Consider the following 65034-nt stretch of genomic DNA (forward strand, 5'->3'; position numbering starts at 1 on the left):
GTGCTGGTGGCGGTGGTGCTGGTGGTGATGGTGGTGCTGGTTTTGCTGGTGGTGCTGGTGGTGAGGCTGGCGGTGGTTGTGGTGGATGTGGTGCTGGTGGTGGTGCGGCTGCTGGTACTGCTGCTGGTGGTGCTGGAGGTGCTGCTGGTGCTGCTGGTGGTGGTAGTGCTGTTGGTGGTGCTGGGATGCTGGTGCTGGTGCTGGTGGTGCTTCTGGTGCTGATACTGATAGTGCTGGTGGTGCTGGTGGTGGTTCTGCTGCTGGTGGTGCTGGTGCTGGTAGTGGTGGTGCTGATGGTGGTGGTGTTGGTGGTGGTGCTGGTGCTGGTGGTGCTGGCGGTTCTGGTAGTGCTGGTGGTTGTGGTGCTGGTGATGGTGTTGGTGCTGGTGGTGCTTGTGGTGCTGGTGATGATGGTGCTGGTGGTGTGGCTGTTGGTGGAGATGGTGGTGGTGCTGGCAGTGGTGGTGGTGCTGGTGCTGGTGGTGCTGGTGCTGGTGGTGGTGCTGGTGCTGGTTCTGATGCTGGTGGTGTTGCTGGTGTTGGTGGTGGTGCCGGTGGTGATGCTGGAGCTGGTGATGGTGCTGCGTCTGGTGGTGCTGGTGCTGGTAGTGGTGGTTCTGATGGTGGTGGTGTTGGTGGTGCTGGTTCTGGTGGTGCTTGTGGTGCTGGTGGTTGTGGTGCTGGTGATGGTGGTGGTGGTGCTGGTGGTGGTGGTGGTGCTGGTGCTGGTGCTTGTGCTGGTGGTGTTGGTGTAGCTGGTGGAGCTGGTGACAATGGTGGTGCTGACAGTGGTGGTCCTGGCAGTGGCAGTGGTGCTGCTGGTGGTTGTGGTGCTTGTGTGGGATCTGCTGGTGGTGCTGGTGCTGGGGATGCTGGTGCTAATGGTGCTGGTGGAGCTGCTTGTGCTGGTTGTGGTGCTGCTGGTGGTGGTAGTGCTGTTGGTGGTGCTGGGATGTATGAGCTGGTGCTGGTGCTGCTGCTGGTGGTGCTGGTGGCGGTGGTGCTGGTGGTGATGGTGGTGCTGGTTTTGCTGGTGGTGCTGGTGGTGAGGCTGGCGGTGGTTGTGGTGGATGTGGTGCTGGTGGTGGTGCGGCTGCTGGTACTGCTGCTGGTGGTGCTGGAGGTGCTGCTGGTGCTGCTGGTGGTGGTAGTGCTGTTGGTGGTGCTGGGATGCTGGTGCTGGTGCTGGTGCTGGTGGTGCTTCTGGTGCTGATACTGATAGTGCTGGTGGTGCTGGTGGTGGTTCTGCTGCTGGTGGTGCTGGTGCTGGTAGTGGTGGTGCTGATGGTGGTGGTGTTGGTGGTGGTGCTGGTGCTGGTGGTGCTGGCGGTTCTGGTGGTGCTGGTGGTTGTGGTGCTGGTGATGGTGTTGGTGCTGGTGGTGGTGGTGCTTGTGGTGCTGGTGCTCGTGCTGGTGGTGTTGGTGGTGCTAATAGTGGTAATGCCGATGGTGCTGGTGGTGGTGCTGGTGCTGTTGCTGCTGCAGGTGGTGCTAGTTCTAGTGGTGCTGGTGGTGGTATTGCTGCTGGTGATGCTGGTGCTGGTGCTGGGGATGTTGGTTCTAATGGTGCTGGTGGAGCTGCTGGTGCTGGTTGTGGTGCTCCTGCTGGTGGTGTGGGGAAGTTCTGACAGTAGTGTTCCTTTTGGTGGTTGTGCTCGTCGTGCTGGTGGAGTTGGTGGTGCTGGTGGAGGTGCTGGCAGTGGAAGTGCTGGTGGTGGTGCTGGGGCTGCTGATGCTGGTGCAGGTCGATGTGGTGCTTGTGGTGCTGGTAGTGGTGGTGCTGGTGGTGTTGGTAGTGGTGCTGCTGCTGCTGGTGGTGGTGGTGCTGGTAGTGGTGTTGCTGATGGTGGTGGTGTTCCTGGTGGTGTTGGTGCTGGTGGTGCTGCTGGTGCTGGTGATGATGGTGCTGGTGATGTTGCTGTTGGTGGAGATGGTGGTGGTGCTGGCAGTGGTGGTGGTGCTGGTGCTGGTGGTGCTGGTGCTGGTGGTGGTGCTGGTGCTGGTGCTGGTTCTGCTGCTGGTGGTGGTGCTGGTGTTGGTGGTGCCGGTGGTGATGCTGGAGCAGGTGATGGTGCTGCGTCTGGTGGTGCTGATGGTGGTGGTGTTGGTGGTGCTGGTTCTGGTGGTGCTTGTGGTGCTGGTGGTTGTGGTGCTGGTGATGGTGGTGGTGGTGCTGGTGGTGTTGCTGTTGGTGGAGATGGTGGTGGTGCTGGCAGTGGTGGTGGTGCTGGTGCTGGTGGTGCTGGTGCTGGTGGTGGTGCTGGTGCTGGTTCTGCTGCTGGTGGTGCTGGTGTTGGTGGTGGTGCCGGTGGTGATGCTGGAGCTGGTGATGGTGCTGCGTCTGGTGGTGCTGGTGCTGGTAGTGGTGGTTCTGATGGTGGTGGTGTTGGTGGTGCTGGTTCTGGTGGTGCTTGTGGTGCTGGTGCTTGTGGTGCTGGTGATGGTGGTGGTGGTGCTGGTGGTACTGGTGCTGGTGCTTGTGCTGGTGGTGTTGGTGTAGCTGGTGGAGCTGGTGACAGTGGTGGTGCTGACAGTGGTGGTCCTGGCAGTGGCAGTGGTGCTGCTGGTGGTCGTGGTGCTTGTGTGGGATCTGCTGGTGGTGCTGGTGCTGGGGATGCTGGTGCTAATGGTGCTGGTGGAGCTGCTTGTGCTGGTTGTGGTGCTCCTGCTGGTGGTGTGGCGGAGGTTCTGACAGTAGTGTTCCTTTTGGTGGTGGTGCTCGTGGTGCTGGTGGAGTTGGTGGTGCTGGTGGAGGTGATTGCTGTGGAAGTACTGATGGTGGTGCTGGGGATGCAGGTGCTGGTGCAGGTCGATGTGGTGCTAGTGGTGCTGGTAGTGGTGGTGCTGGTGGTGTTGGTAGTGGTGCTGCTGCTGCTGGTGGTAGTGGTGCTGGTAGTGGTGTTGCTGATGGTGGTGGTGTTCCTGGTGGTGTTGGTGCTGGTGGTGCTGCTGGTGCTGGTGATGATGGTGCTGGTGTTGTTGCTGTTGGTGGAGATGGTGGTGGTGCTGGCAGTGGTGGTGGTGCTGGTGCTGGTGGGGCTGGTGCTGGTGGTGGTGCTGGCAGTGGTGGTGGTGCTGGTGATGGTGGTTCTGGTGCTGGTGGTGGTGCTGGTGCTGGTTCTGCTGCTGGTGGTGGTGCTGGTGTTGGTGGTGGTGCTGGTGGTGATGCTGGAGCTGGTGATGGTGCTGCGTCTGGTGGTGCTGGTGCTGGTAGTGGTGGTGCTGATGGTGGTGGTGCTGGTTCTGGTGGTGCTTGTGGTGCTGGTGGTTGTGGTGCTGGTGATGGTGGTGGTGGTGCTGGTGGTGGTGGTGCTGGTACTGGTGCTTGTGCTGGTGGTGTTGGTGTAGCTGGTGGAGCTGCTGGCAGTGGTTGTGCTGGCAGTGGTGGTCCTGGCAGTGGCAGTGGTGCTGCTGGTGGTTGTGTTGCTTGTTTGGGATCTGCTGGTGGTGCTGGTGCTGGGGATGCTGGTGCTAATGGTGCTGGTGGAGCTGCTTGTGCTGGTTGTGGTGCTTCTGCTGGTGGTGTGGCGGAGGATCTGACAGTAGTGTTCCTTTTGGTGGCGGTGCTCGTGGTGCTGGTGGAGTTGGTGGTGCTGGTGGAGGTGCTTGCTGTGGAAGTACTGATGGTGGTGCTGGGGATGCAAGTGCTGGTGCAGGTCGATGTGGTGCTACTGGTGCTGGTAGTGGTGGTGCTGGTGGTGTTGGTTGTGGTGCTGCTGCTGGTGGTGGTGGTGGTGCTGGTAGTGGCGTTGCTGATGGTGGTGGTGTTCCTGGTGGTGCTGGTGCTGGTGATGATGGTGCTGGTGGTGTTGCTGTTGGTGGAGATGGTGGTGGTGCTGGCAGTGGTGGTGGTGCTGGTGCTGGTGGTGCTGGTGCTGGTGATGGTGATGGTGCTGGTGCTGGTTCTGCTGCTGGTGGTGGTGCTGGTGGTGGTGATGGTGCTGGTTCTGCTGCTGGAGATGGTGATGGTGGTGCTTCTGGTGGTGCTGGTGGTGGTGCTGGCGGTGGCCGTGCTGCTGGTAGTGGTGGTGGTGCTTGTGTGGCTGCTGCTGGTGGTGGTGGTGCTGGTGTTGCTGGTGGTGCTGATGTTTGGGATCTGGTGATGGTGGTCCTGCTGGTGCTGGTGGTGTTGGTGTAGCTGGTGGAGCTGCTGGCAGTTGTGGTGCTGGCAGTGGTGGTCCTGGCGGTAGCAGTGGTGCTGCTGGTGGTGGTGGTGCTGGTGTGAGTGCTGTTCGTGGTGCTGGTAGTGTTGCTGGTGCTAATAGTGGTAATACCGATGGTGCTGGTAGTGGTGCTGGTGGTGCTGGTTGTGGTGGTGCTGGCGGTGGTGATGCTGGTGGTGGTACTGCAGCTGGTGGTGCTGGCGATGCTGCTGCTGCAGGTCGTGGTACTGCTTCTGGTGGTGCAGGTCGTGGTGCTGCTGGTGGTGGTGCTGGTGTTGTTGGTGGAGCTGGTGCTGGTGCTGGCAGTGGCCGTGGTGCTGCTAGTGGTGGTGGTGCTGGTGCGGTTGCTGCTGGTGGTGCTGGTGCTGGTGGTGCTGATGGTGCTAATAGTGGTGGTGCTGATGTTTGTGGTGCTGGTGATCATGGTCGTGATGTTAGTGGTGGTTCTGGTTGTCGTGCTGGTGTTGGTGCTGGTGCTGGTGGTGTTGGTGGAGCTGGTGGAGCTGCTGGGAGTGGTGGTGCTGGCAGTGGTGGTTCTGGCAGTGGCAGTGGTGCTGCCGGTGGTGGTGGTGATGGTGTGGGTGACGCTGGTGGTGTTGCTGGTGCTAATAGTGGTAATGTTGATGGTGCTGGTAGTGGTACAGGTGGTGGTGCTGGTGCTAGTGCTGGGGATGCTGATGCTAGTTTTGCTGGTGGTGCTGCTTGTGCTGTCGGTGGTGCTCCTGCTGGTGGTGCTACTAGTGGTGGTACTGGTTGTGGTGGTGCTGGCAGTGGCAGTGCTGGTGCTGGTGGTGGTACTGCTGCTGGTGGTGCTGCCAGTGGTGGTGTTGGCAGTGGCCATGGTGCTGGTAGTGGTGGTGGTGCTGCTGTGGGTGCTGCTGGTGCTGGTGGTGCTGGCTGTGATAATGGTGATGGTGCTGATGGTTGTGGTGCTGGTGATGGTGGTGGTGGTGCTGGTGGTGGTGCTGGTGTTGGTGCTGGTGCTGGTGGTGTTGGTGTAGCTGGTGGAGCTGCTGGCAGTGGTGATGCTGGCAGTGGTGGTCCTGGCGGTGGCAGTGGTGGTGGTGGAGGTGGTGCTGGTGTGGGATCTGCTGGTGGTGCTGGTGTGGGATCTGCTGGTGGTGCTGGTGCTGGTGGTGCTGGTGGTGGTGCTGGTGCTGCTGCTGGTAGTGCTGGTTGTGGTGGTGCTGGCATTGGTGGTGCTGGTGTTGGTGGTGGTACTGCTCCTGGTGATGCGGGTGCTGGTGCTGGGGATGCTGGTGCTAATGGTGCTGGTGGAGCTGCTGGTGCTGGTTGTGGTGTTCCTGTTGGTGGTGCTGGCGGAGGTTCTGACAGTGGTGTTCCTTTTGGTGGTGGTGCTCGTGGTGCTGGTGGAGTTGGTGCTGGTGCAGGTGCTGGCAGTGGAAGTACTGGTGGTGGTGCTGGGGGTGCTGATGCTAGTGGCGCTGGTGGTGCTTCTAGTGCTGTTACAGGTCGATGTGGTGCTACTGGTGCTGGTAGTGGTAGTGCTGGTGGTGTTGGTAGTGCTTCTGCTGCTGCTGCTGGTGGTGATGGTGCTGGTAGTCGTGTTGCTGATGGTGGTGATGTTCCTGGTGGTGCTGGTGGTGCTGGTGATGGTGGTGCAGGTGGTGTTGGTGGTGGTGCAGTTGGTGGAGATGGTGGTGGTGCTGGTGCTGATGGGGCTGGTGCTGGTGGTGGTGTTGGTGCTGGTTTTGCTGCCGGTGGTGGTGGTGGTGGTGCTGGTGATGGTGCTGCTGCTGGTGGTGCTGGTGGCGGTGCTGGTGCTGATGGGGCTGGTGCTGGTGGTAGTGGTGGTGCTGGTTTTGCTGCCGCTGGTGGTGCTGGTGGTGGTGGTGGTGGTGGTGCTGGTGCTGGTGGTGTTGGTGTAGCTGGTGGAGCTGCTGGCAGTGGTGGTGCTGGCAGTGGTGGTCCTGGCAGTGGCAGTGGTGCTGCTGGTGGTTGTGGTGCTTGTGTGGGATCTGCTGGTGGTGCTGGTGCTGGGGATGCTGGTGCTAATGGTGCTGGTGGAGCTGCTTGTGCTGGTTGTGGTGCTCCTGCTGGTGGCATGGTGGAAGTTCTGACAGTAGTGTTCCTTTTGGTGGTGGTGCTCTTGGTGCTGGTGGAGTTGGTGGTGCTGGTGGAGGTGCTCACTGTGGAAGTACCGATGGTGGTGCTGGGGGTGCTGGTGCTGGTGCAGGTCGATGTGGTGCTAGTGGTGCTGGTAGTGGTGGTGCTGGTGGTGTTGGTAGTGGTGCTGCTGCTGGTGGTGGTGGTGGTGCTGGTAGTGGCGTTGCTGATGGTGGTGGTGCTGATAGTTGTGGTGCTGGTGATGGTGGTGGTGCTGCTGGTGGTGGTGATAGTGTTGCTGCTGGTGCTAGTGGTGTTGGTGTAGCCTGTAGAGATGCTGGCAGTGGTGCTGCTGGCAGTGCTGTTCCTAGCGCTGGCAGTGGTGCTGCTGGTGGTGGTGGCAGTGGTGAGGGTGGTGCTGGTGGTGCTATTAGTGGTGATGCTGATGGTGCTGGTGGTGGTGCTGTTGGTGGAGATGGTGGTGGTGCTGACAGTGGTTGCTGGTGGTGGTGATTTTGCTGGTGTTGCTTGTGGTGGTGGTGCTGGTGCTGCTGGTGGATGTGCAGCTGGGGTTGCTGGTGCTGGTGGCGCTGGTGGTTGTGCTGACAGTGGTGGTGCTTGTGGTGGTGCTGGTGGTGGTGCTGCTGCTGGTGCTGGTACTGGTGGTGGTGCTGGTGCTAGATTTGCTGTTGGTGCTGGTGCTGCTGGTGATGGTGGTGCTGGTGGTGGTGCTGGAGCTGGTGATGGTGCTGCTGGTGGTGCTGGTGGTGCTGCTGGTGCTGGTGGTGGTGATGCTGCAGGTGGTGCTGGTGGTAGTGCTGGTAGTGGTTCTGGGGACACTGGTGCTAGTGGTGCTGGTGGTACTACTGGTGCTGGTGGTGGTGTTCCTGCTGGTGGTGCTGCTGCTGGTGGTGCAGGTCATGGTGCTGCTGGTGGTGGTGCTGGTGGTGTGGTGGTGCTGTTTGAGGTGCTGCATGGAGGTAGTGCTGGTGGTGGTGCTGGGATGCTGGTGCTGGTGCTGGTGGTGCCTCTGGTGCTGATAGTGATAGTGCTGGAGGTGCTGGTTGTGGTTCTGCTGCTGGTAGTGCTGGTGCTGGTAGTGGCGGTGCTGATGGTGGTGGTGGTGCTGGTGGTGCTGGTTGTGGTGATGCTGGTGGCAGTGCTGGTGGTGTTGGTGGTGGTGATGATGTAGGTGGTGCTGGGGATGGTGGTGGTGCTGTTGCTGGTGTTGGTGGAGCTGGTGGTGGTGCTGGCAATGGTGGTGCTGCCAGTGGTGGTGCTGCCAGTGGCCATGGTGCTGGTAGAGGTGGTTATGCTGGTGTTGCTGGTGGTGCTAATGGTGGTGGTGCTGATGTTCATGGTGTTGGTGATGGTGGTCGTGCTGCTGGTGGTGGTGCTGGTGGTGCTGGTGTTGGTGCTGGTGCTGGTGGTGTTGGTGTAGCTGGTGGAGCTGCTGGTGCTAGTGCTGCTGCTGGTGGTGCTGGTTGTGGTGGTGCTGGTGCTGGTGGTGGTACTGGGGCTTCTGGTGCTGGTGGTGCTTGTGGCGCTGCTGGTGCTAGCCGTGGTGCTCCTGCTGGTGATGCTGGTGGTGGTGGTGTTGTTGGTGGTGATGGTGGTGGTGGTGATGGTGGTGGTGGTGTTGCCGGTGGTGCTGGCGGTGGTGTTGCTTTTGGTGCTGGTGCTTGTGGTGTTGCTGGTACTAGAGGAGGTGCTGGTGGTGGTAGTGCTGGGGGTAGTTGTGCTGGTGGTGGTGTTGGTGCTGCTTTTGCTGGTGGTGCTGGTGGTGGTGCTGGTGGTGCTGCTAGTGCTGGTAGTGGTGCTGCTGCTTGTGGTGGTCGTGCTAGTAGTGCTGCACCTGCTGGTGTTGCTGCTGCTGGTGGTGCAGGTCGTGGTGATGCTGGTGGTGGTGCTGGTGGCTCTGGCGGTGCTGCTGGTGGTGGTACTTCTGCTGGTGGTACTAGTGGTGGTGGTGCTGGTGGTGGTGGTGCTGGTGGCAGTGCTGGCAGTGGTGGTGCTTGTGCTGGCAGTGGCCGTGGTGCTGCTAGCGGTGGTGGCGCTGGTGCTGCTGGTGCTGGTGTTGCTGGTGGTGCTAATGGTGGTTGTGGTGCTGGTGATGGTGGTGGTGATAGTGTTGGTGCTTGTTCTTGTGGTGTTGGTGTAGCTGGGGAGCTGCTGGCAGTGGTGGTGCTGGCAGTGGTAGTCCTGGCAGTGGCAGTGGTGCTGCTGGTGGTGGTAGTGCTGGTGCAGGTGGTGCTATTAGTGGTGAGGCTGATGGTGCTGGTGCTGGTGCTGGTGCTACTGCTGCTGCCGGTTGTGGTGCTCCTGGTGGTGGTGGTGGCGCAGTTTCTGACAGTGGTGTTCCTTTTGGTGGTGGTGCTCGTGGTGCTGGTGGATTTGGTGGTTCTGGTGGAGGTGCTCATGGTGGAAGTACTGGTGGTGGTGCTGGGGCTGCTGGTGCTAGTGGTGCTGGTGGTGCTGCTGGTGGTGGTGCAGGTCGATGTGGTGCTAGTGGTGCTGGTGGTGGTGGTGGTGCTTCTGGTGTTGGTAGTGGTGTTGCTGCTGCTGGTGGTGGTTGTGCTGGGAGTGGTGTGGCTGATGGTGGTGGTGTTCCTGGTGGAGCTGGTGCTGGTGGTGCTGCTGGTGCTGATGATGGTGGTGCTGGTGGTGGTGCTGTTGATGGAGATGGTGGTGGTGCTGGCAGTGGTGATGCTGGTGGTGAAGGTGCTGGTGTTGCTTGTGGTGGTGGTGCTGGTGCTGCTGGTGGTGCTGCTGCTGGGGTTGCTGGTGCTGGTGGCGCTGGTGGTGGTCCTGACAGTGGTGGTGCTGATGGTGGTGCTGGTGGTGGTGCTGCTGCTGCTGGTGGTGCTGGTGCTGGTTTTGCTGGTGGTGGTGCTGCTGGTGGTGGTGATGGTGCTGGTGGTGGTGTTGGAGCTGGTTACGGTGCTGCTGGTGGTGGTGGTGGTGCTGGTGGTGGTGGTGCTGGTTTTGCTGGTCATGCTGGTGGTGATGCTGGCGGAGGTTGTGATGGATGTGGTGCTGGTGGTGTATGTGGTGCTGGTGGTGGTGTGGCTGCTGGTACTGCTAGTGGTGGTGCTGGTGGTGCTGGTGGTTCTGCTGGTGCTGGTGATGGTGCTGCTGCTGGTGGTGTTGGTTCTGGTGGTGCTGGTGGTGGTGCTGGCGCTTTTTCTGGGGATGGTGGTTGTGCTCCTGCTAGTGGTGCTGCTGCTGGTGGTGCAGGTCATGGTGCAGCTGGTGGTTGTGCAGCTGGTGCTGTTGGTGTGGTGGTGCTGGTCAAGGTGCTGCTGGTGGTGGTAGTGCTGGCGGTCGTGCTGGGATGCTGGTGCTGGTCGTGCTGGTGGTGGTGGTGATGGTTGCAGTGCTGGTGGTGCTGGTGGTGGTGATGATGCAGGTGGTGCTGGTGCTGGTGGTGGTGGTGGTGCTGATGTTGGTGGAGCTGGTGGTGGTGCTGGCAATGGTGGTGCTGCCAGTGGTGGTGCTGGCAGTGGCCGTGGTGCTGATAGTGGTGGTGGTGCTGGTGGTGCTAATGGTGGTGGTGCTGATTGTTGTCATGCTGGTGATGGTGGTGGTGCTGCTGGTGGTGGTGCTGGTGGTGGTGGTGGTGTTGGTGCTGGCGCCGGTGGTGTTGGTGTAGCTGGTGGAGCTGCAGGCAGTGGTGGTGCTGGCAGTGGTAGTCCTGGCAGTGGCAGTGGTGGTGCTGGTGGTGGTGGTGCTGGTGTGGGATCTGCTGGTGGTGCTGGTGGTGCAGGTGGTGCTATTGGTGGTGATGCTGATGGTGCTGGTGCTGGTGGTGGTGCTGGTGCTGGTGCTGCTGCTGCTGCCGATTGTGGTGCTCCTGGTGGTGGTGGTGGCGCAGTTTCTGACAGTGGTGTTCCTTTTGGTGGTGGTGCTCGTGGTGCTGGTGGATTTGGTGGAGCTGGTGGAGGTGCTGGGGCTGCTGGTGCTAGTGGTGCTGGTGGTGCTTCTGGTGGAGGTGCAGGTCGATGTGGTGCTAGTGGGGCTGCTGCTGCTGGTGGTGGTGGTGTTCCTGGTGGTGCTGGCGCTGGTGGTGCTGCTGTTACTGGTGATGGTGGTGCTGGTGGTGCTGGTGGGGGTGCTGGTGGTGGTGTTGGAGATGGTGATGGTGCTGCTGCTGGTGTTGCTGGTGGCAGAAGTGCTGGTGGTGGTGGTGGTGCTGGTTTTGCTGGTGGTGCTGGTGGTGATGCTGGCGATGGTTGTTGTGGATGTGGTGCTGGTGGTGGGTGTGGTGCTGGTGGTGGTGCGGCTGCTGGTACTGCTAGTGGTGGTGCTGGTGGTGCTGCTGGTGCTGGTGATGGTGCTGCTGCTGGTGGTGCTGGTGCTGGTGGTGCTGGTGTTGGTGCTGGTTCTGGGGATGCTGGTGCTAGTGGTGCTGGTGGTACTGCTGGTGCTGGTGGCTGTGCTCCTGCTGGTGGCGCTGCTGCTGGTGGTGCAGGTCATGGTGCTGCTGGTTGTTGTGCTGGTGGTGTGGTGGTGCTGGTCGAGGTGCTGGTGGTGGTAGTGCTGGTAGTGGTAGTGCTGTTGGTGGTGCTGGGATGCTGGTGCTGGTGGTGCTGGTGCTGGTGCTGCTGGCTGCAGTGCTGGTGGTGCTGGTGGTGATGATGCAGGTGGGGCTGGTGCTGGTGGTGGTGCTGGTGCTGATGTTGGTGGAGCTGGTGGTGGTGCTGCAATGGTGGTGCTGCCAGTGGTGGTGCTGGCAGTGGCCATGGTGCTGGTAGTGGTGGTGGTTCTGGTGTGGGCGCTGCTGGTGCTGCTGGCGCTGGTGGTGCTGTTAGTGCTAATAGTGGTGGTGCTGATGGTTGTTGTGCTGGTGATGGTGGTGGTGCTGCTGTTGGTGGAGCTGGTGGTGGTGCTGGTGTTGGTGCTGGTGCTGGTGGTGTTGGTGTAGCTGGTGGAGGTGCTGGCAGTGGTGGTCCTGGCGGTGGCAGTGGTGCTGGTGGTGTTGGTGGTGCTGGTGTGGGATCTGCTGGTGGTGCTGGTGCAGGTGGTGCTGGTGGTGCTGATAGGGGTGATGCTGATGGTGCTGGTGGTGGTGCTGGTGCTGGTGCTGGTGCTGGTAGTGCTGGTTGTGGTGTGAATGGTGCTGGTGGGGCTGCTGGTGCTGTTTGTGGTGCGCCTGTTGGTGGTGCTGGCGGAGGTTCTGACTGTGGTGTTCCATTTGGTGGTGGTGTTCATGGTGCTGGTGGAGTTGGTGATGCTGGTGGAGGTGCTGGCGGTGGAAGTACTGGTGGTGATGCTGCGGGTGCTGGTGCTAGTGGCGCTGGTGGTGCTGCTTGTTCTGGTGCAGGTCAATGTGGTGCTACTGGTGCTGGTAGTGGTGGTGCTGGTGGTGTTGGTTGTGATGCTGCTGCTTGTGGTGGTGGTGGCGCTGGTAGTGGTGTTGCTGATGGTGGCGGTGTTCCTGGTGGTGCTGGTACTGGTGGTGATGGTGATGGTGGTGCAGGTGGTGCTGGTGGTGGTGCTGTTGGTGGAGATGGTGGTGGTGCTGGTGGTGGTGCTGCTGCTGATGGTGGTGCTGGTGGTGGTGCTGCTGCTGATGGTGGTGCTGGAGCTGGTGATGGTGCTGCTGCTGGTGGTGCTGGTGGCACTGCTGCTGGTGGTGGTGGTGGTGCTGGTTTTGCTGGTGGTGCTTGTGGAGGTGCTGGCGGTGGTGCTCTTGGTGGAGATGGTGGTGGTGCTGGTGGTGCTGGTGCTGGTTTTGCTGGTGGTGGTGCTGGTTCTGGGGATGCTGGTGCTAGTGGTGCTGGTGGTACTGCTGGTGCTGGTGGCTGTGCTCCTGCTGGTGGCGCTGCTGCTGGTGGTGCAGGTCATGGTGCTGCTGGTTGTTGTGCTGGTGGTGTGGTGGTGCTGGTCGAGGTGCTGGTGGTGGTAGTGCTGGTAGTGGTAGTGCTGTTGGTGGTGCTGGGATGCTGGTGCTGGTGGTGCTGGTGCTGGTGCTGCTGGTTGCAGTGCTGGTGGTGCTGGTGGTGATGATGCAGGTGGGGCTGGTGCTGGTGGTGGTGCTGCTGCTGATGTTGGTAGAGCTGGTGGTGGTGCTGCAATGGTGGTGCTGCCAGTGGTGGTGCTGGCAGTGGCCATGGTGCTGGTAGTGGTGGTGGTTCTGGTGTGGGCGCTGCTGGTGCTGCTGGCGCTGGTGGTGCTGTTAGTGCTAATAGTGGTGGTGCTGATGGTTGTTGTGCTGGTGATGGTGGTGGTGCTGCTGTTGGTGGAGCTGGTGGTGGTGCTGGTGTTGGTGCTGGTGCTGGTGGTGTTGGTGTAGCTGGTGGAGGTGCTGGCAGTGGTGGTCCTGGCGGTGGCAGTGGTGCTGGTGGTGTTGGTGGTGCTGGTGTGGGATCTGCTGGTGGTGCTGGTGCAGGTGGTGCTGGTGGTGCTGATAGGGGTGATGCTGATGGTGCTGGTGGTGGTGCTGGTGCTGGTGCTGGTGCTGGTAGTGCTGGTTGTGGTGTGAATGGTGCTGGTGGGGCTGCTGGTGCTGTTTGTGGTGCGCCTGTTGGTGGTGCTGGCGGAGGTTCTGACTGTGGTGTTCCATTTGGTGGTGGTGTTCATGGTGCTGGTGGAGTTGGTGATGCTGGTGGAGGTGCTGGCGGTGGAAGTACTGGTGGTGATGCTGCGGGTGCTGGTGCTAGTGGCGCTGGTGGTGCTGCTTGTTCTGGTGCAGGTCAATGTGGTGCTACTGGTGCTGGTAGTGGTGGTGCTGGTGGTGTTGGTTGTGATGCTGCTGCTTGTGGTGGTGGTGGCGCTGGTAGTGGTGTTGCTGATGGTGGCGGTGTTCCTGGTGGTGCTGGTACTGGTGGTGATGGTGATGGTGGTGCAGGTGGTGCTGGTGGTGGTGCTGTTGGTGGAGATGGTGGTGGTGCTGGTGGTGGTGCTGCTGCTGATGGTGGTGCTGGTGGTGGTGCTGCTGCTGATGGTGGTGCTGGAGCTGGTGATGGTGCTGCTGCTGGTGGTGCTGGTGGCACTGCTGCTGGTGGTGGTGGTGGTGCTGGTTTTGCTGGTGGTGCTTGTGGAGGTGCTGGCGGTGGTGCTCTTGGTGGAGATGGTGGTGGTGCTGGTGGTGCTGGTGCTGGTTTTGCTGGTGGTGGTGGTGGTGGTGCTGGTGGTGGTGCTGGAGCTGGTGATGGTGCTGCTAATGGTGGTGCTGGTGGCGGTGCTGCTGGTGGTGGTGGTGCTGGTGCTGCTGGTGGTGCTAATGGTGGTGGTGCTGATGTTTGTGGTGCTGGTGATGGTGGTCATGCTGGTGATGGTGGTGCTGGTGGTAGTGCTGGTAATGGTGCTGGTGCTGGTGGTGTTGATGTAGCTGGTGGAGCTGCTGGCAGTGGTGGTGCTGGCGGTGGTGGTCCTGGCGGTAGCAGTGGTGCTGCTGGTGGTGGTGGTGCTGGTGTGAGTGCTGTTGGTGGTGCTGCTGGTGTTGCTGGTGCTAATAGTGGTAATGCTGATGGTGCTGGTAGTGGTGCTGGTGGTGTTGGTGCTGGTGCTGTTGCTGGGAATGCTGCTGCCAGTGTTGCTGGTGGTGCTGCTGGTGCTGCTGGTGCTGGTGGTGGTGTTGCTGCTGGTGGTGGTAGTTGGGGAGGTGCTGGTGCTGGTGCTGGGGATGGTGGTTCTAGTGGTGCGGTTGGTGCTGCTGGTGGTGCAGGTCATGGTGCTGCTGGTGGTGGTGCTGGTGGTGTTGGTGGAGCTGGTGCTGGTGCTGGTGCTGGCAGTGGTGGTGCTGCCATTGGTTTTGCTGGCAGTGGCCGTGGTGCTGCTAGTGGTGGTTTTGCTGGTGTGGGTGCTGCTGGTGGTGGTGCTGTTGCTGGTGTTGGTGGAGCTGGTGCTGGTGCTGGCAGTGGTGGTGCTGCCAGTGGTGGTGCTGGCAGTGGCCATGGTGCTGCTAGTGGTGGTTTTTCTGGTGTTGTTGCTGCTGATGGTGCTGGTGGTGCTAATGGTGCTAATAGTGGTGGTGCTGATGTTTGTGGTGCTGGTGATCATGGTCGTGCTGGTGGTGGTGGTGCTGTTTGTTGTGGTGGTGTTGGTGCTAGTGCTGGTGGTGTTGGTGAAGCTTGTGGAGCTGCTGGGGGTGGTGGTGCTAGCACTGGTGGTCCTGGCGATGGCAGTGGTGCTGCTGGTGGTGGTGGTGCTTGTGTGGGTGCTGCTGGTGGTGTTGGTGTTGTTGCTAGTGGTGGTGCTGGTGCTGGTGTTTCTGGCGGTGGTGCTGGTACTGGTTCTGGGGATGCTGGTGCTAGTGGTGCTAGTGGTGCTGGTGGTACTGCTGGTGCTGGTGGCTGTGCTCCTGCTGGTGGCGCTGCTGCTGGTGGTGCAGGTAATGGTGCTGCTGGTGGTTGTGCTGGTGGTGTGGTGGTGCTGGTTGAGGTGCTGGTGGTGGTAGCGCTGGTGGTGGTAGTGCTGTTGGTGGTGCTGGGGTGCTGGTGCTGGTGGTGCTGGTTCCAGTGCTGGTAGTGCTGGTGGTGATGATGCAGGTGGTGCTGGTGCTGGTGGTGGTGCTGGTGATGATGCTGGTGGAGCTGGTGGTGGTGCTGGCAATGGTGGTGCTGCCAGTGCTGATGATGGCAGTGGCTGTGGTGCTGGTAGTGGTGGTGGTTCTGGTGTGGGTGCTGGATCTGCTGGCAGTGGTGGTGCTGGCAGTGGTGGTCCTGGCGATGGCAGTTGTGCTGGTGTGGGATCTGCTGGTGGTGCTGGTGCAGGTGGTGCTGGTGGTGCTGTTAGTGGTGATGCTGATGGCGCTGGTGGTGGTGCTGGTGCTGCTGCTGGTAGTGTTGGTTGTGGTGTTGCTGTCAGTGGTGGTGCTGGTGCTGGTGGTGATACTGCTGCTGGTGATGCTGGTGCTGGTGCTGGGGATGCTGGTGCTAATGGTGCTAGTGGAGCTGCTGGTTCTGGTTGTGGTGCTCCTGTTGGTGGTGCTGGCGGAGGTTCTGACTGTGGTGTTCCATTTGGTGGTGGTGCTCATGGTGCTGGTGGAGTTGGTGATGCTGGTGGAGGTGCTGGCGGTGGAAATACTGGTGGTGGTGCTGTGGGTGCTGGTGCTAGTGGTGCGGGTGGTGCTGCTTGTGCTGGTGCAGGTCAATGTGGTGCTACTGGTGCTGGTAGTGGTGGTGCTGGTGGTGTTGGTTGTGGTGCTGCTGCTTGTGGTGGTGGTGGTGGTGCTGGTAGTGGTGTTGCTGATGGTGGCAGTGTTCCTGGTGGTGCTGGTGCTGGTGGTGCTGGTGATGGTAGTGCAGGTGGTGCTGCTGTTGGTGGAGATGGTGGTGGTGCTGCTGCTGATGGTGGTGCTGGTGGTGTTGGTGGTGCTGGTGGTGGTGCTGGAGCTGGTGATGGTGCTGCCGCTGGTGGCGGTGCTGCTGGTGCTGGTGGTGGTGCTGGTTTTGCTCGTGGTGCTTGTGGTGGTGCTGGCGGTGGTGCTCTTGGTGGAGATGGTGGTGGTGCTGGTGGTGGTGGTGGTGGTGATGGTGCTGGTGGTGTTGGTGCTGGCTTTGCTGCTGGTGGTGGTGCTGGTGGTGTTGGTGGTGCTGGTGGTGGTGCTGGAGCTGGTGATGGTGCTGCTGATGGTGGTGCTGGTGGCGGTGCTGCTGGTGCTGGTGGCGGTGCTGGTTTTGCTGCTAGTGCTTGTGGTGGTGCTGGCGGTGGCCGTGGTGCTGCTGGTGGTGGTGGTGCTGGTGTTGCTGGTGGTGCTAATGGTGCTGGTGCTGATGTTTGTGGTGCTGGTGATGGTAGTCGTGCTGGTGGTGGTGGTGCTGGTGGTAGTGCTGGTAATGGTGCTGGTGCTGGTAGTGTTGATGTAGCTGGTGGAGCTGCTGGCAGTGGTGGTGCTGGCAGTGGTGGTCCTGGCGGTAGCAGTGGTGCTGCTGGTGGTGGTGGTGCTGGTGTGAGTGCTGTTGGTGGTGCTGCTGGTATTGCTGGTACTAATAGTGGTAATGCTGATGGCGCTGGTAGTGGTGCTGGTGGTGTTGGTGCTGCTGCTGGGAATGCTGGTGCTGGTGTTGCTGGTGATGGTAATGGTGCTGCTGGTGCTGGTGGTGATGCTCCTGCTGGCAGTGTTGCTGATGGTGGTGCTGGTGGTGGTGTTGCTGCTGGTGGTGGTAATGGTGGAGGTGCTGGTGCTGGTGCTGGGGATGGTGTTTCTAGTGGTGCTCATGGTGCTGCTGGTGGAGCAGGTCGTGGTGCTGCTGGTGGTGGTGCTGGTGGTGGCTGTGGTGCTGCTGGTGCTGGTGGTGCTGATGTTTGCGGTGCTGGTGATGGTGGTGGTGCTGGTGGTGGTGGTGCTGGTGGTAGTGCTGGTAATGGTGCTGGTGCTGGTGGTGTTGGTGTAGCTGGTGGAGCTGCTGGCAGTGGTGGTGCTGGCAGTGGTGGTCCTGGCGGTAGCAGTGGTGCTGCTGGTGGTGGTGCTGCTGGTGTGAGTGCTGTTCGTGGTGCTGGTAGTTTTGCTGGTGCTAATAGTGGTAATACCGATGATGCTGGTAGTGGTGCTGGTTGTGTTGGTGCTGGTGCTGGTTTTGGGAATGCTGGTGCTAGTGTTGCTGGTGGTGCTGCTGTTGCTGGTGATGATGCTCCTACTGGTGGAGCTGCTGCTGGTGGTGCTGGTTGTGGTGGTGCTGGCGGTAGTGGTGCTGGTGGTGGTACTGCTGCTGGTGGTGCTGGCGATGCTGCTGCTGCAGGTCGTGGTACTGCTTCTGGTGGTGCAGGTCATGGTGCTGGTGTGAGTGCTGTTGGTGGTGCTGCTGGTGTTGCTGGTACTAATAGTGGTAATGCTGATGGCACTGGTAGTGGTGCTGGTGGTGTTGGTGCTGGTGCTAGTGCTGGGAATGCTGGTGCTAGTGTTGCTGGTGATGGTGCTGCTGGTGCTGGTGCTGATGCTCCTGCTGGCGGTGTTGCTGCCGGTGGTGCTGGTGGTGGTGTTGCTGCTGGTGGTGGTAATGGTGGAGGTGCTGGTGCTGGTGCTGGGGATGGTGGTTCTAGTGGTGCTGGTGGTGCTGCTGGTGGTGCAGGTTGTGGTGCTGCTGGTGGTGGTGCTGGTGGTGGCCGTGGTGCTGCTGGTGCTGGTGGTGCTAATGGTGGTGGTGCTGATGTTTGTGGTGCTGGTGATGGTGGTGGTGCTGGTGGTGGTGGTGCTGGTGGTAGTGCTGGTAATGGTGCTGGTGCTGGTGGTGTTGGTGTAGCTGGAGGAGCTGCTGGCAGTGGTGGTGCTGGCAGTGGTGGTCCTGGCGGTAGCAGTGGTGCTGCTGGTGGTGGTGGCGCTGGTGTGAGTGCTGTTGGTGGTGCTGCTGGTGTTGCTGGTACTAATATTGGTAATGCTGATGGCGCTGGTATTGGAGCTGGTGGTGTTGGTGCTGGTGCTGGTGCTGGGAATGCTGGTGCTAGTGTTGCTGATGTTGCTGCTTGAGCTGCTGGTGCTGGTGGTGGTGCTCCTGCTGGCGGTGCTGCTGCCGGTGGTGCTGGTGGTGGTGTTGCTGCTGGTGGTGGTAATGGTGGTGGTGCTGGTGCTGGTGCTGGGGATGGTGGTTCTATTGGTGCTGGTGGTGCTGCTGGTGGTGCAGGTCATGGTGCTGCTAGTGGTGGTGCTGGTGGTGTTGGTGGAGCTGGTGCTGGTGCTGGCAGTGGTGGTGCTGCCAGTGGTGGTGCTGCCAGTGGCCGTGGTGCTGCTAGTCGTGGTTTTGCTGGTGTGGGTGCTGCTGGTGGTGTTGGTGCTGGTGGTGCTGATGGTGCTAATAGTGGTGGTGCTGATGTTTGTGGTGCTGATGATCATGGTCGTGCTGGTGGTGGTGGTGCTGTTTGTCGTGCTGGTGTTGGTGCTGGTGCTGGTGGTGTTGGTGAAGCTGGTGGAGCTGCTGGAAGTGGTGGTGCTGGTAGTGGTGGTCCTGGCGGTGGCAGTGGTGCTGCCGGTGGTGGTGGTGCTGGTGTGGGTGCTGCTGATGGTGCTGCTGGTGGTGATGCTGGTGCTGGTGCTAGTGCTGGGGAAGGTGGTGCTAGTGTTGCTGGTGGTGCCGCTGGTACTGTTGGTGGTGCTCTTGCTGGTGTTGCTGCTGGTGGTCTTGCTGGTGGTGGTGGTGCTGGTGGAGGTGCTGGTGCTGGTGCTGGGGATGCTGATGCTAGTGATGCTGGTGGTGCTGCTGGTGCTGGTCGTGTTACTACGGCTGGTGGTTCTGCTGCTGGTGGTGCAGGTCGTGGTGCTGCTCGTGGTGGTGCTGGAGGTGCTGGGGGTTTTGGTGGTGCTGGTCAAGGTGCTGGTGGTGGTAGTGCTGGTGGTGGTGCTGGGGAGGCTGGTGCTAGTGGTGCTGGTGGTGCTGAATGTGCTGTTGTTTGTGCTCCTGCTGGTGGTAGTGGTGCTGGTGGTGCAGGTTGTGGTGGTGGTGGTGGTGGTTGTGCTCGTGGTGGTACTGCTGCTGGTGGTGCTGATGGTGGTGTTGCTGTTGGTGGTGGTGATGGTGAAGGTGCTGGTGCTGGTGCTCGGGATGGTGGTTCTAGTTGTACTGGTGGTGCTGCTGGTGCGGGTCATGGTACTGCTGCTGGTGGTGCAGGTCATGGTGCTGCTGGTGCTGGTGGTGTTGGTGGAGCTGGTGCTGGTGCTGGCAGTGGTGGTGCTGCCAGTGGTGGTGCTGCCAGTGGCCGTGGTGCTGCTAGTCGTGGTTTTGCTGGTGTGGGTGCTGCTGGTGGTGTTGGTGCTGGTGGTGCTGATGGTGCTAATAGTGGTGGTGCTGATGTTTGTGGTGCTGATGATCATGGTCGTGCTGGTGGTGGTGGTGCTGTTTGTCGTGCTGGTGTTGGTGCTGGTGCTGGTGGTGTTGGTGAAGCTGGTGGAGCTGCTGGAAGTGGTGGTGCTGGCAGTGGTGGGCCTGGCATTGGCAGTGGTGCTGCTGGTGGTGGTGGTGCTGGTGGCGTTGCTGGTGGTACTGCTGGTGCTGGTGCTAGTGCTGGGGAGGCTGGCGCTAGTGTTGCTGGTGGTGCTGGTTGTGGTGCTGCTGGTTGTGCAGTTCGTGGTGCTGCTCGTGGTGGTGCTGGTGCTGCTGGGGGTGTTGGTGGTGCTGGTCGAGGTGCTGGTGGTCATAGTGCTGGTGGTGGTGCTGAGGATGCTGGTGCTAGTGGTGCTGGTGGTGATGAATGCGCTGTTGGTGGTGCTCCTGCTGGTGGTGGTGGTAAAGGTGTTGCTGGTGGTGCTAATGGTGGTGGTGCTGATGTTTGTGGTGCTGGTGATGGTGGTGGTGCTGGTGGTGGTGGTGCTGGTGGTAGTGCTGGTAATGGTGTTAGTGAAGCTGGTGGAGCTGCTGGGGGTGGTGGTGCTGGCAGTGGTGGTCCTGGCGGTGGCAGTGGTTCTGCTGGTGGTGGTGGTGCTGATGTTTGTGGTGCTGGTAATTGTGGTCGTGCTGGTGGTGGTGGTGCTGGTGGTAGTGCTGGTAATGGTGCTGGTGCTGGTGCTGGTGGTGTTGGTGAAGCTGGTGGAGCTGCTGGCAGTGGTGGTGGTGGTGCTGGTGCTGGTGGTGGTACTGCTGCTGGTGATGCTGGTGCTGGTGCTGGGGCTGAGGATGCTGGTGCTGAGGGTGCTGGTGGAGCTGCTGGTGCTGGTTGTGGTGCTCCTGTTGGTGGTGCTGGCAGAGGTTCTGACTGTGGTGTTCCATTTGGTGGTGGTGCTCGTCGTGCTGGTGGAACTACTGGTAGTGCTGCTGCGGGTGCTGGTGCTAGTGGCGCTGGTGGTGCTGCTTGTGCTGGTGCAGGTCAATGTAGTGATACTGTTGCTAGTAGTGGTGGTGCTGGTGGTGTTGGTTGTGGTGCTGCTGCTTGTGGTGGTGGTGCTGGTAGTGGTGTTGCTGATAGTGGTGGTCCTTTTCCTGGTGGTGCTGTTGCTGTTGATGCTGGTGATGGTGGTGCAGGTGGTGCTGGTGGTGGTGGTGGTGGTGCTGGTGGTGGTGTTGGAGCTGGTGATGGTGCTGCTGATGGTGGTGCTGGTGGCAGTGCTGCTGGTGGTGCTGGTGGTGCTGGTTTTGCTGGTGGTGCGTGTGGTGGTGCTGGTGGTGATGCTCTTGGTGGAAATGGTGGTGGGGCGGGTGGTGGTGTTGGTGCTGGTGCTGGGAATGCTGGTGCTAGTGTTGCTGGTGGTGCTGCTGGTGCTGCTGGTGCTGCTGGTGGTGATGCTCCTGCTGGTGGTGCTGCTGCCGGTGGTGCTGGTGGTAGTGTTGCTGCTGGTGGTGGTAATGCTGGAGGTGCAGGTGCTGGTGCTGGGGATGGTGGTTCTAGTGGTGCTGGTGGTGCTGCTGGTGGTGGTGCTGGTGGTGTTGGTGGAGCTGGTGCTGGTGCTGGCAGTGGTGGTGCTGCCAGTGGTGGTGCTGGAAGTGGCCGTGGTGCTGCTAGTGGTGGTTTTGCTGTTGTGGTTGCTGCTGGTGGTGCTGGTGCTGGTGGTGCAGATGGTGCTAATAGTGCTGGTGCTGACGTTTGTGGTGCTGGTGATCATGGACGTGCTGGCGGTGGTGGTGCTGTTTGTTGTGCTGGTGTTGGTGCTGGTGCTGGTGGTGTTAGTGAAGCTGGTGGAGCAGCTGGAAGTGGTGCTGGCAGTGGTGGTCCTGGCGGTCGCTGTGATGCTGCTGGTGGTGGTGTTGCTGGTGTGGGTGCTGCTGGTGGTGCTGGTGGTGTTGCTGGTGGTGGTGCTGGTGGTGGTGCTAGTGCTGGGGAAGCTGGTGCCAGTGTTGCTGCTGGTGCTGTTGGTGGTGCTCCAGCTGGCGGTGCTGCTGATGGTGTTGCTGGTGGTGCTGCTGGTGCTGGTTGTGGTACTGCTGCTGGTGGTGCTACTGCTGGTCGTGCTGTTCGTGGTGCTGCTAGTGGTGGTGCTGGTGGTGCTGGGGGTGTTGGTGGTGCTGGTCGAGGTGCTGGTGGTCGTAGTGCTGGTGGTGATGCTGGGGATGCTGGTGCTAGTGGCGCTGGTGGCGCTGAATGTGCTGTTGGTGGTGCTCCTGCTGGTAGTGGTGGTGGTTCTGGTGTGGGTGCTGCTGGTGCTGGTGGTGCTGATGGTTGTTGTGCTGGTGATGGTGGTGGTGCTGCTGGTGGTGGTGCTGGTGGTGGTGGTGGTGTTGGTGCTGGTGCAGGTGGTGTTGGTGTAGCTGGTGGAGCTGCTGGCAGTGGCGGTGCTGGCAGTGGTGGTCCTGGCGGTGGCAGTTGTGCTGGTGGTGGTGGTGGTGCTGGTGCAGGTGGTGCTGGTGGTGCTGATAGTGGTGATGCAGATGGTGCTGGTTGTGGTGCTGGTGCTGGTGCTGGTGGTGGTACTACTGGTGGTGGTACTGCTGGTGCTGGTGGTGCTGCTGCTGGTGGTGTTGGTGATGGTGGTGCAGGTAGTGCTGCTGGTGGTACTGTTGGTGGAGATGGTGGTGGTGCTGGTAGTGGTGGTGCTGCTGCTGGTAGTGCTGCTGCTCGTGGTGGTGTTGCTGGTGGTGCTGCTGGTGCTGGTTGTGGTACTGCTGCTGGTGGTGCTGCTGCAGGTCTTGCAGGTCGTGGTGCTGCTCATGGTGGTGCTGGTGGTGGTGGTGCTGGTGCTGGTGGTGCTGGTGGTTGTAGTGCTGATGGTGCTGGTGGTGGTGCTTCTGCTGCGGGTGGTGGTGCTGATGGTGGTGGTGTTCATGGTGGTGCTGGTGCTGGTGATGCTGGTGGTGCTAGTGGTGGTGGTCCTGGTGGCGGTGGTGGTGCTGGTGCTGGTGGTTTTGGTGGAGTTAGTGTGGGTGCTGCTGGTGGTGTGGGTGCTAGTGGTGCTGGTGGTGTTGCTGGTGCTAATAGTGGTAATGCTGATGGTGCTGGTTGTGCTACTGGCGGTGGTGGTGTTTCTGGTGCTGGTGCTGGGGAAGATGGAGCCAGTGTTGCTGGTGGTGCTGCTGGTGCTGTTGGTGGTGCTCCTGCGGGTGGTGCTGCTGATGGTGGTGCTGGTTAAGGTGGTGCTGGCGGTGGTGTTGCTGGTGCTGGCGGTGGTACTGCTGCTGGTGGTGCTGGTGGTGGTGTTGCTGGTGGTGGTGGTGCTGGTTGTGGTCCTGGTGCTGGTATTGCTGGTGGTGCTGGTGTTGTTGGTGGTGCTGCTGTTGTTGATGGTGATGCTGCTGGTGGTGATGGTGGTGGTGGTGATGTTGGTGGTGGTGGTGCTGGTGGTGCTGGCGGAGGTGCTGGCAGTGGTGTTGCTTTTGGTGGTGGTGCTTGTGGTGGTGCTTGTGGTGTTGGTGGTACTAGTGGAGTTGCTGGTGGTGTTAGTGCTGGTGGTGGGTGTGCTGGTGGCGGTGTTGGTGCTGCTTTTGCTGGTGGTGCTGGTGGTGGTGTTGTTGGTGGTGCTGCTGGTGGTGGATATGGAGCTGGTGCTGGTGGTGCTGGTGGTGCTGCTAGTGCTGGTAGTGGTGCTGCTGCTGGTGGTGGTGGTGCTGGTGGTGCTGGTGCTGGTGCTGGGGATGCTGGTGCTAGTGGTGCTGCACCTGCTGGCGTTGCTGCTGCTGGTGGTGCAGGTCATGGTGCTGCTGGTGGTGGTGGTGTTGGTGTGGGTGCTGCTGGTGGTGCTGGTGCTGCTAATAGTGGTGATGCTGATGGTGCTGTTGGTGGTGCTGGTGGCGGTGCTGGTGCTGGTGCTGGGGATGCTGGTTGTTGTAGTGCTGGTGGCGCTGCTGGTGCTGGTCATGGTGCTCCTGCTGGTGGTGCTAGTGGAGGTTCTGACAATGGTGTTCTTTTTGGTGGTGGTGTTCGTGGTGCTGGTGGAGTTGGTGGTGCTGGGGGAGGTGCTGTCAGTGGTAATACTGGAGCTGGAGCTGGTGGTGGTGCTGCTGCTGGTGGTGGTGCTGCTGGTGGTGGTGGTGGTGCTGGTGGTGGTGGTGGTGCTGGTGGGGTTGCTGGTGGTGCTGGTGGTGGTGCTGGTGCTGGTTTTGCTGCTGGTGGGTGTGCTGGAGCTGGTGGTGGTGCTGTAGCTGGTGGTGGTGCTGCTGCTGATGGTGCTGATGGTGGTGGTGCTGGTGGTGGTGGAGCTGGTGCTGGTGTTGCAGGTAGTGTTTTTGGAGGTGGTGGAGGTGCTGCTAGTGGTGGTGCTAGCAGTGGCTGTGTTGCTGGTGGTGGTGCTGGTGCTGGTGTGTGTGTTGCTGGTGGTGCTGGTGCTGGTGGTGCTAATGCTGGTGGTGCTGATGGTCGTGGAGCTGGTGTTGGTGGTGGTGCTGGTGGTGGTGGTGCTGGTGCTGCTGTTGCTGGTGTTGGTGCTGGTGCTGGTGGTGCTGCTGGTGGTGGAGGTGCTGGCAGTGGTAGTGCTGGCAGTGGTGGTCCTGGTGATGGCAGTTTTGCTGCTGGTGGTGGTGGTGTTGGTGTTGGTGCTGCTGGTGGTGCTACTGGTGCTAATAGTGGTAATGCTGATGGTGCTGCTGGTGGTGGTGCAGGTGCTAGTGCTGGTGCTGGTGCTGGGGATGCTGGTGCTAGTGTTGCTGGTGGGGCTGCTGCTGATGGTGCTGCTGCTGGTCGTGCTGGAGGTGTTGGTGCTGGCGGTGGAGGTGCTGGTACTGGTGGAGGTGCTGGTGCTGGAGATGGTGCTGGAGCTGGTGGTGGTGCTGCTGCTGGTGGTGCTGGTGGTGGTGGTGCTTGGTGGTGGTGCTGGTGCTGGTTTTGCTGGTGGTGCTGCTAGTGGTGCTGGTGGGGGTTGTGGCGGATGTGGTGCTGGTGGTGGATGTGGTGCTTGGTGATGGTGTGGCTGCTGGTGCTGCTGGGGGTGGTGCTGGTGGTGGTGGTGGTGGTGCAGGTGCTGGCACTGCTGGTGGTTGTAGTGCTGGTGGCGCTGCTGGTGCTGGTTGTGGTGCTCCTGCTGGTGGTGCTAGCTGAGGCTCTGACAATGGTGTTCTTTTTGGTGGTGGTGCTCGTGGTGCTGGTGGAACTGGTGGTGCTGGGGAGGTGCTGTCAGTGGTAGTACTGGAGCTGGTGGTGGTGCTGCTGCTGGTGGTGGTGCTGCTGGTGGTGGTGTTGGTGCTGGTGGTGCTGGTGGTGGTGGTGCTGGTGGCGGTGGTGGTGGTGCTGGTGGTGCTGGTGGTGGTGCTGGTGCTGGTTTTGCTGCTGGTGGTGGTGCTGGAGTTGGTGGTTGTGCTGTAGCTGGTGGTGGTGCTGCTGCTGGTGGTGCTGATGGTGGTGGTGCTGGCAGTGGTGGCGCTGGTGCTGGTGGTGCAGGTAGTGTTGTGGGAGGTGGTAGAGGTGCTGCTAGTGGTGGTGCTGGCAGTGGCTGTGGTGCTGGTGGTGGTGGTGGTGCTGGTGTGTATGTTGCTGGTGGTGCTGGTGCTGGTGGTGCTAATGCTGGTGGTGCTGATGGTTGTGGAGCTGGTGATGGTGCTGGTGCTGGTGGTGGTGGTGCTGGTGCTGCTGTTGCTGGTGCTGGTGCTGGTGCTGGTGGTGTTGGTAGAGGTGGAGGTGTTAGCAGTGGTGGTGCTGGCAGTGGTGGTCCTGGTGATGGCAGTGTTGCTGCTGGTGGTGTTGGTGTTGGTGTGGGTGCTGCTGGTGGTGCTGCTGGTGCTAATAGTGGTGATGCTGATGTTGCTGGTGGTGGTGCAGGTGCTGATGCTGGTGCTGGGGATGCTGTTGCTAATGTTGCTGGTGGGGCTGCTGGTGCCGTTGGTGGTGCTCCTGCTGGTGGTGCTGCTGCTGGTCGTGCTGGAGGTGGTGGTGTTGGCGGTGGAGGTGCTGGTACTGGTGGTGGTGCTGGTGCTGGAGATGGTGCTGGAGCTGGTGGTGGTGCTGGTGCTGGTTTTGCTGGTGGTGCTGCTAGTGGTGCTGGCGGGGGTTGTGGTGGATGTGATGCTGGTGGTGGTTGTGGTCCTTGGTGATGGTGTGGCTGCTCGTGCTGCTGGTGGTGGTGCTGCTGGTGGTGGTGGTGGTTTTGGTGCTGGTGCTGGTGCTGGTGCTAGTGGTGGTGCTCCTGCTGGTGGTGCTGCTGGTGCTGGTGGTGGTGCTCCTGCTTGTGGTGCTGCTGCTGTTGGTGCATGTCATGGTGCTGTTGGTGGTGGTGCTGGTGGTGCTGGTGATGCTGGTGCTGGTGCTGGGGATGCTGGTGCTAGTGTTGCTGGTGGTGCTGCTTCTGGTGGTGCTTGTGGTGGTGGTGATGGCGGTGGTGGTGATGGCGGTGGTGGTGCTGGTGCTGGTGGTGCTACTGCTGCTGCTGGTGCTGGTGGTGTTGTAGCTGGTGGTGGTGGTGCTGGTGGAGATGCTGGTGCTGGTCGTGGTACTGCTGCTGGTGGTGCTGCTGCTGGTGGTGCAGGTCATGGTGCTGCTGGTGGTGGTGCTGGTGCTGGTGTTGTAGGTCATGGTGGTGCTGGCGGTGGTGGTGCTGGTGCTGGTGATGATGGTGCAGCTGGTGCTGATGGTGGTGCTGCTGCTGGTTGTGCTGATGGTGGTGGTGCTGGTTTTGGTGCTGCTGCTGGTGCTGGGGATGCCGGTGCTAGTGTTGCTGATGGTGCTGCTGGTGCTGGTGGTGGTGCTCCTGCTGCTGGTGCTGCTGCCGGTGGTGCTGGTTGTGGGGTGCTGGTGGTGGTGGTGCTGGTGGTGGTGGTGCTACTGTTGCTGGTGGTGCTGGTTGTGTTGTTGCTGGTGGTGGTGATGCTGGTGGAGGTGCTGGTGCTGGTGCTGGGGTTGGTGCTGGTGGTGCTGCTGATGCTGGTCGTGGTACTGCTGCTGGTGGTGCTGCTGCTGGTGGTGCAGGTCGTGGTGGTGCTGGTGGTGGTGCTGGTGGTGCTGGTGGTGTTGGTGGTGCTGGTCGAGGTGTTGGTGGTCGTAGTGCTGGTAGTGGTGCTGGGGATGCTGGAGGTGGTGGTGCTGGAGTTGCTGCTTGTGCTGTTGGTGGTGCTCCTGCTGGTGGTGCTGCTGTGGTGCAGGTCGTGGTGGTGCTGGCGGTGGTGCTGGTGCTGGTTTTGCTGGTGGTGCTGGTGGTGGTGCTGGCAGTGGTTGTGATGGAAGTGGTGCTGGTGGTGGATGTGGGTCTGTTGGTAGTGCGGCTGCTGGTGATGCTGGTGGTGTTGCTTCTGGTGGTGGTGCTGCTGCTGGTTGTGCTGGTGGTGGTGGTGCTGGTTTTGGTGCTGCTGCTGGTGGTGGGGATGCTGGTGCTAGTGTTGCTGGTGGTGCTCCTGCTGGTGGTGCTGTTACTGGTAGTGCTGGTTGTGGTGGTGCTGGCAGTGCTACTGCTGCTGGCGGTGCTGGTGGTGTTGTTGCTGGTGCTGGTGGTGGTGGTGGTGTGGGTGCTACGTGTTGGTGCTGCTGCTGGTGCTGCTGCTGGTGGTGCTGGTAGTGGTACTGTTGGTGGTGGTGGTGGTGCTGATGGTGGTGGTGCGGGTGGTGGTGCTGCTGGGGATGTTAGTGCTGGTGCTGCTGGCACTGGGGCTGATAGTAGTGGTGCTGGTGGTGGTGCTGCTGCTGGTGGTGGTGGTGATGATGGTGGTGGTGTTCGTGGTGCTGCTGGTGGTGGTGATGCTGGTGGTGCTAGTGGTGGTGGTGCTGGTGGCCATGGTCATGGTGCTGGTGGTGGTGGTGGTGTTGTTGCTACATGTTGGTGCTGCTGCTTCTGGTGCTGGTGGTGGTGGTGCTGGTGGTGGTGCTGGTGCTGGTTTTGCTGGTGGTGCTGGTGGTGGTGCTGGCAGTGGTTGTGATGGAAGTGGTGCTGGTGGTGGATGTGGGGCTGTTGGTAGTGCTGCTGCTGGTTGTGCTGGTGGTGGTGGTGCTGGTTTTGGTGCTGCTGCTGGTGGTGGGGATGCTGGTGCTAGTGTTGCTGGTGGTGCTCCTGCTGGTGGTGCTGCTGCCGGTAGTGCTGGTTGTGGTGGTGCTGGCAGTGCTACTGCTGCTGGTGGTGCTGGTGGTGTTGTTGCTGGTGGTGGTGGTGGTGTTGGTGGAGGTGCTGGTGCCTGGGATGGTGGTGCTAGTGGTGCTGGTGGTGCTGCTGGTGCTGGTTGCGGTACTGCTGCTGGTGGTGCGGCTGCTGGTGGTGCAAGTTGTGATGCTGCTGGTGGTGGTGCTGGTGGTGTTGGTGGTGCTGGTCGAGGTGCTGGTGGTCATAGTGCTGGTAGTCGTGCTGGGGATGCTGGTGGTAGTGGCGCTAGTGTTGCTGCTTGTGCTGCTGGTGCAGGTCGTGGTGGTGCTGGCGGTGTTGGTTCTGGTGCTGGTGATGGTGGTGCTGCTGATGGTGGTGCTGCTGGAGTGGGTGCTGCTGATGGTGCTGGTGCTGGTGGGGATGGTGGTGCTTATGGTGGAGCTGCTGATGGTGGTGGTGCTGGTGATGGTGGTGGTGCTGGTGCAGGTGCTGGTGCTGGTGCTGGTGGAGATGGTGATGGTGCTGGTGCTGGTGGTGCTGAACTAGGTGCTACTGGTGGTGGTGGTGCTGGTGGTGGTGTTGCTGGCGGTGCTGGTGCCTGTGTTGGTAATGTTGGTCATACTGGTGGTGGTGGTGCGGGTGGTGGTGCTGCTGGGGATGTTGGTGCTGGTGGCGCTGGTACTGGGGCTGATAGTGGTGGTGCAGCTGGTGGTGCTGGTGGTGGTGCTGTGCTGGTGGTGGTGCTGGTGCTGGTGCTGGTGGTGGTGGAGCTGGCGATGGTGTTGGTGCTCATGTAGGTGGTGTTGGTGGTGGTGCTGGTGTTGGTGCTGGTGTTGGTGGTGCTGGAGTGTGTGCTGCTGGCGGTGCTGGTGGTGGTGGTGGTGCTTGTGGTGGTGCTGGTGGTCATGCTGCTGGTGGTGGTGGTGCTAATGGAGGTGGTGCTGATGGTGGTGGAGCTGGCAGTAGTGGTGCAGGCGGGGCAGCAGTGCTGCTGTTGGTGGTGGTGCTGGTGTGAGTGCTGGTGGTGCTGCTGCTGCAGGTGTGCTGGTGGTGCTAATGGTGATGGTGCTGATGGTGGTGGAGCTGGCGATGGTGTTGGTGCTGGTGTAGGTGGTGCTGGTGGTGGTGGAGCTGACAGTGGTGGTGCTGGCGGGGCAGTGGTGCTGCTGATGGTGGTGGTGCTGGTGTGAATGCTGCTGGTGGTGCTGGTACTGGTGGAGCTGGTGGTGCTAATGATGGTGGTGCTGATGTTTGTGGTGCTGGTGATGGTGGTGCTGTTGGTGTGGGTGCTGCTGGTGGTGTTGCTGGTGGTGGTGCTGGTGGTGCTAATGGTGGTGGTGCTGATGGTCGTGGAGCTGGCGATGGTGTTGGTGTCTGGTGTAGGTGGTGCAGGTGGTGGTACTGGTGGTGATGCTGGTGCTGGAAGTGCTGGAGTGGGTGGTGCTGGTGGTGGCGCTGGTGGTGGTTTTGCTGATGGTGCTGCTAGTGGTGCTGGCGGGGGTTGTGGTGGATGTGGTGCTGGTGGTGGATGTGGTGCTGGTGGTGGTGTGGCTGCTGGTGCTGCTGGTGGTGGTGCTGGTGATGGTGGTGGTGGTGGTGCAGATGCTGGTGGTGCTTGTGCTGGTGGTGCTGGTTTTGGTGCTGGTGCTGGTGCTGGTGGTGGTGCTCCTGCTGGTGGTGGTGCTGGTGCTGGGGATGCTGGTGTTAGTGTTGCTGGTGGTGCTGCTGCCGGTGGTGCTTGTGGTGGTGGTGCTGGCGGTGCTGGTGCTGGAGCTGGTGCTGGTGGTGCTACTGCTGCTGGTGGTGCTGGTGGTGCTGTTGCTGGTGGTGGTGCTGGTGGATGTGCTGGTGCTGGTGCTGGGGTTGGTGGTGCTAGTGGTGCTAGTGGTGCTGGTGGTGCTGGTGGTGTTGGTGGTGCTGGTCGAGGTGCTGTGGTCGTAGTGCTGGTTGAGGTGCTGGGGAAGCTGGTGATAGTGACGCTGGTATTGCTGCTGGTGCTGTTGGTGGTGCTCCTGCTGCTGCAGCTGCTGCTGGTGTTGTAGGTTGTGGTGGTGCTGGCGGTGGTGGTGCTGGTTCTCGTGCTGGTGGCGCTGGTGGTGCTGGTAGTGGTAATGCTGGTGGTGCTGCTAGTGGTGGTGGTGCTAGTGGCGGTGGTGGTGGTGCAGGTGGTGCTGGTGGTGGTGGTGGTGGTGTGGGTGCTACATGTGGGTGCTGCTGCTGGTGGTGCTTGTGGTGGTGGTGCTGGTGGTGGTGGTGCTGGTGCTCGTGCTGGTGGCGCTGGTGGTGCTGGTAGTGGTAATGCTGGTGGTGCTGCTAGTGGTGGTGGTGCTAGTGGCGGTGCTGGTTTTGCTGGTGGTGCTGGTGGTGGTGCTGGCAGTGGTTGTGATGGAAGTGGTGCTGTTGGTGGATGTGGGGCTGTTGGTAGTGCGGCTGCTGGTGCTGCTGCTGGTGGTGCTGGTGGTGGTGGTGCTGGTTTTGGGGCTGCTGCCAATGTTGGGGGTGCTGGTGCTAGTGTTGCTGGTGGTGCTGCTGGTGCTGGTGGTGGTGCTCCTGCTGGTGGTGTTGCTAGTTGTGGTGGTGCTGGCGGTGGTGGTGCTGGTGGTGCTGGTGGTGTTGTTGCTGGTGGTGGTGGTGTTGGTGGAGGTGCTGGTGCTGGTGCTGGGGTTGGTGGTGCTGGTGCTGGCGCTGGTGGAGATGTTGATGGTGCTGGTGATGGTGGTGCTGAACTGGGTGCTACTGGTGGTGGTGGTCCTGGTGGTGGTGGTGCTGGTGGTGCTGGTGCTTGTGTTGGTGATGGTTGTCATACTGGTGGTGGTGTGGGTGGTGCTGCTGCTGGGGATGTTGGTGCTGGTGGTGCTGGTACTGGGGCTGATAGTGCTGGTGCTGCTGGTGGTGGAGCTGGCGATGGTGTTGGTGCTTGTGTGGGTGGTGTTGGTGGTGGTGCTGGTGGTGGTGCTGGTGCTGGTGGTGCTGGAGTGCATGCTGCTGGTGGTGCTGGTGGTGGTGGTGGTTGTGCTTGTGGTGCTGGTGGTCATGCTGCTGGTGGTGGTGGTGCTAATGGAGGTGGTGCTGATGGTAATGGAGCTGGCAGTAGTGCTGGTGGGGCAGCAGTGCTGCTGCTGGTGGTGGTGCTGGTGTGGGTGCTGCTGGTGCAGGTGGTGCTGCTGGTGCTAATGGTGATGGTGCTGTTGGTGGTGGAGCTGGCGATGGTGTTGGTGTCTGGTGTAGGTGGTGCTGGTGGTGGTGCTGGTGGTGGTGGTGCTGATGGTGGTGGAGCGGGGCAGTGGTGCTGCTGATAGTGGTGGTGCTGGTGTGGGTGCTGCTGGTGCTGGTGGTGCTAATGGTGGTGGTGCTGATGTTTGTGGTGCTGGTGTTGGTGGTGGTGTTGGTGTGGGTGCTGCTGGTGGTGCTGGTGCTGGTGGTGCTGGTGGTGCTAATGTTGGTGGTGCTGATGGTCATGGAGCTGGCGATGGTGTTGGTGTCTGGTGTAGGTGGTGTTGGTGGTGGTGCTGGTGCTGATGGTGCTGGAGTGCGTGCTGCTGGTGGTGCTGGTGGTGGTGGTGGTTGTGCTTGTGGTGGTGCTGGTGGTCATGCTGCTGGTGGTGGTGGTGCTAATGGAGGTGGTGCTGATGGTAGTGGAGCTGGCAGTAGTGGTGCTGGCGGGGCAGTGGTGCTGATGTTGGTGGTGGTGCTGGTGTGGGTGCTGCTGGTGCAGGTGGTGCTGGTGGTGCTAATGGTGATGGTGCTGATGGTGGTGGAGCTGGCGATGGTTTTGGTGTCTGGTGTAGGTTGTGCTGGTGGTGGTGCTGGTGGTGGTGGTGCTGCTGGTGGTGGTGGTGCTGATGGTGGTGGAGCTGGAGTTGGTGCTGCTGGTGGTGTTGGTGCTGGTGGGACTGGTGGTGCTCATGGTGGAGCTGCTGATGGTGGTGTTGCTGGTGATGGTAGTGGTGCTGGTGTAGGTGGTGCTGGTGGTGGTGCTGGTGCTGGCGCTGGTGGAGATGTTGATGTTGCTGGTGATGGTGGTGCTGAACTGGGTGCTACTGGTGGTGATGGTGCTGCTGGTGGTGCTGGTGCTTGTGTTAGTGATGGTGGTCATACTGGTGGTGGTGCGGGTGGTGGTGCTGCTGGGGATGTTGGTGCTGGTAGTGCTGGTACTGGGGCTGATAGTGCTGGTGCTGCTGGTGGTGGAGCTGGCCATGGTGTTGGTGCTTGTGTAGGTGGTGTTGGTGGTGGTGTTGGTGGTGTTGGTGCTGGTGCTGCTGGAGTGCGTGCTGCTGGTGGTGCTGGTGGTGGTGGTGGTTGTGCTTGTGGTGGTGCTGGTGGTCATGCTGCTGGTGGTGGTGGTGCTAATGGAGGTGGTGCTGATGGTAGTGGAGCTGGCAGTAGTGGTGCTGGTGGGGCAGCGGTGCTGCTGCTGGTGTTGGTGCTGGTGTGGGTGCTGCTGGTGCAGGTGGTGCTGGTGGTGCTAATGGTGATGGTGCTGATAGTGGTGGAGCTGGCGATGGTGTTGGTGTCTGGTGTAGGTGGTGCTGGTGGTGGTGGGGCTGCTGGTGGTGGTGGTGGAGCTGGCAGTGGTGGTGCTGGCGGGGCAGTGGTGCTGCTGATGGTGGTGCTGGTGTGGGTACTGCTGGTGGTGCTGGTGCTGGTGGTGCTAATGGTGGTGGTGCTGATGTTTGTGGTGCTGGTGATGGTGGTGGTGTTGGTGTGGGTGCTGCTGGTGGTGCTGGTGCTGGTGGTGCTGGTGGTGCTAATGTTGGTGGTGCTGATGGTCGTGGAGCTGGCGATGGTGTTGGTGTCTGGTGTAGGTGGTGCTGGTGGTGGTGCTGGTGCTGGAGGTGCTGGAGTGGGTGGTGCTTGTGGCGGTGCTGGTGGTCATGCTGCTGGTGGTGGTGGTGCTAATGGAGGTGGTGCTGATAGTAGTGGAGCTGGCAGTAGTGGTGCTGGCGGGGCAGCGGTGCTGCTGTTGGTGGTAGTGCTGGTGTGGGTGCTGCTGGTGCTGCTGGTGCAGGTGGTGCTAATGGTGATGGTGCTGATGGTGGAGCTGGTGCTGGTGTTGGTGTCTGGTGTAGGTGGTGCTGGTGGAGGTGCTGGTGGTGGTGTGGCTGCTGGTGGTGGTGGTGCTGATGGTGGTGGAGCTGGAGTTGGTGCTGCTGGTGGTGCTGGTGCTGGTGGGACTGGTGGTGATCATGGTGGAGCTGCTGATGGTGGTGTTGCTGGTGATGGTGGTGGTGCTGGTGTAGGTGGTGCTGGTGGTGGTGCTGGTGCTGGCCCTGGTGGAGATGTTGATGGTACTGGTGATGTTGGTGCTGAACTGGGTGCTACTGGTGGTGGTGGGGCTGGTGGTGGTGGTGCTGGTGCTTGTGTTGGTGATGGTGGTCATACTGGTGGTGGTGTGGGTGGTGGTGCTGCTGGGGATGTTGGTGCTGGTGGTGCTGGTACTGGGGCTGATAGTGCTGGTGCTGCTGGTGGTGGAGCTGGCGATGGTGTTGGTGCTTGTGTAGGTGGTGTTGGTGGTGGTGCTGGTGGTGGTGCTGGTGCTGGTGGTGCTGGAGTGCATGCTGCTGGTGGTGGTGGTGCTAATGGAAGTGGTGCTGATGGTAGTGGAGCTGGCAGTAGTGGTGCTGGTGGGGCAGCAGTGCTGCTGCTGGTGGTGGTACTGGTGTGGGTGCTGCTGGTGCTGCTGGTGCAGGTGGTGCTGGTGGTGCTAATGGTGATGGTGCTGATGGTGGTGGAGCTGGCAATGGTGTTGGTGTCTGGTGTAGGTGGTGCTGGTGGTGGTGGGGCTGCTGGTGGTGGTGGAGCTGGCAGTGGTGGTGCTGGCTGGGTAGTGGTGCTGCTGATAGTGGTGGTGCTGGAGTAGGTGCTGCTGGTGGTGCTAGTGCTGGTGCTGATGTTTGTGGAGCTGGTGATGGTGGTGGTGTTGGTGTGGGTGCTGCTGGTGGTGCTAGTGCTGGTGGTGCTAATGGTGGTGGTGCTGATGTTTGTGGTGCTGGTGATGGTGGTGGTGTTGGTGTGGGTGCTGCTGGTGGTGCTGGTGCTGGTGGTGCTGGTGGTGCTGGTGGTGCTAATGTTGGTGGTGCTGATGGTCGTGGAGCTGGCGATGGTGTTGTTGTCTGGTGTAGGTGGTGTTGGTGGTGGTGCTGGTGCTGATGGTGCTGGAGTGCGTGCTGCTGGTGGTGCTGGTGGTGGTGGTGGTTGTGCTTGTGGTGGTGCTGGTGGTCATGCTGCTGGTGGTGGTGGTGCTAATGGAGGTGGTGCTGATGGTAGTGGAGCTGGCAGTAGTGGTGCTGGCGGGGCAGTGGTGCTGATGTTGGTGGTGGTGCTGGTGTGGGTGCTGCTGGTGCAGGTGGTGCTGGTGGTGCTAATGGTGATGGTGCTGATGGTGGTGGAGCTGGCGATGGTTTTGGTGTCTGGTGTAGGTGGTGCTGGTGGTGGTGCTGGTGGTGGTGGTGCTGCTGGTGGTGGTGGTGCTGATGGTGGTGGAGCTGGAGTTGGTGCTGCTGGTGGTGTTGGTGCTGGTGGGACTGGTGGTGCTCATGGTGGAGCTGCTGATGGTGGTGTTGCTGATGATGGTAGTGGTGCTGGTGTAGGTGGTGCTGGTGGTGGTGCTGGTGCTGGCGCTGGTGGAGATGTTGATGTTGCTGGTGATGGTGGTGCTGAACTGGGTGCTACTGGTGGTGGTGGTGCTGCTGGTGGTGCTGGTGCTTGTGTTAGTGATGGTGGTCATACTGGTGGCGGTGCGGGTGGTGGTGCTGCTGGGGATGTTGGTGCTGGTGGTGCTGGTACTGGGGCTGATAGTGCTGGTGCTGCTGGTGGTGGAGCTGGCCATGGTGTTGGTGCTTGTGTAGGTGGTGTTGGTGGTGGTGTTGGTGGTGTTGGTGCTGGTGCTGCTGGAGTGCGTGCTGCTGGTGGTGCTGGTGGTGGTGGTGGTTGTGCTTGTGGTGGTGCTGGTGGTCATGTTGCTGGTGGTGGTGGTGCTAATGGAGGTGGTGCTGATGGTAGTGGAGCTGGCAGTAGTGGTGCTGGTGGGGCAGCGGTGCTGCTGCTGGTGGTGGTGCTGGTGTGGGTGCTGCTGGTGCAGGTGGTGCTGGTGGTGCTAATGGTGATGGTGCTGATAGTGGTGGAGCTGGCGATGGTGTTGGTGTCTGGTGTAGGTGGTGCTGGTGGTGGTGGGGCTGCTGGTGGTGGTGGTGGAGCTGGCAGTGGTGGTGCTGGCGGGGCAGTGGTGCTGCTGATGGTGGTGCTGGTGTGGGTACTGCTGGTGGTGCTGGTGCTGGTGGTGCTAATGGTGGTGCTGATGGTGGTGTTGCTGATGTTTGTGGTGCTGGTGATGGTGGTGGTGTTGGTGTGGGTGCTGCTGGTGGTGCTGGTGCTGGTGGTGCTGGTGGTGCTAATGTTGGTGGTGCTGATGGTCGTGGAGTTGGCGATGGTGTTGGTGTCTGGTGTAGGTGGTGCTGGTGGTGGTGCTGGTGCTGGAGGTGCTGGAGTGGGTGGTGCTTGTGGCGGTGCTGGTGGTCATGCTGCTGGTGGTGGTGGTGCTAATGGAGGTGGTGCTGATAGTAGTGGAGCTGGCAGTAGTGGTGCTGGCGGGGCAGCGGTGCTGCTGTTGGTGGTAGTGCTGGTGTGGGTGCTGCTGGTGCTGCTGGTGCAGGTGGTGCTAATGGTGATGGTGCTGATGGTGGAGCTGGTGCTGGTGTTGGTGTCTGGTGTAGGTGGTGCTGGTGGTGGTGCTGGTGGTGGTGTGGCTGCTGGTGGTGGTGGTGCTGATGGTGGTGGAGCTGGAGTTGGTGCTGCTGGTGGTGCTGGTGCTGGTGGGACTGGTGGTGCTCATGGTGGAGCTGCTGATGGTGGTGTTGCTGGTGATGGTGGTGGTGCTGGTGTAGGTGGTGCTGGTGGTGGTGCTGGTGCTGGCCCTGGTGGAGATGTTGATGGTACTGGTGATGTTGGTGCTGAACTGGGTGCTACTGGTGGTGGTGGTGCTGGTGGTGGTGGTGCTGGTGGTGCTGGTGCTTGTGTTGGTGATGGTGGTCATACTGGTGGTGGTGTGGGTGGTGGTGCTGCTGGGGATGTTGGTGCTGGTAGTGCTGGTACTGGGGCTGATAGTGCTGGTGCTGCTGGTGGTGGAGCTGGCGATGGTGTTGGTGCTTGTGTAGGTGGTGTTGGTGGTGGTGCTGGTGGTGGTGCTGGTGCTGGTGGTGCTGGAGTGCAGGCTGCTGGTGGTGGTGGTGCTAATGGAAGTGGTGCTGATGGTAGTGGAGCTGGCAGTAGTGGTGCTGGTGGGGCAGCAGTGCTGCTGCTGGTGGTGGTACTGGTGTGGGTGCTGCTGGTGCTGCTGGTGCAGGTGGTGCTGGTGGTGCTAATGGTGATGGTGCTGATGGTGGTGGAGCTGGCAATGGTGTTGGTGTCTGGTGTAGGTGGTGCTGGTGGTGGTGGGGCTGCTGGTGGTGGTGGAGCTGGCAGTGGTGGTGCTGGCTGGGTAGTGGTGCTGCTGATAGTGGTGGTGCTGGAGTAGGTGCTGCTGGTGGTGCTAGTGTTGGTGCTGATGTTTGTGGTGCTGGTGATGGTGGTGGTGTTGGTGTGGGTGCTGCTGGTGGTGCTAGTGCTGGTGGTGCTAATGGTGGTGGTGCTGATGTTTGTGGTGCTGGTGATGGTGGTGGTGTTGGTGTGGGTGCTGCTGGTGGTGCTGGTGCTGGTGGTGCTGGTGGTGCTAATGTTGGTGGTGCTGATGGTTGTGGAGCTGGCGATGGTGTTGTTGTCTGGTGTAGGTGGTGTTGGTGGTGGTGCTGGTGCTGATGGTGCTGGAGTGCGTGCTGCTGGTGGTGCTGGTGGTGGTGGTGGTTGTGCTTGTGGTGGTGCTGGTGGTCATGCTGCTGGTGGTGGTGGTGCTAATGGAGGTGGTGCTGATGGTAGTGGAGCTGGCAGTAGTGGTGCTGGCGGGGCAGTGGTGCTGATGTTGGTGGTGGTGCTGGTGTGGGTGCTGCTGGTGCAGGTGGTGCTGGTGGTGCTAATGGTGATGGTGCTGATGGTGGTGGAGCTGGCGATGGTTTTGGTGTCTGGTGTAGGTGGTGCTGGTGGTGGTGCTGGTGGTGGTGGTGCTGCTGGTGGTGGTGGTGCTGATGGTGGTGGAGCTGGAGTTGGTGCTGCTGGTGGTGTTGGTGCTGGTGGGACTGGTGGTGCTCATGGTGGAGCTGCTGATGGTGGTGTTGCTGGTGATGGTAGTGGTGCTGGTGTAGGTGGTGCTGGTGGTGGTGCTGGTGCTGGCGCTGGTGGAGATGTTGATGTTGCTGGTGATGGTGGTGCTGAACTGGGTGCTACTGGTGGTGGTGGTGCTGCTGGTGGTGCTGGTGCTTGTGTTAGTGATGGTGGTCATACTGGTGGTGGTGCGGGTGGTGGTGCTGCTGGGGATGTTGGTGCTGGTGGTGCTGGTACTGGGGCTGATAGTGCTGGTGCTGCTGGTGGTGGAGCTGGCCATGGTGTTGGTGCTTGTGTAGGTGGTGTTGGTGGTGGTGTTGGTGGTGTTGGTGCTGGTGCTGCTGGAGTGCGTGCTGCTGGTGGTGCTGGTGGTGGTGGTTGTGCTTGTAGTGGTGCTGGTGGTCATGCTGCTGGTGGTGGTGGTGCTAATGGAGGTGGTGCTGATGGTAGTGGAGCTGGCAGTAGTGGTGCTGGTGGGGCAGCGGTGCTGCTGCTGGTGGTGGTGCTGGTGTGGGTGCTGCTGGTGCAGGTGGTGCTGGTGGTGCTAATGGTGATGGTGCTGATAGTGGTGGAGCTGGCGATGGTGTTGGTGTCTGGTGTAGGTGGTGCTGGTGGTGGTGGGGCTGCTGGTGGTGGTGGTGGAGCTGGCAGTGGTGGTGCTGGCGGGGCAGTGGTGCTGCTGATGGTGGTGCTGGTGTGGGTACTGCTGGTGGTGCTGGTGCTGGTGGTGCTAATGGTGGTGGTGCTGATGTTTGTGGTGCTGGTGATGGTGGTGGTGTTGGTGTGGGTGCTGCTGGTGGTGCTGGTGCTGGTGGTGCTGGTGGTGCTAATGTTGGTGGTGCTGATGGTAGTGGAGCTGGCGATGGTGTTGGTGTCTGGTGTAGGTGGTGCTGGTGGTGGTGCTGGTGCTGGAGGTGCTGGAGTGGGTGGTGCTTGTGGCGGTGCTGGTGGTCATGCTGCTGGTGGTGGTGGTGCTAATGGAGGTGGTGCTGATAGTAGTGGAGCTGGCAGTAGTGGTGCTGGCGGGGCAGCGGTGCTGCTGTTGGTGGTAGTGCTGGTGTGGGTGCTGCTGGTGCTGCTGGTGCAGGTGGTGCTAATGGTGATGGTGCTGATGGTGGAGCTGGTGCTGGTGTTGCTGTCTGGTGTAGGTGGTGCTGGTGGTGGTGCTGGTGGTGGTGTGGCTGCTGGTGGTGGTGGTGCTGATGGTGGTGGAGCTGGAGTTGGTGCTGCTGGTGGTGCTGGTGCTGGTGGGACTGGTGGTGCTCATGGTGGAGCTGCTGATGGTGGTGTTGCTGGTGATGGTGGTGGTGCTGGTGTAGGTGGTGCTGGTGGTGGTGCTGGTGCTGGCCCTGGTGGAGATGTTGATGGTACTGGTGATGTTGGTGCTGAACTGGGTGCTACTGGTGGTGGTGGTGCTGGTGGTGGTGGTGCTGGTGGTGCTGGTGCTTGTGTTGGTGATGGTGGTCATACTGGTGGTGGTGTGGGTGGTGTTGCTGCTGGGGATGTTGGTGCTGGTAGTGCTGGTACTGGGGCTGATAGTGCTGGTGCTGCTGGTGGTGGAGCTGGCGATGGTGTTGGTGCTTGTGTAGGTGGTGTTGGTGGTGGTGCTGGTGGTGGTGCTGGTGCTGGTGGTGCTGGAGTGCATGCTGCTGGTGGTGGTGGTGCTAATGGAAGTGGTGCTGATGGTAGTGGAGCTGGCAGTAGTGGTGCTGGTGGGGCAGCAGTGCTGCTGCTAGTGGTGGTACTGGTGCAGGTGGTGCTGGTGGTGCTAATGGTGATGGTGCTGATGGTGGTGGAGCTGGCAATGGTGTTGGTGTCTGGTGTAGGTGGTGTTGGTGGTGGTGGGGCTGCTGGTGGTGGTGGAGCTGGCAGTGGTGGTGCTGGCTGGGTAGTGGTGCTGCTGATAGTGGTGGTGCTGGAGTAGGTGCTGCTGGTGGTGCTAGTGCTGGTGCTGATGTTTGTGGTGCTGGTGATGGTGGTGGTGTTGGTGTGGGTGCTGCTGGTGGTGCTAGTGCTGGTGGTGCTAATGTTGGTGGTGCTGATGGTCGTGGAGCTGGCGATGGTGTTGTTGTCTGGTGTAGGTGGTGCTGGTGGTGGAGGTGCTGGAGTGGGTGGTGCTGGTGGTGGTGGTGGCGGTGGTGGTCATGCTGCTGGTGGTGGTGGTGCTAATGGAGGTGGTGCTGATGGTAGTGGAGCTGGCAGTAGTGGTGCTGGCGGGGCAGTGGTGCTGCTGTTGGTGGTGGTGCTGGTGTGGGTGCTGCTGGTGCTGCTGGTGCAGGTGGTGCTGGTGGTGCTAATGGTGATGGTGCTGATGGTGGTGGAGCTGGCGATGGTGTTGGTGTCTGGTGTAGGTGCTGGTGGTGGTGCTGGTGGTGGTGGTGCTGCTGGTGGTGGTGGTGCTGATGGTGGTGGAGCTGGCAGTGGTGGAGCTGGCAAGGCAGTGGTGCTGCTGATAGTGGTGGTGCTGGTGTGGGTGCTGGTGGTGGTGCTGGTGCTGGTGGTGCTAACGGTGGTGGTGCTGATGTTTGTGGTGCTAGTGATGGTGGTGGTGTTGGTGTGGGTGCTGCTGGTAGTGCTGGTGCTGGAGGTGCTGGTGGTGCTGGTGGTGCTGGTGGTGCTAATGTTGGTGGTGCTGATGGTCGTGGAGCTGGCGATGGTGTTGGTGTCTGGTGTAGGTGGTGCTGGTGGTGGTGCTGGTGCTGGAGGTGCTGGTGGTGCTGGTGGTGGTGGTGGTGCTTGTGGCGGTGCTGGTGGTCATCCTGCTGGTGGTGGTGGTGCTGGGGGTGGTGCTGCTGGGGGTGCTGGTGGCACTGGTGGTGGTGCTGATAGTGGTGGTGGTGCTAGTGGGAGTGGTGGTTGTTCTGGTGGTGGTTCCGGTGATGGTGGTGCTGCGGTGGTGGTGTTGCTTGTGGTGGTAGTGGTGCTGGTAGTGTTGGTGCTGGAGGTGATGCTGGTGCTGGTTTTGCTGGTGTTGCTGGAGGTGATGCTGGCGGCGGTGGTGTTGGTGGTGGTGCTGGTGGTGGTGGTGCTGGTGGCGCTGCCGGAGGTGCTGGCAGTGGTGTTGCTTTTGGTTTTGGTATTGGTGGTGGTGCTGGTGGTGTTGGTGCTACTGGCCTAGGTGCTGGTGGTGGTAGTGCTGGTAATGGTGCTGGGGTTGCTGGTGCTTGTGCTGCTAATGGTGGTGGTGATGATGGTGGTGGAGCTGGCAGTGGTGGTGCTGGCAGGGCAGTGGTGCTGCTGATAGTAGTGGTGCTGGTGTGGGTGCTGCTGGTGGTGCTAGTGCTGGTGGTGCTGGTGCTGCTAATGCTGGTGGTGCAGATGGTGGCAGAGCTGGTGATGGTGTTGTTGTCTGGTGGAGGTTGAGCTGGCAGTGGTGGTGCTAGCGGGGCAGTGGTGCTGCTGATGGTGGTGGTGCTGGTGTGTGTGCTGCTGGTGGTGCTGGTGCTGGTGGTGCTGGTGCTGCTAATGGTTGTGGTGCTGATGGTGGTGGAGCTGGCAGTGGTGGTGCTGGCGAGGCAGTGGTGCTGCTGATGGTGGTGGTGCTGGTGTGGGTGCTGCTGGTGGTGCTGGTGCTGGTGGTGCTGGCGGTGCTAATGGCGGTGGTGCTGATGGTGGTGGAGCTGGCAATGGTGTTGGTGTCTGGTGTAGGTGGTGCTGGTGGTGGTGTTGGTGCTGGTGCTGGTGGTGCTGGAGTGGGTGCTGCTGGTGATGGTAGTGCTGGTGGTGGTGGTGATTGTGGCACTGCTGGTGGTCATGCTGCTGGTGGTGGTGGTGTTGGGGGTGGTGCTTCTGGGGATGCTGGTGCTGGTGGCACTGGTGGTGATGCTGATAGTGGTGGTGGTGCTAGTGAGGGTGCTGGTGGTTCTGGTGTGGGTGCTGCTGGTGGTGCTGGTGGTGTTGCTGGTGCTAATAGTGTTAATGCTGATGGTGCTGGTAGTGGTGCTGGTGGTGGTTCTGGTGCTGATGCTGGTGCTGGGGATGCTGGTGTTAGTGTTGCTGGTGGTGCTGCTGGTGCTGGTGTTGGTGCTCCTGCAGGTGGTGCTGCTGCCGGTGGTGCTGGTTGTGGTGGTGCTGGTAGTGGTGGTGCTGGTGCTGGTGGTATTACTGCTGCTGGTGGTGCTGGTGGTGTTGCTGGTGGTGATGGTGCTGGTGGAGGTGCTGGTGCTGGTGCTGGGGATGGTGGTGCTAGTGGTGCTGGTGGTGCTGGTGGTGCTGCTGCTGTTGGTGGTGGTGCTGGTGGTGGTGGTGCTGATTTTGCTGGTGGAATGGGTGGTGGTGCTGGTGGTGTTAGTCCTGGTGGTTGTGCTGGGTGTGATGGTGGTGCTGGTGGTGCTGCTGGTGCTGGTGGCAGTGCTCCTGCTGTTGGTGCAGGTCAAGGTGGTGCTGTTGGTGGTGGAGCTGGTGCTGGTCGTGCTGGTAGTGGTGGTGCTGGTGGTGCTGCTGGTGGTGCTGCTGCTGGTGGTGGTATTGCTGGTAGTGGTGTTGCTGATGGTGGTGGTGCTGGTGCTGGTGCTATTTGTTCTGCTGGTGGTGGTGACGCTGGTGGTGGTTGTGTCGGTGGTGGTGGTGCTGGTTGTGGTGCTCATGCTGGTGGTGGTGCTGCTGCTGCTAGTGGAGCTGGTAGTGGTGGTGCTGGTGGTGCTGGTGGTGGTGCTGCTAGTGGTGGTAGTTCTGTGGTGCTCTTGGTGGTAGTGGCAGTCATGCTGGTGGTGCTAGTGGTGGTGGTGTTGATGGTGGTGGTGCAGCTGGTGGTGCTGTTGGTGGTTGTGCTGGTGTTGGTGGTGTTGGTGGTGGTGGTGCTGCTGGTTTTGCTGGTGGTGGTGGTGCTGGTGGTGGTTGTGTCGGTGGTGGTGGTGCTGGTTGTGGTGCTCGTGCTGGCGGTGTTGGTGGTGCTAGTAGAGCTGATAGTGGTGGTGCTGGTGGTGGTGCTGCTGGTGGTGGTGGTGCTGGTGATGGTGCTGGTGCTGGTGGTGGTGCTGTTGCTTGTAGTGGTGTTGCTGGTGGAGGTGCTGGTAGTGGTGCTGCTGGTGGTGGTGTTGGTGGTGCTGGTAGTGGTGGTGCTGATGGTGGTGGTTTTGCTGGTGGTGCTGGTGCTGGTGCTGCTGCTGGGGCTGGTGGGGGTGGTGCTGCTGCTGGTGGTGGTGCTGGAGTGGGTGCTGCTGGTGATGCTGGTGGTGGTGGTGCTTTTGGTCATGCAGCTGGTGGTGGTGGTGCTAATGGTGGTGGTGCTGATGGTCGTAGAGCTGGCAGTAGTGGTTCTGGTGGGGCAGTGGTGCTGCTGGTTGTGGTGTTGCTGGTGGGGGTGCTGCTGGTGGTGCTGGTGCTGGTGGTGCTAATGGTGGTGGTGCTGATGGTGGTGGAGCTGGCGATGCTGTTGGTGCTGGTGTAAGTGGTGCTGGTCATGGTGCTGGTGGTGGTGCTGGTGCTGCTCGTGCTGGAGTGGGTGCTGCTGGCTGTGGTGCTGGTGGTGGTGGTGGTGCTTGTGGTGTTGCTGGTGGTCATGCTGCTGGTGGTGGTGGTGCTGGGGGTGGTGCTCCTGGGGATTCTGGTGCTGGTGGCGTTGGTGGTGGTGGTGCTGGGTGTGGTGCCGCTGGGGATGCTGGACTGGTGGCGCTGTGGTGATGCTGATAGTGGTGGTGGTGCTAGTGGGGGTGGTCGTGGTTCTGGTGGTGCTCTTGCTGGTGGTGCTGCTGCTGGTGGTGCAGGTCAATGTGGTGCTGGTGTTGGTGCTGCTCTGGTGCTGGTAGTGGTGGTGCTGCTGGACGTGGTGCTGCTGGTGGTGGTGTTGGTGGTGCTGGTAGTGGTGGTGCTGATGGTGCTGGTGGTGGTGGTGCTTTTGGTCAATCTGTTTGTGGTGGTGGGGGTAATGGTGGTGGTTGTGATGGTGGTGGAGCTGGCAGTGGTGGTGCTGGCGGGGCAGTAGTGCTGCTGATGCTGGTGGTGCTGGTGTGGGTGCTGCTGGTGCAGGTGGTGCTGGTTGTGCTAATGGTGGTGCTGCTGATGATGGTGTTGCTGGTGGTGGTGTTGCTGGTGACGGTGGTTGTGCTGGTGTAGGTGGTGCTGGTGGTGCTGGTTGTTCTGCTGGTGCAGGCGCTGGTGGTGATGGTTGTGGTGCTGGTGCTGGTGGTGCTGAACTGGGTGTTGCTGATGGTGGTGGTGCTGGTGGTGGTGTTGTTGGTGACAGTGGTGGTGCTGGTGTAGGTGGTGCTGGTGGTAGTGCTGGTTATGCTGCTGATGCAGGCGCTGGTGGTGATGGTTGTGGTGCTGGTGCTGGTGGTGCTGAACTGGGTGCTGTTGCTGGTGGTGGTGCTGCTGACTGTGGTGCTGGTGGTGGTAGTGGTGGATGGTGCTTGTGGTGGTGCTCGTGTGGCTGGTGTTGTTGGAGCTGGTGCATGTGCTGGCAGTGGTGCTGCTGGCAGTGGTGGTGCTGGTGTGGGTGCTGCAGGTGGTGCTGGTGATGGTGGTGGTACTGGTGCCCCTGGTGACAGTGGTGCTGCTGGTGCTGGTGGTGCTGGACTGGGTGCTGCTGGTGGTGGTGGTGCTGGTGGAATTGGTGCTTGTTTTGGTGCTGGTCGTTATGCTGGTGGTGGTGGTGCTCATGGTGGTACTGCTGGGGATGCTGGTGCTGGTGGCACTGGTGGTGGTGCCCATAGTGGTGGTGGTGCTAGTGCTGGTGGTGGTGTTTCTGTTGGTGGTGCTGGTGGTGGTGGTGTTGCTAGTGGTGATGGTGCTGGTGGTGCTGCTGGCACTGGTGGTGGTGCTGCTGCTGGTGGTGGTGCTGGTGGTGGTGGTGGTGCTTGTTTTGCTGGTGGTACTGGTGGTGGTGCTGGTGGTGTTAGTCCTGGTGGTTGTGCTGGGTGTGATGGTGGTGCTGGTGGCGTTGCACCTGCTGGTGGTGCAGGTCAAGGTGGTGCTGTTGGTGGTGGAGCTGGTGCTGGCCGTGCTGATAGAGGTGGTGCTGGTGGTGGTGGTGCTGGTGGAATTGGTGCTTGTGTTGGTGCTGGTGGTTATGCTGGTGGTGGTGCTGGTGGTGTTAGTCCTGATGGCTGTGCTGGTTGTGATGGTGGTTCTGGTGGTGCTGCTGGTGCTGGTGGCGGTGCTCCTGCTGGTGGTGCAGGTCAAGGTGGTGCTGTTGGTGGTGGAGCTGGTGCTGGTAGTGCTGGTAGAGGTGGTGCTGGTGGTGCTGGTGGTGGTGCTGCTGCTGGTGGTGGTATTGCTGGTAGTGGTGTTGCTGATGGTGGTGGTACTGGTGCTGGTGCTATTTGTTCTGCTGCTGGTGGTGGTGGTGGTGCTGGTGGTGGTTGTGTCGGTGGTGGTGGTGCTGGTTGTGGTGCTCTTGTTGGTGGTACCACTGGTGCTGCTAGTGGTGCTGGTAGTGGTGGTGCTGGTGCTGCTGGTGCTGGTGCTTGTGGGGTGGTGCTGCTGTTGGTGGTGGTGGTGGTGGTGCTTTTGGTCATGCTGCTGGTGGTAGTGGTGCAAATGGTGGTGGTGCTGATGGTGGTGGAGCTGGCAGTGGTGGTGCTAGCGGGGCAGTGGTGCTGCTGATGGTGATGGTGCTGGTGTGGGTGCTGCTGGTGAAGTTGGTGCTGGTGGTGCTAATGGTGGTGCTGATGGTGGTGTTGCTGGTGGTGGTGTTGCTGGTGACGGTAGTGGTGCTAGTGTAGGTGGTGCTGGTGGTGGTGCTGGTTGTGCTGCTGATGCAGGCGCTGGTGGTGATGGTTGTGGTGCTGGTGCTGGTGGTGGTGCTGCTGGCGGTGGTGCTACTGGTGGTAGTGGTGGTTGGTGCTGGTTGGTGGAGCTGGTGCATGTGCTGGCAGTGGTGCTGCTGGCAGTGGTGGTGCTGGTGTGGGTGCTGCAGGTGGTGGTGCTGGTGATGGTGGTGGTGCTGGTGTCCCTGGTGACTGTGGTGCTGCTGGTGCTGGTGGTGCAGGACTGGGTGCTGGTGGTGGTGGTGGTGCTGGTGGAATTGGTGCTTGTGTTGGTGCTGGTGGTTATGCTGGTGGTGGTGCTGCTGGGGATGCTGGTGCTGGTGGCGCTGGTGGTGCCCATAGTGGTGGTGGTGCTAGTGCTGGTGGTGGTGTTTCTGTTGGTGGTGCCCATAGTGGTGGTGGTGCTAGTGCTGGTGGTGGTGTTTCTGTTGGTGGTGCCCATAGTGGTGGTGGTGCTAGTGCTGGTGGTGGTGTTTCTGTTGGTGGTGCTGGTGCTGGTGGTGGTGATGGTGCTGGTGGTGCTGCTGGTGGTGGTGGTGCTGGTTTTGCTGGTGGTACTGTTGGTGGTGCTGGTGGTGTTAGTCCTGGTGGTTGTGCTGGGTGTGATGGTGGTGCTGGTGGTGCTGCTGGTGCTGTTGGCGGTGCTCCTGCTGGTAGTGCAGGTCAAGGTGGTGCTGTTGGTTGTGCTGGTAGATGTGGTGCTGATGGTGCTGGTGGTGGTGCTGCTGCCGGGGGTGGTATTGCTGGTAGTGGTGTTGCTGATGGTGGTGGTGGTGGTGCTGGTGCTGGTGCTGGTGCTATTTGTTCTGCTGCTGGTGCTGGTGGTGGTACTGGTGGTGGTTGTGTCAGTGGTGGTGGTGGTGCTCTTGCTTGTGGTACCGCTGGTGCTGCTAGTGGAGCTGGTAGTGGTGGTGCTGGTGCTGCTGGTGCTGGTGCTGCTGGTGATGGTAGTGGTGGTAGTGCTGGTGGTGGTGGTGGTGGTGTTGATGGTGGTGCTGGTGGTGGTGGTGCTGGTTGCACTGGTGGTGCTACTAGTGCTCATGGTGGTGCTGCTGCTGGTGCTGGTGGTGCTGTTGGTGGTGTTGCTGGTGGTGCTGGTAGGGGTGCTGTTAGTGGATGTGGTGCTGGTGATGATGGTGCTGCTGGTGGTGTTGGTGGTGTTGGTGGTGGTGCTGGTTTTGCTGCTGGTGTTGGTGCTCCTGGTGGTGGTGGTACTGATGGTGGTGCTGGTGCTGGAGGCGGTGCTGTTGGTGGTGGTGCTGGTGGTGGTGGTGTTGCTGGTGGTGGTGCCGGTGGTGCTGTTGCTGGTGGTGTTGGTGGTGGTGATGGTGGAGGTGCTGGTGGTGGTAGTCCTGGTGGCGGTGCTGGGCGTGATGGTGCTAGTGGCACTGGTGGTACTGCTGGTGCTAATGGTAGTGCTCCTGCTGGTGGTGTAGCTGCCGGTGGTGCACGTGATGATGGTGCTGGCAGTGGTGGTGCTGTTGCTGGTGGTGTTGGTAGTGCTGGTAGGGTTGGTGCTGGTGGTGTTGCAGCTGGTGGTGGTGGTGCTGGTAGTGGTGGCGCTGATGGTGGTGGTGTTGATGGTGTTGCTGGTGGTGCTGGTGCTGGTGGTGCTGGTGGTGGTGGTGCTGGTGGCGGTGTTGCTGGTAGTGGTGGTGCTGGTGCTGGTGATTCGGTGATGGTGGTGCTGGTGGTGCTGGTGGTGTTGGTTTTGCTGGTGGTGATGGTGGCGGTGCTGGTGGTGCTGGTGCTGGTGGTGCTGGTGGCGGTGGTGTTGGTGTTGCTGGTGGTGGTGGTGGCAGTGGTGGTGGTGCTGGTGCTGGTGGTGATGGTGGCGGCGGTGGTGGTGCTGCTGGTGGTGATGGTGCTGGTGCTGGTGGTGGTGCTGCTGGTGGTGCTGGTGCTGATGGTGCTGGTGGTGGTGGTGCTAGAGCTGGTGGTGCTAGTGGTGGTGCTGTTTGTGGTGGTGGTGGTTCTGGTGCTGGGGGTGCTGGTATGGATGCTGCTGGTGCTGCTGATGCTGGTGGTGCTAATGGTAATGGTGCTGATAGTGCTGGTAGTGTTGCTGGTGGTGGTGGTTATGGCACTGGTGGTGCTGTTGATGTTAATGGTAATGGTGCTGATGCTGGTGGTGCTGGTGATAGTGGTGGTGCTGGTGGTGGTGGTGCTGGTGGTGCTGGTAGCAGTGGTGCTGGAGGTGCTGGTGGTGGTGGTGCTGCTGGTGCTGGTGGTGGTGCTGCTGCAGTTAGTGCTGCTGGTGGTGGTGCTGTTGGTGCTGTTGCTGGTTGTGGTGCTGGTGCTGGTTTTGCTGGTGGTGGATGTAGTGCTGGTGATGATGGTGTTGGTGGTGTTAGTGGTGGTGCTGGCGGTCGTGGTGATGGTGGTGGTGATGGTGGTGGTGGTGATGGTGGTGGTGGTGCTGTTGCTGGCAGAGATGCTGGCAATGGTGTTGCTTTTGTTGCTGGTGCTAGTGTTGGTGCTGGTGGTGTTGGTGGTGCTGGTGGATGTGCTGGTGGAGGTAGTGCTTGTAGTGGTGCTGGGGCTGCTGGTGCTAGTGGCACTGGTGGTTCTGCTGGTGCTGGTGGTGCTGGTGTTGGTGGTGCTGCTGGTGGTGCTGGTGGTGGTGCTGCTGCTGGTGGTGTTGGTGGTGGTGGTGCTGGTAGTAGTGGTGCTGATGGTGGTGGTGTTGTTTGTGGTGTTGGTGTTGGTGCTGGTGGTGCTGGTGGTGGTGGTGCTAGTGGTGATGCTAGTGTTGGTGGTGGTGGTGGTGCTGGTGGTGGTGTTGGTGGAGCTGTTGGAAGTGCTGGCAGTGTTGGTGCTGGCAGTGGTACTGCTGGTGGTGGTGGTGCTAGTGTGGGTTCTACTGGTGGTGCTGTTGCTGCTAATGGTGCTGGTGGTGGTTCTGATGGTGGTGGTGGTGGTGCTGGTGCTGGTGGTGCTGGTGATGGTGGTATTTCTGGTGGTGGTGGTGCTGGTGGTGATGCTGCTGGTGGTGGTGGTGCTGGTGGTGGTGCTGCTGAGGATGCTGGTGCTGGTCGTGCTGGTGGTGGTGCTTTTGATAGTGGTGGTGCTGGTGATGGTGGTTCTGGTGCTACTGCAGGTGGTGGTGGTGCTGGTGGTGGTGGTGCTGGTGGCACTGGTGCTGCTGCTGTTGCTCGTGGTGGTGCTGCTGCTGTTGGTGCTGATGGTGGTGCTGTTGGTGGATGTAGTGCTCATGATGATGGTGTTGCTGGTGGTGTTGGTGGTGTTGGTGGTGGTGCTGGTAGTGGTGCTGCTGGTAGTGGTGGTGCTGCTGATGGTGCTGGTGCTGGTGGTGCTGGTGGTGGTGCTGGTGGTGCTGGTACTGGTGGTGCCGGTGGTTGTGCTGGTGGTGTTGGTGGTGCTGGTACTGGTGCTACTGCTAATGGTTGTGGTGGTGGTATTGCTGTTGCTGCTGGTGGTTGTGGTGGTGCTGGTGGTGCTGGTTGTGGTGGTGCTCGCATTGGTGTTGTTGTGGTGGTGGTGCTGCTGCTGTTGGTGCTGATGGTGGTGCTGTTGGTGGATGTAGTGCTCGTGATGATGGTGTTGCTGGTGGTGTTGGTGGTGTTGGTGGTGGTGCTGGTAGTGGTGCTGCTGGTAGTGGTGGTGCTGCTGATGGTGCTGGTGCTGGTGGTGCTGGTGCTGGTGGTGCTGGTGGTGGTGCTGGTGGTGCTGGTACTGGTGGTGCTGGTGGTTGTGCTGGTGGTGTTGGTGGTGCTGGTACTGGTGCTACTGCTGGTGGTTGTGGTGGTGGTATTGCTGTTGCTGCTGGTGGTGGTGGTGGTGCTGGTGGTGCTGGTTGTGGTGGTGCTCGCATTGGTGGTGTTGTGGTGGTGGTGGTGCTGTTGATGCTGGTGGTGGTGGTGCTGGTGGTGCTGGATGTGGTGGTGGTGCTGGTACTGGTGCTACTGCTGGTAGTTGTGGTGGTGGTATTGCTATTGCTGCTGGTGGTGGTGGTGGTGCTGGTGGTGCTGGTTGTGGTGGTGCTCGCATTGGTGGTGTTGTGGTGGTGGTGGTGCTGTTGATGCTGGTGGTGGTGGTGCTGGTGGTGCTGGTTGTGGTGGTGGTGCTGGTACTGGTGCTACTGCTGGTGGTTGTGGTGGTGGTATTGCTGTTGCTGCTGGTGGTGGTGGTGGTGCTGGTGGTGCTGGTTGTGGTGGTGCTCGCATTGGTGGTGTTGTGGTGGTGGTGGTGCTGTTGATGCTGGTGGTGGTGGTGCTGGTGGTGCTGGTTGTGGTGGTGCTCGCGGTGGTATTGGTTGTGGTGGTGCTGGTAGTGGTGGTGGTGATGCTGGTGGCGGTGCTAGTGGAGTTGCTGGTGGTGCTGGTGCTGGGGGTGCTGGCCATGGTGCTGCTGGTGCTGGTAATGGTGCTACTGCTGGCGGTTGTGGTGGTGGTGGTGGTGCTGTTGCTGCTGATGGTGGTGGTGCTGGTGTTGCAATGGTGGTAGTGCTGGTGCTGGTGGTGATGGTGGTGGTGGTGCTGGCCCTTGTGGTGATGGTGCCAGTAGTGGTGGTTGTGGTGCTGGTGATGTTGATGCTGGTGGTGGTGCTGGTGCTGGTGCTCGTAGCTTTTGTAGTGCTGGTGGAGGTGCTGGTGCTGGTGGCTGTAGTAGTGGTTGTGCTGGTGTAGGTGGTGGTGTTGCTGATGGAGGTGCTGGTGGTGCTTGTTATGGTGGTGGCGCTGGTGTTGCGCTGGTGCTGGTGGTGGTGCTGCTGCTAGTGGTGCTGGTGGTGGTGTTGCTGGTGGTGGTGGTGCGGGTGCTGGTGGTGATGCTGGCGCTGGTGGTGATGTTGGTTCTGCTGGTGGTGGATGTGGTGCTGCTGGTGGTGCTGCTACTGGTGCTGCTGGTGGTGGTGCTGGTGGTGGTGGTGGTGTTGGTGGTGTTGGTGGTGCTGGTGGATGTAGTGCTGGTGGTGCTGGGGCTGCTGGTGCTAATGGTGGTGGTGCTGATGGTGCTGGTGGTGTTGCTGGTGTTGGTGGTGGTGTTGGTGGTCGTGCTGGTGGTGGTGGTGGTGGTGCAGCTGCTGGTGGTGCTTGTGGTGGTGCTGGTGGTGCTGGTGGTGGTTCTGATGGTGCTGCTGGTGGTGGTGCAGGTGCTGCTGGTAGTGGTAGCGCTGGTGGTGCTGGTGATGCGCTGGTGCTGGTGGTGCTGCTGCTGCTAGTGGTGCTGGTGGTGGTGTTGCTGGTGGTGGTGGTGGTGCTGGTGCTGGTGGTGGGGCTGGCGGTGGTGGTGTTGTTGGTTGTGCTGGTGTTGGATGTGGTCCTGCTAGTGGTGCTGCTGCTGGCGCTGCTGGTGGTGGTGCTGGTAGTGTTGCTGGTGGTGCTGGCGGAGATGCTGGCAATGGTGTTGATTTTGGTGCTGGTGCTAGTGGTGGTGCTGGTGGTGTTGGTGGTGCTGGTGAATGTAGTGCTGGTGGTGGTGCTGGGGCTGCTGGTTCTAGTGGTGCTGGTGGTTCTGCTGGTGCTGGTGGTGCTCCTGCTGGTGGTGCTGCTGCTGGTGGTGGTGGTGCTGGTGGTGGTGCTCGTGGTGGTGCTCGTGGTGGTGCTGGAGCTGGTGGTGTTGGTAGAGCTGGTGGAGGTGCTGGCAGTGGTGGTGCTGGTAGTGGTGGTGCTGGCAGTGGTGGTGCTGCTGTGGGTGCTGGTGGTGGTGGTGGTGCTGGTGGTGCTAATGGTGGTGGTTCTGATGGTGGTGGTGCTGGTGATGGTGGTGGAGCTGGTGGTGGTGCTAGTGGTGATGGTGGTGGTGCTGATGGTGCTGGGAATGCTGGTGTGGGCACTGCTGGTGGTGCTGGTGGTGCTAATGGTGGTGATGTTGATGGCGCTGGTGGTGTTGCTGGTGGTGGTGGTGGTTCTGGTCCTGGTGATGCTGGTGGTGCTAATGGTAGTGGTGCTGATGGTAGTGGTGCTGGTGATGATGGTGGTCCTGGTGGTGTTGGTGCTTGTGGTGGTGCTGGCAGTGGTGCTGCTGGTGGTGGTGGTGCTGGTGGTGGTGCTGCTAGGAATGCTGGTGCTGGTGGTGGTGCTGGCAGTGATGGTGTAGGTGGTGGTGGTAGTGCTGGTGGTGGTGGTGCTGGTGGTGCTGGCGGAGATGCTGTCAATGGTGTTGCTTTTGGTACTGGTGCTAGTGATGGTGTTGGTGGCGTTGGTGGTGCTGGTGGAGGTGCTGGTGGAGGTATTGTTGGTGGTGGTGCTGGGGCTGCTTGTGTTAGTGCCGTTGCTGGTTCTGCTGGTGCTGGTGGTGCCCCTGCTGGTGGTGCAGCTCGTTGTGGTGCTTCTGGTGGTGCTGGTGCTGGTGGTGGTGGTGCTGGTGGTGCTGGTAGTGGTGGTGCTAGTGGTGCTGGTGGTGGTGGTGCTGCTGGTGCTGGTGGTGGTGCTGCTGCTGGTGGTGTTGGTGGTGGTGCTGGTAGTAGTGGTACTGATGGTGGTGGTGTTGCTTGTGGTGCTGGTGCTGGTGGTGCTTGTGGTGGTGGTGCTAGTGGTGGTGCTAGTGGTGGTGATCATGGTGGTGCTGGTAGTGCTGGTGGTGGTGGTGTTGGTGGAGCTGGTGGAAGTGCTGGCAGTGTTGGTGCTGGCAGTGGTGCTGCTGGTGGTGTTGCTGCTAGTGTGGGTTCTACAGGTGGTGCTGGTGCTGGTAGTGCTGGTGTTGCTGGTGCTGCTAATGGTGCTGATGGTGGTTCGGATGGTGGTGGTGCTGGTGCTGGTGCTGGTGATGCTGATGATGGTGGTGGTTCTGGTGGTGGTGCTGGTGGGGATGCTGGTACTGGTAGTGCTGGTGATGGTGCTTTTGGTGGTCGTGGTGTTGGTGATGGTGGTTCTGGTGCTAGTGCTGGTGGTGGTGGTGCTGGTGGTGGTGGTGCTGGTGGCACTGGTGGTGGTGCTGGTGCTCATGGTGGTGCTGCTGCTGTTAGTGCTGGTGGTGGTGCTGCTGTTGGTGGTGTTGCTGGTTGTGGTGCTTGTGCTGGTTTTGCTGGTAGTGGTGCTGTTGGTGGATGTAGTGCTGGTGATGATGGTGTTGGTGGTGCTAACGGTGGTGGTGATGATGGTGCTGGTGGTGGTGCTGGTGGTGGATGTGGTGCTGCTGGTGGTGCTGCTGCTGGTGCTGCTGGTGGTGGTGCTGGTGGTGGTGGTGGTGCTGGTGGTGCTGGCGGAGATGCTGGCAATCGTGTTGCTTTTTGTGCTGGTGCTAGTGGTGGTGCTGGTGGTGTTGGTGATGCTGGTGGAGGTGCTGGTGGAGGTAGTGCTTGTGGTGGTGCTGGGGCTGCTGGTGCTAGTGGCGCTGGTGGTTCTGCTGGTGGTGCTGCTGCTGGTGGTGCAGGTCGTTGTGGTGCTTCTGGTGGTGCTGTTGGTGGTGGTGCTGGTGGTGCTGGTAGTGGTGGTGCTGCTGGTGCTGGTGATGGTGCTGCTGCTTGTGGTGTTGGTGGTGGTGCTGGTAGTAGTGGTGCTGATGGTGGTGGTGTTGCTTGTGGTGCCGGTGCTGGTTGTGGTGGTGCTAGTGGTGGTGCTAGTGGTGATGGTGGTGCTGGTGGTGCTGGTGGTGGTGGTGTTGTTGGTGGAGCTGTTGGAAGTGCTGGCAGTATTGGTGCTGGCAGTGGTGCTGCTGGTTGTGGTGGTGCTAGTGTAGGTTCTGCTGGTGGTGCTGGTGCTGCTAATGGTGCTGATGGTGCTGGTGGTGGTTCTGATGGTGGTGGTGGTGCTGGTGGTGCTGGTGGTGCTGGTGCTCATGGTGATGCTGCTGGTGGTGGTGGTGCTGGTGATGGTGGTTCTGGTGCTAGTGCTGGTGGTGGTGGTGCTGGCGGTGTTGGTAGTGGTGCTGCTGGTGGTGGTGGTGCTGCTGGTGCTGGTGGTGCTGCTGCTGCTGGTGGTGTTGGTGGTGGTGCTGGTAGTAGTGGTGCTGGTGGTGCTTGTGGTGCTGGTGCTGGTGGTGCTGGTGGTGCTGGTGGTGGTGGTGGTGCTGGTGGATGTGCTGGCAGTGTTGGTGCTGGCAGTGGTGCTGCTGGTGGTGTTGCTGCTAGTGTGGGTTCTACTGGTTGTGCTAGTGCTGGTGGTGCTGGTGTTGCTGGTGCTGCTAATGGTGCTGATGGTGCTGGTGGTGGTTCTGATGGTGGTGCTGGTGCTGGTGCTGGTGCTGGTGATGCTGGTGATGGTGGTGGTTCTGGTGGTGGTGGTGCTGGTGGTGGTGCTCCTGGTGATGCTGCTGGTGGTGTTGCTGCTGGGGATGCTGGTGCTGGTGGTGCTGGTGATGGTGCTTTTGGTGGTGGTGGTGCTGGTGATGGTGGTGCTGGTGGTGCTCATGGTGGTGCTGCTGCTGTTAGTGCTGCTGGTTGTGGTGCTGTTGGTGTTGTTGCTGGTTGTGGTGCTTGTGCTGGTTTTGCTGGTAGTGGTGCTGTTGGTGGATGTAGTGCTGGTGATGATGGTGTTGGTGGTGCTGGCGGTGGTGGTGCTGGTGGTGGTGCTGGTGGTGGATGTGGTGCTGCTGGTGGTGCTGGCAGAGATGCTGGCAATCGTGTTGCTTTTGATGCTGGTGCTAGAGATGGTGCTAGTGGTGTTGGTGATGCTGGTGGAGGTGCTGGTGGAGGTAGTGCTTGTGGTGGTGCTGGGGCTGCTGGTGCTAGTGGCACTGGTGGTTCTGCTGGTGGTGCTGCTGCTGGTGGTGCAGGTCGTTGTGGTGCTTCTGGTGGTGCTGGTTGTGGTGGTGCTGGTAGTGGTGTTGGTGGTGGTGCTGATGGTGGTGGTGCTGCTGGTGGTGCTGGTGGTGGTGCTGCTGCTGGTGGTGTTGGTGGTGGTGCTGGTAGTAGTGGTGCTGATGGTGGTGGTGTTGCTTGTGGTGCTGGTGCTGGTGGTGGTGGTGCTAGTGGTGGTGCTAGTGGTGGTGGTGGTGCTGTGGTGGTTGTGTTGGTGGAGCTGTTGGAAGTGCTGGCAGTGTTGGTGCTGGCAGTGGTGCTGCTGGTGGTGGTGGTGCTATTGTCGGTTCTGCTGGTGCTGCTAATTGTGCTGATGGTGCTGGTGGTGGTTCTGATGGTGGTGGTGGTGGTGCTGGTGCTGGTGGTGATGGTGATGGTTCTGGTGGTGGTGCTCATGGTGATGCTGCTGGTCGTGGTGGTGCTGGTGGTGCTGCTGCTGGGGATGCTAGTGCTGGTTGTGCTGGTGGTGGTGCTTTTGATGGTGGTGGTGCTGGTGATGGTGGTTCTGGTGCTACTGCAGGTGGTGGTGGTGCTGGTGGTGGTACTGGTGGTGCTGTTGGTGCTCGTGGCGGTGCTGCTGCTGTTGGTGCTGGTGGCGGTGGTGCTGTTGTTGGTGTTGCTGGTGGTGGTGCTGGTGCTGGTTTTTCTGGTGGTGGTGCTGCTGGTGGATGTTGTGCTGGTGATGATGGTGTTGCTGGTGGTGTTGGTGGTGTTGGTGGTGGTGCTGGTAGTGGTGCTGCTGCTAGTGGTGTTGCTAGTGTGGGTTCTGCTGGTGGTGCTGGTGCTGCTAATGGTGCTGATGGTGCTGGTGGTAGTTCTGATGGTGGTGGTGGTGCTGCTGGTGCTGGTGGTGCTGGTGATGGTGGTCGTTCTGGTGGTGGTGGTGCTGGTGGTGGTGCTGGTGGTGGTGCTCATGGTGATGCTGCTGGTGGTAGTGGTGCTGGTGGTGGTGCTGCTGGGGATGCTGGTGCTGGTGGTGGTTCTTTTGATGGTGGTGGTGTTGCTGATGGAGGTGCTGGTGATGCATGTTGTGGTGGTGCTCATGGTTGTGGTGGTGCTGGTGGAGGTGCTGGCAGTGGTGGTACTAGAGGATGTGGTGGTGCTTTTGGAGGCTCTAGCGCTGACGCTGGTGGTGGTGGTGATGGTGGTTGTGGTGGCGGTGCTGGTATTGCTGGTGGTATTTGTGATGCTGGTGGAGGCACTGGCACTGGTGGTGCTGGTGCTGGTGGAGATGGTGTGGGCCTCAATGGACCGACCAATGTGGTTAAAATCAAGTGTGACATCATAGGGAACTAGGTAAGCGATTGGTTGGTCAGTATTTTACTTAATTCACTCATTTATCATTCAAATACAGGTACAACTTATTTACAACCATAAAGTTCTTCATAGGTTTTTGTGATAGCAATAGTAAAGCTTATAGGAAGTAGTAGGGTTCATTAGCTAAAATAAATTTAACAAAAATAAATCAAATAAATGTCTCCACCGGTGCAGCGGATGTCAGGGCAGCACCTAGAAGAAGTGGTGGACCTAGAAAAGCTAAGAAATTCTGATCACATGCAGTTGCACGGGTGCATACATTTTGTCACTTAATAATTTGAAAATATGTTCACTTTCACTGAATCCAGCGTAATGGTATCTTTCAGCTTCATTTACAGGCTTTACGAGTCTTCCCCCTGCATTCCCCCCCATCCCCCGACTAGTGGTTCAGCTGCACACAGCTGGCCCACGAGTGCTTCTGAAGGGAGAAGTGTGTGTGTGACAGGGCCTTTTGGAGCCTCGTGCAAGCACTCTCCCCGTCACACTTATCTCAATCTGCTGAGTGTTTTGCCTGCTGAGGTTCTCTTTCAGTTGTCCATCTGAGACAACCTGCGTCTCTGCCCACCCACTGATCACACTCCCATGCAGCACCTGTGCCCGATCAACATGAGGCTCCTTTGGCTTTCAGATTTCAGAAACATGGTGCTTGTTAAGTATGTTTCCAGTTCCCCCATCCTTTCCCAGGCCCCATTCACCCATGTCCTTTCCCCCATCACTGTGGACCGTCCAGCCTCACCTTCCAACTCCCCACTGTCACCTTCCAGCCAGAACCCTTGTCGCTCCAGCATGTCCAGGTGAATGTGCATTCTCTACCTTCCTATGAATCCCACCCCCATCCACAGCAACCTCCCCGACCTCCTTCTTCCCACCCCCAGGGTCCGTGCTTGTCTCCGAGTTCCCACCAACCACCCTCACCATTCCTTCTACTGCTACTGTTGCACTGTCACCCTCCCACACTACCGCTTCACTCTGCCCTCTCTGATACTCACTATTACCTCCCACCACGCCCAGACTCAATTCACTCCCCAGGAGGCAGCCATTGGCAGGGATTTTCCATGCCCGCCAGTGTTAGGAACCTCATTGTAATACATCTGCATATCACTATGAGGCCAGCCCTCCAGAATCCACTCCCCCCACTGCCCCGCACCCCCCCCTCCCCCTCCCGCCCCACACCCCACCCTGGCTTGATCATTTGTTCACATCAGCGGGAAAGCACGCCAACATTTTTCACAACAGCATATAAATGACGGGCACTTGGCGGGGGACTTTGAGGGGACCCAGGTGTGAGTTGTGAGTACACAGAAATGATGTACAGTGCTTGCCAGGGTCACCTGTTGGACTTCAAGCTTGAGGAGTGTTGGGGGAGGGGTGGTCAATGGCAGCCCTGCCATTGAGGCCACTTGTCGGGATGAGGCACGGGCTGCCTTGTAGTTGAATATAAAGCACAAGCATTTGGGGTGGGGGGGTAGGGTGGGAGAGGGAAGCGGCCACACATTAGGGACACCCTGTTTAATGTAACCTTTCCTCTGCAGCTGGGACAAGTCAGGCGCAGCCACATTGATATGATTGGAGTCGGGCTTCTAGCTTTTCTGCCCACTCAAGCAGCGCAGAGGCATCAAAGTGTCACCAAGTGCCCCAGAGCTTTTCACCACGCACCCCCCCCCCTCCCACCCCCACACAGACTGCAATGCCATGAGTGTTTTAGTGGACTGCAGAACAGTTGGACGACTGCATATGTTGTACAATCTCCTCGCTAAATCTGGCTATGGAGCTGTCACTGGGGGAGTCGCTCACAGCCCCTTGCAATGTCAGCATCCCAGTTTGGGCCAGTCCCCCCCCATGGTTCAAGCTAACATTGCAGCCTTGCAGTGTGGGTTAGGAGAATGCCTGCACCTGAGCTGACAGCACAGCAGGCAGTCCAATGGGCAAAGTTGCCGCCCATCAGTCAGGTGGAGTGGGACGGAGGTGGGTGGGGTCTCAGACAGCCGTGCAGCACACTACACACTGGCCATCCAAGTGGTGGCCAGCACTCTCCAGGATGTGTTAAGGGGCCTTCAGACTTAACCAGGATAGGTTTTTAGTACACCCAAGCTAACCCACGTGTCTCTCTCTCTCATGCTGCAGGAGGAGTACATCAGGAGTATGGAGCCTGGTGAGTTAATTGTATGCCTGATGGCCTACAGAGAGTGAAGACGTTGGAGGAGAGAGGGACTGAGGTTCCTGGCTGTGCAGAGGGAGGAGCAGCACCTTTTGGAAGAAGGGGCGGCTGGGGCTCCCACACGTCACTGAAGAGTCACAGCGAGGCGTCGCTGATTGGTGCCTTGTGACACACAGGGTCTATAGACACCGCCTTTCATTCCTGCAGACAACTGAGAACCAGTGTCACTGAAGACTGTGCATGTTCAGGGAACTGGTCGGTCACATCTGCCATCTGCTGCAGGATTTGGCGCCACAGAGACATGGAGGGCATCCACTGCCAGTGGCTGTGAAAGTGACTGCGGTGCTCAATTTCTATGCCAGTGGCTCCTTCCAGGACTCCACAGGTGATCTGTGCGGGATCTCACAAGCCTCCACCCACGAATACATCCTTGAGGTCATGGATGCCATCTTCTTAAGGGCACACAACTTTGTGCATTTCACCCGGGACAGGGACAGCCAAGATACAAGAGCACTGGGATTTTCTCAGATCTCGGGTTTCCCACAGGTGCAGTTTGCGATCGACTGCACTCACTTGAAGCTCAGATCTCCATCAAAACATGTGGTCAACTACATCAACCACAAGGGCTTCCATTTGCTGAATGTGCAGCTGATGTGCGACCACCAGAAACACATCCTGCAGGTGTGCGCATTGTTCCCAGGGAGTGTGCACAACTCCGATATTCTCAGTCGGTCATAGATCCCTGATGTCTTTCAGGGTCCACAGAAGCTGCAGGGATGGCTCCTCAGGAACAAGGGATACCCGCAGAGTCTGGGGCTGATGACTCCCATGCGGCGGCCTCAGACTGCAGCAGAGCAACGGTGTAATAAGTCTCATGCAGCAACTCGCATCTCGGTGGAGCAAACCATTGGGATGCTGAAGGTGACATTCCGGTGCCTGGACCGGTCTGGTGGAGCCCTGCAATACAGTCCACACAGGGTGTCACACATCGTCATCGTCTGCTGTGCCCTTTACAACCTGGTGTTGCAACGGGGAGAGGAACTCGCTGAGGAGAAGATGGATGGGCTGGAAGTCTCCTCCGATGAGGAGGACGCCGAGGGGATGAGGATGAGGAGGTCCTCGAAGGTGACATTGACGGAGATGAAGCCCCTGCACTGGCTAGACGAGGCAGGCGTGCTCGGGAGACTCTCATAGCTGCGATTTGTGGATTCCCAGAATCCCAGAAACTGAACTGGATCAGTCATGTAAATACTGTGGCTACAAGAGCAGGTCAGAGACTGGGAATTCTGTGGTTGGTAACTCATAGCCTGATTTTCCAAAGTCTGTCCACCAGCTACAAGGCATAGTCAGGAGTGTGATGGAATACTCTCCACTTGCCCAGATGAATGCAATCCAACAACACTCGAGAAGCCCAACGTCATCCAAAAGAAAGCAGCCCACTTGATTGGCACCCCATGCACCACAATAAACATTCACTCCCACCACCACCAGTGCACAGAAGCAGCAGTGTGTACCATCTACAAGATGCATTGCAACAACTCACCAAGGCTCCTTTTACAGCACCTTCCAAACCCACAACTGTTATGTGTTTAATATACTAGAGCTATGCAGAGAGGACACACTAGCTTATATAAGTGTAACAGGAATTTACTCTCAGTGCTTTGAAATGTCGGTTCTCTAGCAGCTAGCTTGCAGCTTTATTTACTTTTGTGAGTCCACACCCAGGCTTAACCAATCAAGCAAAGTGATCATCAATAGTAAACAGACTGACATAATCAAACATAGAACAATTGAACACTACACTTTTTATCCCTTGTAAAACTAAAGATCTTTTTTTAAGTTAAACCATCCTAAACAACAAACATATGTAAATTGAATTATTTCTTAGTGTTCAGCTTGTCCATTTTCTCTAAGAAATTTTAGAATCATATCTCTCAAGACAAATTTCCTTTTACAAAATGGAAGGACATGGCATGATCTGGATGCTAACCTGGGATTTTTTTTAAAGGAAGACCATAAGTTCACCTTGGAACTGTCAACAAGCAGACCTCTTCCAAGAAATCACCTGACCTACATGATACTGAGAAGGAGTTGTTTGTTTGTGTCGAACTGCAAAGAACTTTAATTAATGAAAAGCTGGGAGACAAAAAGGGAATCACATGGCAGAAGGAAAAGAGCTTAAGTTGTGAACCTGCTTGTTTGGAAGGTAGTCTTGTTGGAGAACAAGCTGAGGAAAGAAGGCTACCTTGACTGGCTCCCTCTCTCTCTCTACCTTGGCTAAAATTTTGTGTGGCTATCAACCTGTAACCAGGGAACCTCATCTGAGTGTAACTTGTCTGCATTTGGACCTGCAAAGCTGAGACCAGTGGTGAGAACTTCCAGGCATTCACGGGACCAGCATAAGAGAACTCCGGGTCGACAGCGTCAATACCATGCAGACTTTATCCTTTATTTTATAATGCCCACCCTCCAAAACTCATTTCTGTAGCGAGACTCTATCTGTTTGCCTGTGTGTGTCTGTGTATGTGCTGGGGGAATTCTTTAGGAAGAAATATATAGTTACACTTCCTGATTACAATTGTGTGTTAACCAGTACTTGTAACATGTTAAAAGAGGTTTTGTTTTAAAATAAATTAATCACTCAGAGTTTTCAAGAGAAGCTTGGTCAGAGCCTCTTTTCTTTTCAGTAATAGAGATATAGATACACAATTGGCCATTTCAATGAGAAAATTAAACATTTAAATTAATGGTACAGCCTGTGGAGTAGTGGGGCTTGATAATTCGCACACTCCTCCCATCCCGGTTCTAACAGTATAAAGATAGTCGCAAATCACTTCGCTATCACTAATGCTGCCTGTGATAGTAGTATATATAGCAAAGCATGTCAACTACACAATTGCATGAACTTGTGAGGTACTCAACCTTGAAGCTATGCTAATGAAGAAGTCAATGACCAGATCCTGATGTGGCTAACAATGTACTCAGTGCTTGGTGATCAGTGCAGAGAGTGAACTTTCTACCACAGAGATACATGTGCCAATGGTCACAAGTATAGATACAAGCTACTGCTTCCTGCTCTCCATAGAGTATTTACATTCAGTTTCCAATAATGGGCTTGATGCATAAGCAAATAGTCATTCTCTTCCTTCAGTGGACTATGAAAGTAAAGATTCTGTCGCATCCCTGCCGCATCTATGATGACGTATGTTTTCACATTTGGGTCGAAATGTGCAAGGACTGGCAGCGATGCTATCTCCACCTTTAACCTATCAAGCACTTTTTACTGTGCAATTGTCCACTCCCATTGTGTACCTTTGCGCAGTAGCTTCTAAAGAAGCTCTGCGATCTCTGCGTACATAGAAACAAATCTGTGATAAAAGTGGGTAGTAGAGAAGAACAATATCAACTCTTTCACATTAAACAGAGTCAGAACACATGAATGGTGTTGACATTGTCATGCGTAGGCTTTACTCCAACTGCCATCTCTCTGTACCCTAGAAAGTCAATCTCAGATGCTGCGAAGGTGTTTGTTCTTGTTGAGCGTCATATCGTGTTATGCGAGTCAAGTGAGCACTACTGATAACTGCTGTTCGTGTTCTGCTTTGTTCCTTCCATGGATAATGATGTTGTCAAGTCGGTTGAGCGTTCCTCAACGTCCAACACGACTCAAGAAGTTATCTTCTGGAATGCGCTAGGTGCTGAACTTAGTCCATAGGTCATTCTGTGGTGCTGAAACACACCTTCATGTGTAACAAAAGCTATAAAATATTGGCATTGCTCTGATAGTGGTAACTGAAGAAAGCTCCTTCACATGTCGAGCTTTATGAAGAATGTGGAGTCATGAAATGATGCTGATCGTTCTTGGATTGTAGGAAGTGGATACTTGTTAGGAATGATTGCTTTGTTGACCGCCTTAAGGACGAAGCATGGTCTAAATTTGCCATTTTGCGACGTGCCAGGTTCGATATCCACAGTAATGAGTTGATTTGCTCAATGATACTGTCTGCTTATTGTCATTTCAGCTCCTGTAACACTTCAGCATGGAATGTAAACAGCAACTGTCTCAAATTTTGTGGAACTGGTGGAATTGATTTGTCAATGTGAGAAACATGATAGTACCCTTTAATCTCTCCAAATCTGGTAAATAAGTAAAGATATAGTCTGTGTTATTGACCATATTAATGTGTGTTCTGGTGGGATCATCAAGTATGAATTCAAACTTATCAAAAAGCATTACCCCCATATGGCTTCTGCCTTTAGCTACATAGAAAGTGAACCTGTCACTTTGTATTGTACTGGAACTGTGATCGTTCCCAAAAACAGGAATAATAGAGTCATTGTAAGCTGGAAGACTGTCGCAGGAGTGAAAGAAAGTTGTGAAAACTACTGGTGGTAGAGTTTGTCACTCAAAATTGATAATTTCATGCCAACATTGATGAGAATCGACTTGAGATGCCCACAATCGTGACTGAGCAATCTTTAAAATGACCCAGTGCTTTACTGTTTGTGGTAGTATTGTGAGGGACTAAGACCTCAGCCTGTGTATTTTTCTTATTGATATGCTCATTGCTATCTCTAAAAATTTCAAACTGGACAAAGACCTAAAATGGCTGAATCTATGTCTGTCTGTGACCCTGAACAAAAGAAGCTACCTGGCAGTATCAGGGAAACTCACTCATCATTATCCCTGAAGAGTCACTAACGGCCCCCTGTAGGCTGCCCAGGCCAAATTCAAAGAGAGCATCTGCATTTCATATACCAAGCTGCTATACAGGAATCTGCTCATTTGCTAAGACAAAGGGGCTTGCAACCTTTCTTTCAATTCTTAATGGTTGAGATATTTAACAGTCTCGGGGACCCAGATGAGGGATACATGTCCTTTGACAAGAGAGAGCTGGGAGTCATGTAACACGAACCTCTGGCTTGTGGAACCAGTAATATTGCCTTGCTTAACTGCAAAGTCTCAGGTTGCTTTTTTACCATCTAACTAGCAGCCTCACAGAAAAGGAAGTCTGGCCCAGGTTGGACACTACACTGTTTCTGCTGAAAATTCTGTACCATCGCCTACAAGACTGATTTATCTCTGCATGCCTATCTCATTGTGTGCAGTCAACACCACCGGAAAAGCAAAGTATCTAGCATTTGTTTACAGCTCACTGACTCTATGAAAGAATATCTCATTGGACTCTGGAATCCATGTGAAACCATATTTCTTTTCTCTGTGGTCTCTGCCCTATAAATCTTTCTTTTATCTATACTGTATGAATGCAAAGGAGGCAATGTTGCAACTCTCCACCCATGTTTCGAGTGTGTGCACATAAGCTAACCATTTGAGTTCATCCTATCTTGAATTTGCTGTGGGGTTATTCATAGAAAATTGGATCACACCAAAGCCAAGGGATTGGGAAATATGCCACCACTTATAAAGAGGGAAACGAATCAGAACACCATTCTGTTTACAGACGGGTGGCGAGACGAGAAATTAGTGCTGTTTAAATTAACTCCCCCCTCCGACTGTAACAGTATACATGTCATACTTCATCTCAGGAAGAGACTTTTCCACTTGTCGAACTGATGAAGTCCTCTTCTTTGACCTACGCACCTTAGTAAAGCGGATCCACTTTAAGCATGAGTTACACTTTTTCTCTAGATCTGTACATGGCTTTGTGAATTGATGTACACCTCCACAATTTAGGCATGGTTTTGAAGGTATGTAACCATGATGGGGCACGTGTTGATGTGATTGCTGATGTCTCTTTGTCCGTAATTCTTGCCCATGAGCTGGTTGGGCAAGCTGTTTCTGCAACCCTCAGTCGGAAAGTACATAACTGTGTAACCTGTTTGTACGAAACATGGCAGATTTGATTTGGACTGCCAAGGTCATGCCTTTTTCCAAGATAAAATCATCATCCTCCATAAGGAAATGTCTTAATTCATGGAATTGAAGTCTTTTCAATTAATTGGGCACAAATTAGTTAATTGATTAGTGTGTCGAATTCATATGTTGAAGGCAACTGTTGCAACATTTCCCTGGTATCTCTGGCAGAATGTGTATCGTCTGATCATCACACTTTTCTTTGGCCTGAAGTATATTTGAGATTACTTACTGCCCTATCAAATGTATACGGCTCTGAGAGCTGCTCAAATATTCACTGTCTGCTCCAAGATAATGTACCAGTATTGTCTTCTTGTGGATTGCTGCAACATCTGGACTCTCTATACCTGTAGCAAGCAAATAGGTCTAGAATCCCAAAATCCATCAATCCCATGGCTTGAGCAGATCACCTGGTGATGAAATAAACAATGCTGGAGTCAGTAAATTTAAACTTTGCTCCATCATCCTTATTGCCAGTTTTTTGTAAATTTTATATAACAGAGGTATGCAGAGAAGACACATCAACTTGTAGGTGTGTACAGGATGTATTCACAGTGCTTTAAAATGTCTGATCTCTCATGCTTCTAGCAGGTAGCTTCCAGCTTTGTATACTTTTCTCTAAGTCCTCACCCAGGCTTAACTAATCAAGCACAGTGAGCATCAATAGTAAACATACTCTCATAATCGAACACAGAACAATTGAATGCTCCAGCGACCTCTATCACCTAGAAGGACAAGGGCAGCAGACGCATAGGAAGCATTACTACTGGTAAGTTCCCCTCCAAGCCACTCACCATCCTGATTTGGAAATATATCGCTGTTCCTTCACCGTCACTGGGTCAAAATCCTGAACTCCCTCCCAAACAGCACTGTGGGTGTACCTACACTGCATGGACTGCAGCGGTTCAAGAAGCAGCTCACCACCACCTTATCAAAGGCAATTAGGGATGGGCAATAAATGCTGACCTTATTGGCTTCATGGGTAAGTGAAAAAAAGGATTCTATTGAGAATGGTACATGGAGGTCTTTCAGTCTTAATTATGGAGCAAGGTACAAAAGCTTCTTATGATCTGTTGAGATCTCTTTTGGGATCCCTAACCTGGGTCATATCCTCACTAAGCCATCTGCTAAGGTTATAGAGTTTGCATTCCATAGTGACATTGCCATGAGATATCATGTAGCCTAGAGAATGACTACTAAAACATACTGGCGTTCTTGTGCTGACATCTTCAGCAACCCGACTAGGTTCATAGCAATTCTTTTCAAATGCACCTCACCTCAATGATGGGCAGAGGGATTAATGGAGTGTGATACTGAGGCCTAGATCCACACAGCTGACACTCTGGGCAGGAGGTAGAGAACCAGCGTACTTCCACAATTCATCCATAGCCAGAAGAATCACCTCAACAGCATTTGAGTCTTTGCTATCCTCAGGTGATCTTCAAATATGTGCTAGTGAGACAGGCCAAAGACTGTCCTCTGATGTTTCCATGGCACCCAAAATTGCTCCATTTCTTCTCAATACTCCTGAATCTATGTAATTCTTTACCGCATAAGATGTTCCAGGGCCTTGTGTTTTACCTCCAGTACCTTTACCCATTATCACCATGATCTCACACCACACTGTGTATGACTGGATCATTTATCTGCTCCTGGTAAAAGTCAGAAGTAGACACATCCAGTCATCCAGTGCCAGGAAACTTTTCCTGTCCTCTCCTGAGTGATTGACCAATGGGGCTCCTCTCTCTCACCTCAAAGCAGATTGGGGGTACCTACCCACCCCCCCCCACCCCCCACCAACCCCAGTCTGGACTGGAGAAGCAGAGGGAATAGACTCTTGTGCCCCAATTAAAACTCTGAGCACCTCCACCTCCCTCCCTCCAAGAATTAGTAAACAGCCTAAATGGTGCAAGATAGTTGATCTAATAACAATCTTAATAGGATTGAGTTCAACATAGTGTTTGAAAGGGGGAAAATGTGAAACAGCTGCTAAGATTCTAGACTTAGGTAGGGTTGATTTCAATGTGATGAGACAAACGGTGGGATTTTCCGCACCTGCCCACAGCCGTGATCTTCCGGTCCTGCCACAAGTCCTGGCTGGAGTGCCGCCTCGCCCACAGTGGGTCTCCCCCACGACGGGGCCGGAAAATCCCAGCCAAAGACTGAAGTAAACTGGACAAATCTGTCAATGGGTAAAATGATAGAGGATTGGTGAGAGGTGTTCAAAGGAGGATTTAATATGATAGAGAACCAGGTTACATGCCTAAGAGAGCTCAGTTTGCCAAAACAAAAGATCCATAGACAACTAAAAAGGTAAGAGACAATATAAAACTAAAACAATAAAAATACAAAAATGCAAAAATAGCCCAAATCCTGGTTAGTTGAAAAGGTACAAAAACAGCAAAGGGTGGCAAAGCAGTTTGGAGGAGTTACAAAAAGGTAAAATGAACAGAAATTTTCAAGGGCTAAGAGCTTGTGGGGGAGGGGGTACCTGGGGTGTTGAGGGGGGGAGGGCAAAGATGGGCCTAGGGGGTCAGTTTAGGATGGGCCTTGCTGGGCTGGTTACTAGTCCTGGGTCTCTCCTGTTGCTGGCTTAATCCCGGAGGCGGTGGGATGAAGTCCTTAAATGGGGATTACTGCCTTGATTGGTCCACTGGTGGATGGGCTGCCCAATACTAACCCTGCCACTGGAAAAATTGATGTGGGAGCAGGAATGTTTGGTGAGGGGTGGGGGGGGGTGGGGTGGAGGGAGGTAGATCGTGGGCTAGCTGCCCATTAGATTTAACAAACCCCCTTTGCCTTTGAACCCACCAGCAGGGAGCATTAAAGCTAACCCACTGAATAATTACTTTGCAACAGAATTTACTGTGCAGGAAGGAGTCAGCATGCTGGTCAAGGAAACCATTACTGAATCAGAGAAAGGAATTCAACCAAATTAACATCGGCAATGAAGAAAATAAAGGGGTTAAAAGATGACAAGTCCCCAGGATCAGATAGTTTTCATCCCAGCATTTCAAAGGAAGTTGGTGAGAACATTGCAGATGTCCTAACTATAATCTTC

The 65034-nt window shown here is 58.1% G+C and overlaps 5 protein-coding genes across 5 annotated transcripts in view; all 5 read right to left on the reverse strand.

Annotated features, from left to right (window-relative positions):
• LOC121286095 (mucin-5AC-like) overlaps nucleotides 1–17799 on the reverse strand; it is a gene marked incomplete at its 3' end in the record, with an annotated part of 24673 nt that extends 6874 nt beyond the window's left edge. Inside the window, exons 1-14 of the mRNA XM_041203088.1 lie at nucleotides 17686–17799; nucleotides 17538–17599; nucleotides 16509–17158; nucleotides 14785–14896; nucleotides 13259–13605; nucleotides 12020–12140; nucleotides 11412–11682; nucleotides 10113–10589; nucleotides 8021–8468; nucleotides 4275–4432; nucleotides 3135–3632; nucleotides 3012–3062; nucleotides 2466–2509; nucleotides 287–680 (exon numbers count right to left, since the gene is read on the reverse strand). Coding sequence (XP_041059022.1) covers nucleotides 287–680; nucleotides 2466–2509; nucleotides 3012–3062; nucleotides 3135–3632; nucleotides 4275–4432; nucleotides 8021–8468; nucleotides 10113–10589; nucleotides 11412–11682; nucleotides 12020–12140; nucleotides 13259–13605; nucleotides 14785–14896; nucleotides 16509–17158; nucleotides 17538–17599; nucleotides 17686–17799 — 3747 coding nt within the window. The remainder of the gene's footprint in view (nucleotides 1–286; nucleotides 681–2465; nucleotides 2510–3011; nucleotides 3063–3134; nucleotides 3633–4274; nucleotides 4433–8020; nucleotides 8469–10112; nucleotides 10590–11411; nucleotides 11683–12019; nucleotides 12141–13258; nucleotides 13606–14784; nucleotides 14897–16508; nucleotides 17159–17537; nucleotides 17600–17685) is intronic.
• A 2897-nt stretch (nucleotides 17800–20696) lies between these two features.
• LOC121286096 (uncharacterized protein DDB_G0271670-like) lies at nucleotides 20697–27266 on the reverse strand. The gene is made up of 6 exons (XM_041203089.1): nucleotides 27170–27266; nucleotides 25088–25303; nucleotides 23920–24058; nucleotides 22336–22681; nucleotides 21429–21951; nucleotides 20697–20782 (listed from the first exon to the last, which is right to left on the reverse strand). Exons 1-6 carry the CDS (start codon nucleotides 27264–27266, stop codon nucleotides 20697–20699), a joined length of 1407 nt encoding a protein of 468 aa, XP_041059023.1.
• Nucleotides 27263–29989, reverse strand: LOC121286097 (vegetative cell wall protein gp1-like; the record flags this gene model as incomplete). The annotated part of the gene is given in 3 exon segments (XM_041203090.1): nucleotides 27263–27619; nucleotides 29603–29700; nucleotides 29749–29989. Coding segments are annotated over 3 exon segments (696 nt in total), but the record flags the coding sequence as incomplete, so codon positions are not given.
• A 9975-nt stretch (nucleotides 29990–39964) lies between these two features.
• On the reverse strand, nucleotides 39965–48286 carry LOC121286098 (vegetative cell wall protein gp1-like). The gene is made up of 5 exons (XM_041203091.1): nucleotides 48184–48286; nucleotides 46833–46974; nucleotides 45595–45851; nucleotides 45374–45559; nucleotides 39965–40428 (listed from the first exon to the last, which is right to left on the reverse strand). The coding sequence occupies exons 1-5, from the start codon at nucleotides 48284–48286 to the stop codon at nucleotides 39965–39967; spliced, it is 1152 nt and encodes a 383-aa protein (XP_041059025.1).
• Nucleotides 48287–48842: 556 nt separating this feature from the next.
• On the reverse strand, nucleotides 48843–49546 carry LOC121286269 (cell wall protein DAN4-like; the record flags this gene model as incomplete). Its single annotated transcript, XM_041203313.1, has 2 exons — nucleotides 48843–49008; nucleotides 49056–49546. Coding segments are annotated over 2 exons (657 nt in total), but the record flags the coding sequence as incomplete, so codon positions are not given.
• Between the last annotated feature and the right edge of the window lie 15488 nt (nucleotides 49547–65034).

This window comes from Carcharodon carcharias, chromosome 13 (genome assembly GCF_017639515.1).
Source record: "Carcharodon carcharias isolate sCarCar2 chromosome 13, sCarCar2.pri, whole genome shotgun sequence".
In the NCBI taxonomy this organism is placed as follows: domain Eukaryota; kingdom Metazoa; phylum Chordata; class Chondrichthyes; order Lamniformes; family Lamnidae; genus Carcharodon; species Carcharodon carcharias.

Bases quoted from the DNA above. Each gene is read 5' to 3' on its own strand.
- LOC121286096 (XM_041203089.1), bottom strand. From the start codon at position 27,266: ATGACCACCAGCACCTCGACCAGCACCACCAACACCACCAGCACCACC. The intron at 25,304-27,169 runs GTACCGCAACCA...CAAGCACCACCA, and splicing joins CAGCCGCACCACCAGCAGCA to GAAGCAGCACCACCAGCAAC. The intron at 20,783-21,428 runs GCACCAGCACCA...CACCACTTCCAG, and splicing joins CAGCACCACCAGCACCACCT to CTGCTCCACCAGCTTCACTA.
- LOC121286098 (XM_041203091.1), bottom strand. From the start codon at position 48,286: ATGGCCAGCACCCCCAGCACCAGCACCACCAGCAACTCCACTAGCACC. The intron at 46,975-48,183 runs GCACCACCACAA...CACTATCAAAAG, and splicing joins CACAACCAATACCACCGCGA to CACCACCACCAGCACGACCA. The intron at 45,852-46,832 runs ACCATCAGAACC...ACCACCAGCTCT, and splicing joins GCACCAGCACCACCACCACC to AGCACCACCACCACCAGCAC.